At 38.1% G+C, this 72089-nt stretch overlaps 2 protein-coding genes and 1 long non-coding RNA gene across 3 annotated transcripts; all 3 read right to left on the bottom strand.

Moving 5' to 3' along the window:
• Positions 1–12401: 12401 nt before the first annotated feature.
• LOC113439946 (fatty acid-binding protein 5-like) lies at positions 12402–20681 on the bottom strand. The gene is made up of 4 exons (XM_026706033.2): positions 20066–20681; positions 17873–18045; positions 12792–12896; positions 12402–12639 (listed from the first exon to the last, which is right to left on the bottom strand). Exons 1-4 carry the CDS (start codon positions 20142–20144, stop codon positions 12589–12591), a joined length of 408 nt encoding a protein of 135 aa, XP_026561818.1. The 5' UTR covers positions 20145–20681; the 3' UTR covers positions 12402–12588.
• Positions 20682–44911: 24230 nt separating this feature from the next.
• MRPL53 (mitochondrial ribosomal protein L53) lies at positions 44912–51840 on the bottom strand. Its single transcript, XM_026706034.2, has 3 exons — positions 51539–51840; positions 47163–47275; positions 44912–45231 (listed from the first exon to the last, which is right to left on the bottom strand). The coding sequence occupies exons 1-3, from the start codon at positions 51637–51639 to the stop codon at positions 45125–45127; spliced, it is 321 nt and encodes a 106-aa protein (XP_026561819.1). The 5' UTR covers positions 51640–51840; the 3' UTR covers positions 44912–45124.
• Positions 51841–68154: 16314 nt separating this feature from the next.
• LOC148126414 (uncharacterized) lies at positions 68155–69579 on the bottom strand. The gene is made up of 2 exons (XR_015742623.1): positions 68687–69579; positions 68155–68629 (listed from the first exon to the last, which is right to left on the bottom strand). It is a non-coding gene; the product is annotated as an uncharacterized LOC148126414 (long non-coding RNA).
• Between the last annotated feature and the right edge of the window lie 2510 nt (positions 69580–72089).

Below are 72089 nucleotides of genomic sequence, written 5' to 3'. Positions count from 1 at the left end.
GAAAAACCATATAGTTTAGAGCTGATGCACAATTCATTTTGAAAATACCATTGCAGTGAATTTTTAGCAAATCGCCCATTTCAAAGCACCTTATACTTAAAATAATATATAATCTATCGTTACATTAGAATGTTTAAAGAATATTATACAACTCCTGGAAAACTATCCCTGGGCTTTAATGGGGAAACAAGAAAACAGATTTTTTTCAACTGAAGTCTGTGTAAATATGGTAAAATCTATGAAATGACATTGGTTCCAATCCAAGACAAATATCCTTGCTTTCTCTAAATGCTTCTACAGCCCAAAACTATGGTCACTGGATGTTGTTGAAAAAAAACCCTATGAATATGATGGTTACGTGTCAAGTGTAAGGACAAAAAAATACTTAGCCTGACTTCCTTTCTTGGAACAACAGTAAAAGCCATTTACATTTTCCTAAGAATTAAAAAAAATAGACAAAAGCAGTTAAGTGTTTTGCCAGCCACTCGTTGCTTTCTGCCAGAAAGACAAAACAAGGTCACCTCTTTCCCATTCAATATCTGGATTTTGTTGTATTTATTATCTTTCTGGTTTGTACAAGTATGTTTTTTCCTTGCTTATGGAACAATTTTGCTTTCGCTATTTTCAAGCTTATTTTATCTCTCTACAGCTGCCTGATTACAATATTTTGACAAATGGCGGTTTATAGTAGAAGTTGGACAGTCTGAGATTAGGGTTACAAGAGGCCCCATGGAAATACTGTTAGCCAAGGTCACGGCTGCAGTTCTGTTCAGCATTCCAAATATACAAAGTTCTGTAGCAGCTTTCAAAGTTAAGAAAGGTAAGATAATGGGGCGTTATCAAGTCTACATGTAGAGAAAGGGATTTGCAAATAGTTAAACAAGGTACAGCAGCAGAAGGATGAGCTAATAGAGAAAGTGCTATTGCAGCTAAATGGTCTCAGAAGGTTTCATGGCAGAAGGGCCCATCTTCTACCTGATATTGTTGACTCAAACCCAGATTATGCTGGACTACCAAAATGCAACATCCTAAACAGAGAATTATTTAAAGTATTATTCAAAAGAATGTAGCATTCTTTATCCCTCTCCTCTTTGATTTTCAATGCAACAGCATCAATTAATTGTCTGGAATGGTATAGGGCCATGATGGTGAACCTATGGCACACGTGACACAGGTGGCACGCAGAGCCATTTGTGCAGGCATACAAGCACCAGGCAAACTTACCTCACTGCACATGCACGGACCTTCCAGCTGATTTTCAGGCCTTTTTTGGCCTCCCAGAGGCTCAAGGGAAACCTCTGCAGCCTTGGAAGCTGAAAAACAGGCCCATTTCATCACTTCCTGTATTTCCGAAAATACAGGAAGTGACGAAACAGGACCATTTTTCCGCCTCCAAAGACAGCATAGGCTTCCCTCAAGTTTCTGGAAGGCCGAAAAAGGCCCAAAAATCAGCTGGGAGGTGTACGCATGTGCAGTGCAGGTAAGGGGGTGGGGTGGGGGTCCATGTACAATACCTTGGGTGCTGGCATGTGAGCGCGCGCAAGCGCCCACTCAATTTTCAGCACAGGAGCCCAAAAAGGTTAGCCACCACTGGTATAGGATCTCTTGTTTGAGCAGGGGGTTGAACTAGAAGACCTCCAAGGTCCCTTCCAACTCTGTTATTCTATATTCTATTTCACTAATGGGATATGTAGGTTTTTGGTATCTCGGTCAGTTGATTCTAGCATTAGGCATTATGGTTGAAATTAGACTTGCCTTCTATCTCACCTGGACCTTTTCCTGCTTTTTCAGATTAAATATATTCATTAGAATGCAATGACCAGCAGGACAGACAGCAAGAGGGCATATAATTTCTAATCTTTTCTTTGCCACAATCTATAATGGATACATCATTACCACCAAATAAAAGTGTCCCATTGCCATAGGCTTATATATTCTGAGACTCCTTTGTTCTATTTAGTGTTTGTACCTTCTCTTTCCCCCTGGAAAAATTTTCACCAATCTGGAAAAGTAGTTCCTTGTCTTTTATATCTCAATTTAATCCCATTTTATTCCAGCAGCTGTTCTTTTCCTGCATTCAGTTAATATTGATATTATTTTGCAATTGAAAATGCAGGGCACCAAAAGTTAGCCTAACCAGCAGCGTGGAAAGGGAAGGGGAAAGGGAAGGGAAGGGAAGGGAAGGGAAGGCGAGGAAAGGAAAGGAAAGGAAAGGAGAAAAGGAAAAGGAAAAACATCCTGAATGGAAACAGATATGATTCATACTCTGCAAAAAACTACTGAAGGAAATCAGTGTTTGGATAAGTGATTTATTAGGTTTGGCAGCTTTCTTTGGCTAGTATATTAAACACGCATCTATTAGTATGTTAATACAACCAGTAAGTTCTATTCCTGCTGCAGTCTGAAGACTTTTCCATAACAATAATATTCACAAAGGAACTGCGTCAACACTTTTGCGTCCTAATAAACAAACTCTGCATTTTTTTGAAAATCCAAATTATATGCAGGGTGGGATATATGTATAAATAAATGTATCTAATTTTAACTGACACCGGATTTGGAGGTCTGCTAATGCTAGAATAAATATTTAAATGAGGGAGTGAGATTTCCTATTAATTCTATGTCTAGTTATGGGCAGGAAGAATTCCCAAAGACCCTTGCACAAACTGAACTTTTATTTAATAAAATGATGATCTAATTGGATTTTTTTTTTACTACAACTACTAGTAGTAGATATCTATCCAATTCTAGAAACATAATTACCCACTCTTTTGCCTAATTTTGATCGGAAGCTTAGGTTAAGTCTTCACTTTTTTGGTGTGTTTGTTTAATCTGCAGTTGCTAATATCTGGGATACCCACATTTGTAGACAAAGTCTAGTTTACACCCAGGTTTTTTAGAATGTTATGGGAGATACAACCCCAAATTCACTGCTGCAGTTAAACAGCTAATTGAATTTCCCAGCATTTTTCTACCCAACTTTAAACTTTCCTCAATTCCTGAAGTTGTAGGGCAGACTAGACAGCAGAGGAAATAAGCTTATGTCCTTCATCATCTTGCTTTTTTCTCCTCAGCTCCAGAATCAACTGTCTGAGAGATAGCTGCCTCTGTGGGACCATGGTAGCTACATGTGGATATAAAATTGCTTGTCAATTAGTTTGATGAAGAGATGGGGAGACAATGACTCTATGAAGACACATTCTTGGTGCATCTCCTTTAGTTTTGTCTCCACATTGGCTGTCAATAATTTATCCATGTTTATCAAGAAATTCATTGCTCTGAATTAAGGAACTCCTGCATGCAAAATTCATGCTGTGGCACAAAGCTGTACCTGCTTCCTCTATTTAGAGCAGGGGTCTCCAACCTTGGCAACTTTAAGATTTGTGGACTTCAATCCCAGAATTCCTCAACCAGCTTTGCTGGCTAAGGAATTCTGGGAGTTGAAGTCCACAAGTCTTAAAGTTGCCAAGGTTGAAGACCCCTGCTTCAGAATGTTTATCCATTACTCAAGAATGTTCTGAATATTAAGTTGCTGATCAGTCTTTATTAAATTTAATAGGAAGATTTGGACTAGGCCAGCATTGACATATACTACTATTACTCTTCTTGTACCCATACTGAGAATACTCATGCACTATGAGATGCTTTCCAGCTGAATTAGCTTTTTCATCAGCTAATGTGATAAAAGGGCCACTTTACCAAGATGATGTTTTTCTGCACACTAAGAATGTATGAATTGCTTTGAAAAAATGCAAGATGTTATGTTCATTTGATTAAAGACCGTGCTGTCTTTGTATCAAATGTCTCATTGAAACTTGTATAAACGTGTCAAAAAGCCTCCTGTTTGTCCTTGTATATGGCAGAAAGGAAATTTCTCTTCATAGACTGTCCTTTTCATGTTTCCATTCATTTCTTTGGGCATTGGTCATGTTCGCCTGCTGTTACTTAAGGAGTGCAGGTAGTCGAAGACTACAATAATTTACAACAATTTCTTTAGTAAATGTTCGAAGTTATGGCCATTTTTCACATTTACAACCATTGCGAAGTGATGGGATTCAAAAATTTTTTACGACCAATTCTGTGGGTGTGGTTTGGTGGGCATGGCAGGGGAAGGAGACTGTAAAATCTCCATTCCCTCCCCACTCCTGGGGGAAGCTTACTGCAAATCCCATTCCCTCCCCACCCCACTAACCTGCTTTCCACCTCCGTTCTCCTGTGCAGGGCAACAAAAGAAGACCCAGCTGATCAGCTGGGACTCAGAAGGCAGAGAATAGATGGGGGTGAGGCCAGTCAGAGGTGGTATTTGCTGGTTCTCCAAACTACTCAAAATTTTCGCTACTGGTTCTCCAGAACTGGTCAGAACTTGCTGAATACCACCTTTGGCATTGCAGAATCCTCATGGTCACGTGAACAAAATGTGGATACTTGGCAACTGGTTCATATTTATGATAGTTGCAGTGTCCTGGAGCCTTGTGTACAGCTTTTGCAACCTTCTGACAAGCAAAGTCAATGTGGAAACCAGATTCACAACTATGTTACCAACTTCACAACTGTAATGATTCCCTTAACAGCTGTGACTAGAAAGGTCATAAAATAGGGCAAGACTAACTAAACAAATGTCCCACTAAACAACATAAATATTGGGTTCAATTGTGGTCATAAGTCAAGAACCACCCTGTACACATCTGCTGTTTTCAGGGACAGACTCATAATTCAGTAAAGACAAATATGAAGAAAATAGTTTGAAACCCACATTACCCTTGTGTGGTTTGGTTTTTGAAATAGTGTGGTTTGGTTTTGGGTTAGTATGTGGTATCAACTCAAAACATTTGTCACCTTTGCCTATGGACATTTTCAGTCATCCAGGTCATGATTGTCCCAAAGGTGCTTTTTCAAGAGGCAACAGGACTTTCTGGTTTTTCTTTGAAGATGTTTCGCTTCTCTCCAAGAAACTTCTTCAGCTCACCATTCAGTCAGAGCTGAAGAAGCTTCTTGGATGAGGAGTGAAACATCTTCAAAGAAAAACCAGGAAGTCCAGTTGCCTCTTGAAAAAGCACCTTTGGGACATTTGGAACCTTTGCAAAACAAACTAAGCCTAATATTTTATAGATGCTGCAGCAGATGGCAAAAGATCTCAGCTTTGCTGCTATTTCTGTATCAGGTGCCACAACCACAAGTGGATCTTTTTGTTTTGATTAATATGTTTACTGTATATTTTTGGTGGGGAAACAGCTAATAAAGGAATGACAGCACTTCTTCCATATGTGGTGGACTTGTACAGTGGCTCAAAAATATTGGCAGAAAATTAGAAAATGGTTGGAGGAAATGACAATAGAACAGATCGAATTCAAACCAGAACTCTTTCTACTAGGGATCTTTAATAAACAATTCCCCCAAAAGGTGAAGTATACAATAGTACATATTTTGACAGAGGCCAGACTGGCCTTTGCACAATGTTGGAAACAACCTCATATTCCATCAGAGGAAATGATTATTCAAAAAATATCAAGTTGTGCAGAGATGGACAAATTAACTTTGGCATTAAAAAGGAAAAGAACAGCTGGAACTGCTGGTACGAATGGATAAATCAAAGATTGATTAAACAATAAAGGGCAAAAGAAGATATGTTATAATTGTAGTAGTGACTATATACAGGGGTGGGATTCTACCAGTTCGCACCTATTCGCTAGAACGGGTTGTTAACATTCTAAGCAGTTAGGAGAACCGGTTGTTAGAAGAAATTACTGGCCTAATCCTGTAAGGTAGACAGGAAGGAAACATTCTGGTGTTGCTTATAGAAACTGCCTCTCCGTTAACTCTTATTACATGCTTGGCGGGACTAGACGTCCTGTCTCAGGAATGTCTCTGGAGTTTTTTTCCCTCCTTTGCTTGTGGGGACCATTCAAAGTTATAATGGCACTGAAAAAAGTGACTTATGACCATTTTTCACACTTATGACTGTTGCAACATTCCCACAGTCATGAAAGGCCAGGCGAGGAGATGCGTGCCTCGATGTGAATGATATTGAGTTGGCCACACACAGCCAGTAATGTGACCACCAAGCCATGTCCACCCAGTCACATGATCACCAAGCCACACCCACCACCTAAGCCACGCCCACAGAACCGGTTGTTAAAATTTTTGAATCCCACCCCAACTATATATATATGGCACAAGGATTAATTGTACAGAGGGCATAAAATAAGGTTGAAAATAAAGTCCCACAAACTGTCGAGGATGAAACTGTTTTTAATTGTTTTCTGATTTTTCTTCCTATTTTTCTTTCTTTGTTTCCTTTTTCTTTCTCACGTTTATGTACGTGTTGTTTGTCTATTTTAATTGTAAAATTAATAAAGTTTATTTTAAGGAATGATAGCACTTCTCTTATGGATAAGGCTGAATTTTTCTCTTCAGCTTTGCTGTTTCTGTCTCACATGCATATACTGCAATGTCTATGGTAGGATAAAGGAAAAAGAAAAAGAATATTGCCCTACTTGGCAACTATTTCTGCCTTTTCCTCTTAAGAATGGTGTATAGTGAGTTGTGTGAACCAGTTCATTCTAGTTTGAAAATGGTAAATGGGTCAATGTAATGTGTAAATCAAGCCAACTGTGACTAATTTAATAAACCATGGTTGGTTTAATAAAGTAAAGCAAATAATTACTTAGCACCGTTAACCCAGTTATCTTTGTTTACAAGGTGAAATAGGATTTAAATTTGCTACGGAACTTGTATTATATAACCATGTATTGCAACACACTTAAAGAAGTGCTACAAAATACTTAATACATCATTTTAAAGACAACAGTATTGATGGAAGTTTTGCATTCAGACTGGAGCTGTGGGGTGAGAATTTTTGTCCTTTCTGAAGGTCCTAAAAAAAAAAATCAACCTTCACAATTTTTAAAAGGATAGAGAGACCTTTTCTTATCTATCTCCAGAAGTGAAGATGCTGCTTGGATGAGAAGTGAAACTTTTTCAAAGAATAAAATAAAAAAAAAAGTCCAGTTGCCTTTTGGAAAAAGCACCTTTTGGGACAATCAGGCTGTGGATGATTGAATCTTTATTGACACATGCCTCCAGAATTTGGTTAACAATTTGAAAAAGACATTATGTTCAATACAATATCTTTTTTTGTCTTTTGCAAAGAGATCTGAATTAATTGTCCTTATCAATTTGTCAAATCTTTTAATGAAAATAATGAAAAAGATTTCTTATTTTTAACTATTTTGATACCTATTGAAGAAAATATTTATATCTTAGGATTAAACCGTAGGGTCTTTGGTACTTTTAACTTGGTTGTTTTCTTGCAGACATTTAATTGCCAAATTGGGTAACATCATTAGATCTAGTATGGAGTGTGGTTTGCTCTTGTGTTATATACTAGTGGCTTGCTTTTTCAGAGTTGGTGGGAGTGGTTTTGGTGGCCCATTGTTTACTAGCACAGATGGTGTTAACTAATTCGATAATGAAACTTCCACAAGAATATAAGTATTCTAATTTGTTACAAGCTAGGATACAAAGGCAGCAGAAGATTAATTTATCAGGAACATGTACATGTTTAACTCTGCTTTGTTATGTTTCATAAAATCTCTTTTTTTTTCCTTCTTCCTCCAATTGAGACTCCAGTTTCATTGTTATGCCATTATTTATTATTTGGTCTGTTGATTACAAAGCTATTTCCCCTCATCCTATCAGTCTCTGTTCCTCAAAAGATCTCCTATAATGAAGCAGAAGGAACAGACTATAATTGTCTCTAGGCCACAGAACTGTTTGGAATAAAGATATTTGATGTAAAAAAAGTAACATGGTTTGTATTAATAGGCATTGTAGTCTACCAATCTACCTAGAATGTGATAGGGGAGGGATACCCTAAAGAAACTGTTTTTAGAAAATGCAAGAGTTGCAATGCTAATCAGTAAAAATAACTCTTAGAGGAAGCACTGTAGTTGTCTACATTTTAAGTTTTTGGTACTTTAACCACATTATATTCTAAAATATGTCCTGTGTGTAAAATTAGCAGATCAATCCATTAGCTGACATAAACATTTACTCTGCCACATTAGTCTACTATCATACCAGAACATTTAGCTTTTATATGTGGAATCTGCTAGATATATTGAGTCTCTATATAAATATCAACTGCTACAGTCTGGAAGATAGAAGATCTTCCAATTCCTTCTTTCTATGATCTGAATACACTGTTTAAGAGCATTTAACAAGAGTAAAGATTGTTCAGACTCTGGCGCTGTATTTTTCTAAATAAACTTCATAGTTCTTTTTTCAAGTTTTCAAGCCATGAAAGATTATTCTCACAATTTTCACAAAATGAAGTTCTGGAAGAAATAGTATTTCATTCATAGAAGCAGGAGACAGACAGATAGATATTGATCAATATGCTGAAACAAGAATAAGGGTTCAGCTAAACACATATCAGTTAAAATACTCTATGAACCAAGAAAAGAAATAAACAGACATGAATTTATTCTAATTCTGTTGCTTTTCCAATTCCCATCAGTTAGCTACAGAAAATGTTCACTTTCTGTGACCACACTTGGAATACCGCATCCATTTCTGATCCGCACAATGCAAAAAATATACTGATACTCTAGAAGGAGTACAGAGAAGAGCAACAATGATAGGGACCTGAAGGCTAAATCATATGATGAATGATTAAGGAAACTAGGCATGTCTAGTCTAATGAAGAGAAGGACTAGTGGGTCGTATGGTAAGCAGTTTTCTAGTATTTGAGGGGCTGATACAGTAAACAAGAAGTTGACATATTATCCAAAGTATCTGTGGGCAGGACTAAAAGTAATACAAGGAAGATTATTAAAGAGAGATCTAACCTAAAACTAAGGAAAATGGTCTGACAGTGAGTCCAATTAATCAGTGGAATTCCTTGCCTCCAGAAGTTGTAACTGCTCCACCACTAGAGGTTTTCAAGAAGAGACTGGACAGCCATTCGTTCAGAATGTTATATGGTCTTCTGCTTGAGCAGCAGCTGGATTACTAGAAGACGACCAAGGCCCCTTCCATCTCTATTGTTTTATGTTGTCATTTCCAGATTGCTCCTTCCCTTTTATAAATGTCTACAATAACACCTCTACTGTGTTTTGTGATGGTTTTGAAAGATGGCAAGACAACAATCAGGGTTCCCCTGCACCATCTGCTACCTCTCCAGCCTGGATCTCAACAGGGGTAGAAGAGACTCTACCTGACAGGGCTCCAAGCCTGTCAGATACCTGGGTCACCTTGAATAGCTGGTAGAACAAATAACAACTCAAAAGTTCATGGTATGGAACTGCACCACTTGTTACTCCTCCTTTGAGTTACTTTTGAAAAATGGTTTACTGCTCTTGCAAGAGAGAGATCCTCTGTTTCTCCATGAAACTCTTTGTCAAACACTTCTGATCATCTGCTGTTCTAATTGATCCAGATCTCTGAGATGAGATCTGTTTGAAGAACAGGACTCTCCCACACATCCCGCAAGCAGGATGTGTGCAGAGATGTAAGAGACAACAGGTACACAACTGACAAAATCTCAAGTGAAGCACATAAAATGGTACCCATAATAAAACAACTGAAGTTTTTGTAATCCTTTGGGGAGAGGGAGAATGCCACTTTAATACCAGAACAAGTAAAGAAAATGGTAAGTTGTCTCAAGGCTGGATTGGGGACAAGATGAAGGCAATGGCATGGGGACACTGGGAGGAGGCAAAAATGTGTTTGCTAGATCAAATTCTTGATATGGTTATCTGCAAGTGAGAGAAGGCCCAAAGAATAGTTGCTCCCAATTTTTTTTTTTAAGTAAACAAGCAAACAGATGAGACTTGGCTAGGTTTATATGAGCACTACCTTATGTTTGGATGTGTTCTAAATATTGCATATGATGTGGTAGGCCAGCCAAAATTTGTAATTCAAAATACATTTCACTTTTGGGAGCTATTTTCGAAGATGCAGGAACTAAACAGACACACCCTTCAATATCCTGATTTAATCACATCCAAGGCATACAAAGGCTTGATTAAAATAAAGAGAACAGCGTTAGAAAAAAAATTCACAGGGCAATGGACTAATCCATTTTATTAGGACCAAACATTGTTTGCATAATTAGCATTGTTGTTTTTACTGTAGTGATCGGTGCATTAATTGGTAATTGTGAATTCTTCTAACAAGGAATAAAAAATACTTCAAGGATTACTTAAGAAGAAGGGGGTTGGTGCCAAATAGCCAGTATCCTGTAATGAACTTGCTTTGACCTATTTTAACTATAATTGTTTGAATTACAGACTGTTCTATGTGCTATTGCTATTTATGTTGATTCAATATGCAGTACTCAGAACTGTCTAAAATGAAAAATAATCTGTTTCTTTGACAAATGAAAAATAGAACTGACATCTCGGGAGAAGCGGGGGTGGGGTATTCTGACTTCTGAGCATCACAGAAAATATCAAATCCCAATTCACTTTAAATTGAGATAAAGAATTTTAAAAAATAAGGAGAATTTCTTCTATATGCTAAGTGCCACCTAAATAACAGTTTTTAATTGTTTTTACATTAGCTAAGAGATGGCATTTCAATCTGAATGATATGACGGCCTTTTGTTCAAAATGAATAATATGCAATATTTTGGATTCACATCCCAAAATGTTTGCCATAGGCATAGACATATATGTGATTTTGGGGGAAGATGCAGCTATTTTAGAGTTGCAGTTAGATGCTATATTCAGATTACATGTTCCTAAGCATCACTTGGGACACAAATCTGAAGGATCTGGATACCTTTATTAAATATGATCTAACAAATGTTGTGTGCTGCATGAGCTTTGGATTGGACGGCAGTAAATTATTTAGAAGTAAGCCCTATTGACTTCAGGTGAATCTACTTTACTAGAAGATGAATAGAATAAGATTTCAGGTTAAGCCTTTCTTATCTAAACCATTATAAACCATATAAATAGATCAAGTGCTGCAAATTTCTCTGAGTAAAGAAAATGAGGCATTGAATTATACACATTCTCCATTAATTTCAAAACAAGGGAAGATAATATGACCACTGGTGCTCAGTTCTAAAATAGTTATTTAAAATATGTATTGCCCTGGAAAAATTTAGTTAAAGAATCACCAAGAAAATATCTGGGGAGAGTACTTAAAGCCCTCTAGGTTTCAAGAATATATTTTTTATTCCAAAGATAGGACTTTAATAAATAAAACAAAGCAGTTGGAATCCACTGGTGTATGTTTAACCTAAGCAATCTGCTTCAGCCATCTGTTCTGAGAAGCTTTAGAAATTATAAGATTCCATGAGCATGGTTAAACTATCAAAGTAAGATCTGTGGCTTTACTGGAGTCACTTCTTCATGGGAACTGCCTGAGGTTCTAGCACTTAAAGCTGTAGCATATTTGGGAACAAGAAAATATCTTACAAGTTTTTGCATCAGAATCATGAACAAAGCTGGATAACAAAAATAAATGCTGCTTTCTTCCCACAGCTGCTTGGAACAATTGTGTGAAAAAGAACTGAATGAAAGCCTACAATTACTGACTTTCACTCAGCAGACTTTCAGCTATTTGATCCAGAGATTTCAATGGCCTTGTCTAGTTGTTTAAGGCAAGAATTGTCCTCATTAGAAATTGACTGCCTTTCCCAAACTCTGCAAACCTTCCATTCTCTATGGAATACCAGTCTTGATGTATTTCCTCTTGAAATGCAGTTGATTTTTAAATAGGTTCTGTGTTCAAAGAAAGACAGCACTGAGCATCACACAAGTGTTTAGTAGATCAAAGCAAATTGAGATCAAAGCAAATTGTGTTGTAGGCACAGTGTTTGCTGTGTTGTAGTACTCCTCTGATGTGCTGCAATTCCCATATGGTAGATCTGCAAATCTGAAACTAGTTGTAGGTTGGAGAAAGACTACACTGCAATATGCCAATCCTAGCCACTTGTCCATTTTTCTGACTTTTCTGACTTCTTGTATGTGTTTAACTGGTGTTCCAGTGATGATGGATTGAGTTTCCAGTTTTAGCAGTTCAAACCCTTTTTTGAGTTCAATTGCATAAATAGAAGGGATTTTGGTGTTGCATTTTTAAATAAGTAGATGCACACATTATTCTAAATCATAGCCTCATTTAATTACGATTTGTTGAATAACACAATGGCAAGTTTCAGCATCATATTACAAATAGAAACAAGCTATGTAACTACTTAGTTGCAGTGTGTTAATATTAATGAGGTCTGCTTTCAGGAAAAAATGCATACCACATTATATCTGTGCCCAGTATTCTTTTTTGAACATATCTTAACATTTTTCCTGCTATTTGATTTATCTAATTTCAATTTCCTAAACGTTCTTAAAAGGGTAAGGGGAATATTTCACAAATAACACAGTTACGATATCTCTTTTAAAATTTTAAAATTTAATCATTGTCATCAAGGATTTTAAATTGCATATAACACTGCTTCTTGTACATGATGTTTTTTTTTAAAAAAAAAATCTAGTTTAGAAAGAAAAGAAAAAAGAAAAAATATGGACTAGTCCTCTATCGAGAATAATCTGCCACTTTCCAACATAGACATCAAGCTCTTCATACTTTTTGATAAACACGAGTACATTTGACACCATTCAAGACACATTCCTGGAAAATAAAAAGATACATTCATTCTCTTTTTATAAACAAATTGTTTGGAAGTAGGGTAAGGTAGGTGGATATTTATGCTATTTGAAGTAAGTTACATTTCATTTATAGTGTACAAATTTAACATAAAAGTCAGTGAAAATTCTACTTACAACTATCAGTTTCCCATCTTCTATCTTCCTTGTTATTGTGGTTTCTTTGCCATCCCATTGCTGGACCTGGGTCAATACATTGTTGTCATCTAAAGTGATGAGGGTCTGTAAAGGGAGACAGAATCTTGGTAGCATGATCCTTCCTTCATGAATTGGTTTTTAATTTGTCTTGAGGCTGAAGGGAATGAAACTTTGATTTTTAGGCTTCTGATTCTGCAGTGTGGGTATACAATCAAAATCAGAGGCAAACTATTCAGGCACTTCATGTCTGCAATATCTTTCAAGAACTTTCGATTTCTTGATTCTTCTCCACTCACTCTTTTTTATAACATTCTGACCGATGAAGAATTCCGGTGAGGTGATAGCGTGCCCAGTGTTATTTGGCTTCATTCTAATAAACAGGCTACCCAACTATGCATTTTATATCTATTTGTTTAAATGTTTATTATCCAGGGAAAGACTTGCCTAAATACTGCTCTTCCTGCTCATACAAAGTGTTTTTCCTGAGTGACAACTTATTTAAGCTTTGTAACGACTACATGGTTCATCTAACTGCATGCAATATTTGATTAAACACTGAGGAAACTTTCAGCAGGTGCCAAATTTGTATCTATGTGGAAAGTTCCTTTCATCAGATCAAAGGAGACAATACTCTCATACCACTTTAAATATATCTGCTATCTCCAGTTCTCTGTTAGGTTTTTAGTATTATGGCTTCTCTCCAAGCCTGCATCCAATCTTATTCTTAAGCATAACTTGATCCAAGAATTCCACTCCCTACTGACTGACCAAGTTCTTCCCCCCTGAAGGCGAGGGCAGAAAGACAAAACATTCTTCACAAATTCTCCATGAGAACAGCAACACCCTCGGCCATCAGTATATAAGAGGAAACACAAATACAGATTAAAAACATCAGTGGAAAAATTAAACATATCGTGGAGGTTCTATGCAGCTGTACATTTTTAAACTGTAAAACCTGCAGCAATCTTTGCCAGTAGCTTGAAGAACAGCCAAAAACATTTTGAGCCAAAAGTAGAATATTAAAAGGATGCCCAGAACACCAACTTCTAAATACTTGAAGGATTTGATCACTTTACTTGAGTTTCCACTGTGAGAACGTCTCTGTTCATTATCCCATGATGGACCCAACTAAGTTGTCCCCATTCCTAATCTTAACAGCATTCCAAAATGTGTTCCTTTGACTCATAGTAAAGTCATCTTTCATCATTATGAGATATCTACTCTGTGTTCTATAGTTCCCACGCCAGAACTTTTATTTTTTTCAACAGAAAAACATATTTGGCTTTTTGTTGTTGTTGTTTAAAACAATGGTAAATCTGTGCTTTTTGTGGCTAATCTGGAATCGTCACATAATACTCCTCTATTTTACTCTGCTGTGATTGCTGTTTCTGAAGTTTCATGATGGTTGCAGGCTGTAGTGATACTGTGGTTCCTGAAATAATTATTTTTTTAAAAAATAGTAATCATAGACCAACAGAAAATTGCTTTAAATTGTTTCCTATGATCTTAATATAAGGTTATTGATTATTTAATGTATAATAGACTGGAACTGCAACTCTGGAACTGAGATACTTTGCTCGTGTTTTCAACTTGTCCTATATGACCTGCTCATATTAAATTAGATGGTTGGTTTCACTCTGAATTAAAAATTCTTTTATTATTATTGATTATGCAGGTAGTCCTTGGTTAACAATAGCAGCTGAAATTGAGAACTGTGTCACTAAGCCATGTAGTTGTAAAGCATGATGTTACATGACAGATGACTATGTGGCAGTTCTGGCACGTTCAGTTGCCATTGTTGAGCAATCAATGCTTAACATGTGGACATTAAATGTGAAGTTATAATGGTGTTGAATAAGGAAACTTATGATTGATTCTTGTGGCTGTAGCCATCATAGTGTCCCTGCAGTCACATGATTGTGATTTGGACACTTGGAAACCAGCTTGCAATTATGACAACTGCAGCACCCTATTAGCACATGATAATCATTTGGACTTCCCCATTGATTTTACTTGTTGGGGACTTCTGGTGAAATACACAGCATGCAGCTAGGGTTTTTATGTGTGGGTGTAGTGGATTTTTTGCTATGTCTTTTTTCTGTTCTTCATCTGGTATTTTTTGTAGGCTAGTTTGCTATCGGAGGTATTCAGTAAGCCTTCATGGTACACTAGTTTCAGTGCATCTTCTTTACCATCCTTCAAATATTCATTCAATGACCTTTTTTCTTCTTCTTCAACTGTCTGAAGTACTTGCAGCATTCCATGCCCACCATGCTCTGAGGCAAGGCTGTCAACATCACTGTGTGGGTGATTAGCATGATTCATTGTCATGATTTTTCTGGTTTTCCTATCCAGGGCTTTCAGTTCTGCTTGAGTCCAGTCCACTATTCCAGCTGCGTTCATTTCCTTGATGGCATTTCCTTCACTAAGCTTGGATTTTAAGATCTTCTTCACTTTCCTGTATTCCCTTCTAACCTTTATTTTTACTTTAGTGTGCTTAATATTGTCAGCTATTATCATTATAGTTGATCACAGTCAGTCAGATATTAGACTGGATTTGATATTTTTAGCTATCAGATTCTTCTCAAGAACCTGGGATAACAGAAATTCTTTGATTATTATTATTATAGACACAAAAATGTGAAATTACAATTCTAGTTCTTTAGCTGGTGTTGGTCTTCATAGATCAAGTTCTTCCCAAGAATCTAGGATGTCATAATGTATCTGTGAAGATCCAAGCACACCTTTTGTAATTGATAGAATGAAATTTTGTCAATGTGCAGATTTTCTAAGTGCCATCCAAGACGTTTTGGTATGGCAGTGTGCTGACCAACACTGGAACCACCACAGCTGGTTTATGCCATAATCTTTCAGGTTTGATTTTTTGATCTTAATACTTTGCAATCTTCTCCCATTCTTTGCCTTGCATTTTACTATTCTTTGGATCACATGTATACTTCTTATTTTTTAACTACAGTTAAATCTGGTGTTTTATGAGCCAAGGCATTATCAATTTGTATTTGGAAATCTCACAATATTTTAACTTGCACACCAAACCATTCGGGGTTTTTTTTATAGCCTTCCTTCCTTCCTTCCTTCCTTCCTTCCTTCCTGCCACTTCATGGTCTGCTTCTGTTACTCCCCTGTGGGAGAAGGTTTCGAAGTATCTATTATAATACTACTAGATTCTGTAACAGCTTTGTTCCTTATGCCATCTGTCTTGTAAACTTGCAGGATTCTTTTCTCTCTCTCCATGTATATGTATCCATTTGAACTAGACTGTGATGTTTCTCTATCATATATGTGTATGTGGGTATAAGCATAATGGTTATCTTTTGAGCCGAATGAACCAAAATTTCATTGTACATTTAAAGTGACAATAATGTTTCTATTCTATTCTTCTTGTTGTGTTGTTATGTTGTGTTATGTTGGAACTCCAAACTGAACATATATGGTTAACAGACACAACTGTAACTGGACCAGTTTAACCAAACTCATCTGCATTTAGACCACAGATCATAAGAATGATTCACCCAGCACTTGAAAGGTAGCAAATTTCAGAAAACTATGGGATACTAGTAAAAAAATAAATCTACAATACATGGCATCTAGAAATTGATGCATAACGTAGAAATATGTTGCTTGAATAATCAGCATTGAAGCATTGGAACTGAGTTAATATATTCAGCACCACTGTCTACCTGATTCTGTGTAAGTTCTAAGCCTCATTTCCAAATGCATTAATATGTTTTCAATAAATTACTCTTTTCTACTTCTTCCCAGGCAAATGACACTGCTTATGTAACCACAGTTTCCTGCTCACTCATGTTTTTTCCTCTGTGTGTATAAAAAAAAATGACAAATATATACTAGAGCAGAGATCCCCAACTTTGTGGCTATCTACATGCCTGACACTATAAAAAAAGTACCACTTGGGAAGGCTTACTTGGAGACAACTATACAGAAAGTAAATACCACGTACAAATTACCCTCAAGCTGATCGGCTCTCCTGGTTTATACAATTGATCCAGGTAAACATAACATTTGTAACGTTCAATCTATAAAACTGTTCTGTATTACACATTCTAGAGTTTGAGCTTTATTTCTAAGATTTTTGTTTATTTATTTGTGGCATTGCCTTTGCGGACATATGTAAATTGAGAGTAACCTTATGAGTTTTATCCCCGTATTTTGCAAATGCACCGGCTGTTGAATCTGGCTTAGATTCAGCTCAAAGAGTTAGTTCAGCAGAGCCAGCAGAAGTTGGCTGTAACAATTAAAATGAGCACAAAATAATGGAAGAGTTACATATATCTGTATAGTTGTATACACAAGAACAGTGGAGAAACTCCTGTACATGTGATCACTGATGAATAGAAAAAAGCCTTTTACAATGTGGTGGTGCCTGACCGCTGAATATAATATCCACAGAAGCTCTTTACTCCAATGCAAATTCCTTATTTTCCCATACAGATTTAACAGTTTATGGCAATGAGGGCATTGTTTTATGGTCCAGAAACATACTTAACTTCAGGAGCACAAAACTGAAAAACTAGATTTTGGAAGATTAGTTAAAACAACTGGGGCAAATTAGCCTTGATCTAAGAATGTGGACCAAACAACATCATATTGAGCCATTAAAAATTTTACTTGAGCATAGCTGCACTTTTCTGCCACATGGAGAACAGGAGAATCAATGTTGTTTGCCATGCAAATGATTCTGCTGGTACTAGTACAGTGGGCATTTTTAAGCATGCAGACAGACCGTAACATCTTAAACTAGTTTCTTCATGTTACAAAACTCACCAGCACTATTCAGATCAAAACAACTTAGCATAGAGTTCTTAAACTGGGTGGTAATTGGGACATATCTTGGAAGTAATAGTCTAGTTTGAAAGTAAAGGATCTATTTTGGGACTGCTACTGCCAAGATGACAGAATTTGTATTTTTGTGAAGGTAATGACATTATTCGACTTCAGGAGTCACTGAACCAAATAGTTAAAAATCAGTTTAGCATGTCATGTACTTGGTGTGTTCCCTGGGTTCCAGTCTCATTTACCTGAGTTTTTCGGCCATCTATTGTGTTTTCATCAAATTTTTCATTTAACTTGAAGCTGAATGCTGAAGTCTTGAAAGTGCTTTCAGTTTTGACTGTGAAAGTATCATCATTCTTGGTGATGATAACATCTGGCTTGGCCATATTTCCCATCTTTCTCATTGCCATACCCACGCCTGCCAAAAGGAGAGAGAATTTACTTTTAAATAGGTTCAGCCAAGCACAGTCATTATATAGACACTCGCACACAAGTTTAATTATCTTTTTAATTATCTAGTATGAGAGGGAGTTTTCCAGTCAATGAGCTGACTGCCCCTTCTCATTAAATTTTAATTACACATTGTCCTTGCAAAACTCTGTAAAACTCAACCTAACCTAAAATGAGTTCTGTTCAGAATTAAAATGCTTGTATGGAGAAAAGCACATTCACAAGTCTGCAGTAGGATTGGAACAAAACATTCTACAGTATATCAGTATATTTCTTCTCACTTTAATCTATTACAGCAACTTCTGGTAAGGCAGAGAAAAAAATAAATACGGAGTAATTACTTTGACTCCCATAAACATGAAGTTTGTGTCATTCCAGGAGTCTGGGTTCAATATATTTGGAGATCACAAAAGTGCCACCTTTCAGATTGGCTTATAGTCCCTAACTGAGTTCTGGATTTTCCTATGTCTAGTCTTAAAGCAGGAATATTGATTAAGAAGAGACTTCTTGCATTGCATGTAGCATGGTGTTCCTAGCTGAGGAACTACATTTTATATATGGTGTACAGACAAATGAAAATGTAGTATATTTTAATTTAAATGGGCCCCAGAACTCAGCTCGCTGGGCAATATTTTGGCTACAGAAACCAAATGTATTAAATAATCATCACTGAACTCTATATTTCAATGAAATGATTCCAGAAGGACAGGGAGGAAAAGAAACATTCTAATAAAATAGTCATAAGGAGGTTAATTCTGTACTCTTTCTAGCTTCTATCTCAGTAGGAGTCACTGCAAATGTTGACTAAACTCTGTCATTGCTAGTTTCAGTGTTGTCTTCCTCAGCATGAAGTTACAGGAAAATTGCTCATCTTGCAACATTTCCAGTGCTGCATCAAACTATTTGAAACTCCTAAATATTATAACCATATTACATTCTGTTAATATAGACTCAGGTCAAATGCAAGGAACATAGAGTAGCATATATCATAGAAATCCATTTTTCTAAAGAAGTAATCTTCTTCCCTGGGGAAAATTCAAGAAAAGAGCAACTGTATTCATTTAAAGCCATCCCCGCATGCTCAACTCATTCAGTCCTGTTTTCCTTCTCTTACACACTTTTCATATGCAGCCCATCTGCAATCTTAGTTTGCTCATCAGCTCCATTGAAACAATGTCTGTTTGTGTGCTTGTTACAGAAGCTATTTGAAAATGCCTTTGCAGACCTTGGACAAAGAGCATTTTTAAGAGCTGAAAAAAGAGACACAAAGCTTATAATTCCATATTTCCAAACCTATATAGGTTTCCAGAAGGGGAAAAAAATAAAGCTTTTTCATTATCATCCATCACTGAAACCTAGATGATAAAGCCATATGTGCGTTTTAGTGAAATAGGACTGCATGCTGAAAAGCACATTTTGCATAGCAACTGAACAAAATGCCAAGTATTGCATACATACAAAAGGAGAGAGAGAGAGAGAGAGAGAGAGAGAGAGAGAGAGAAATACTACACATACACCACACACTTTGAGCTACAATCAATATTTGAGCTACAATCAATATTTCATTTTAATCCAAAGCAGCCATTTTAAACAGACAAAGCCGTCTCTTTAAAAAAAAAAGTGATGGGCACAGGGTAGGATGAATTACAGTTTTTAAGGGCAATCCTAGATTTGTTGGTCAATTGCACCTAGGAAATTCACATGCACCTGGAAGTGCTATCTGCACCTTTGAATAAAACGCATATGCATGGTTACAAGAATGGAACATATACATAAGAAAATGTGATGTTGCTGATTATTTTTATTATTGTTGTTGTTGTTGCCTGCCCTATTTTTCAGACATTCTATCCACGTACTTTTTAAAATGGTTTTCCCAAGAGGTCCTTTGTGAGAAGAAAGGTTAATTTTTCTACTCTTATCATAATTCCCTTCCATCCTTTTTTTTTCTTTCTTTTTTGACAGCATTCCCAATTCCCTTCCCTTCTTACCTAATTCCTTCATATAATCCTCAAAACCTTCACTGGAGATCAGGCTCCATTTGCCTAAGAAAGCGTCCGCGTTAGCCATTGCGCCGAGCCGGAGATGCTAAGAAGTCGCGCCGCCGGGAAAGAGAAGATCCGAGCTGAGGAGGCTTCACAGAAAAGGCACCAAAGCAAAGCAGAGGCGGAGCAGTGGGGCGCGGGCCGGGGTGCCTTTATATAGCTGTCTTGGGCATGTGCTGCCGGCCAGGGCCAATGGAGAAGAGCGACGTCAGCGCGGGCGCCCTTGCTCTGCGCTTAGCCAGAGGGAAGCTGCGGTTGGCGATGCTGATGCGCAGCGGGGCTCGCCGAGTGGTTGGTTCGCTTTGGAAGGGAAGGTGCACTGCTGAGGGCTCGCTGGAGGGAGAGTCGCGCTGTCGCTGCTGATGCTCGGAAAGGCGCCGGGTATCCCCACCGCAACTCCGTCCCCTTTTCAGTGGCGAGGCCAGCCTGGGTTCCCTCAACATTGGCGTGGTTGCGCAATTTGCCTTACCTAAACTGTTGGGTTCCCGGGCGGCGGAGGCAAAAGCCCTTCGTCTCTGCTAGCACACGACTTCGTCTCCCCCCCGCCCCACCCCTCCCATCCCTCCTGTTGCTGTCTGGGATCCCCAGGAAATCCATTGCCGGCAGTTAAATTAAGGAAGCTGAAAAAATCCTTACCCAATCTTCTACTTCAGCAAAAATTTAAGAATGGAGGAAGGCCGTTCACACTGTAAAAGCTTTATATTCATCCATTCTTTATATCAGAAAGGAGGAAGGAAGTTTGCACTGCTTTATATAGAATATTGGATGGATCTCAAGACAAGCTATCAATGAACGTACCATTTGTAACCCTAAGCAGCCCCCTAGGTATGCCCAGTTTTTCCAATTCCCCTTTTACTAAAGATCTAGCCTGAAGTATAGGTGAAACTCAAAAAATTAGAATATCGTGCAAAAGTTCATTTATTTCAGTAATGCAATTTAAAAGGTGAACCTAATATATGAGATAGACTCATTACATGCAAAGCAAGATAGTTCAAGCCGTGATGTGTCATAATTGAGATGATTATGGCTTACAGCTCATGAAAACCCCAAATCCATAATCTCAGAAAATTAGAATATTGTGAAAAGGTTCAATATTCTAGGCTCAAAGGGTCCCACTCTAATCAGCTAATAAAGCCATGACACCTGCAAAGGGTTCCTGAGCCTTTAAATGGTCTCTCAGTCTGGTTCAGTAGGAATCACAATCATGGGAAAGATTGCTGACCTGACAGTTGTGCAGAAAACCATCATTGACACCCTCCATAAGGAGGGAAAGCCTCAAAAGGTAATTGCACAAGAAGTTGGATGTTCCCAAAGTGCTGTATCAAAGTACATTAAAAGAAAGTTATGTGGAAGGGAAAAGCATGCATGAAAAAGGTACACAAGCAGTAGGGATGACCGCAGCCTGGAGAGGATTGTCAGGAAAAGGCCATTCAAAAGTGTTGGGGACTTTCACAAGGAGTAGATTGAGGCTGGAGTCAGTGCATCAAGAGCCACCACACACAGACGGATCCTGGACATGGGCTTCAAATGTCGTATTCCTCTTGTCAAGCCGCTCCTGAACAAAAAACGTCGGAAGCATCTTGCCTGGACTAAAGAAAAACAGAACTGGTCTGTTGCTCAGTGGTCCAAAGTCCTCTTTTCTGATGAGAGCAACTTTTGCATCTCATTTGGAAACCAAGGACCCAGAGTCTGGAGGAAGAATGGAGAGGCACACACTGCAAGATGCTTGAAGTCCAGTGTGAAGTTTCCATTGATTTGGGGAGCCATGTCATCTGCGGTGTTGGTCCACTGTGCTTCATTAAGTCCAGGGTCAACGCAGCCATCTACCAGGAGATTTTGGAGTACTTCATGCTTCCTTCCACAGATGAGCTTTACAGGGATGCTGACTTCATTTTCCAGCAGGACTTGGCACCTGCCCACACTACCAAAAGCACCAAAACCTGGTTCAGTGACCATGGGATTAGTGTGCTTGATTGGCCAGCAAACTTGCCTGACCTGCACCCCATAGAGAATCTATGGGGCATTGCCAAGAGAAAGATGAGAGATATGAGACCAAACAATGCAGAAGAGCTGAAGGCCACTATTGAAGCATCCTGGTCTTCCATAACACCTCAGCAGTGCTACAGGCTGATAGCTTCCACGCCACACCACATTGAGGCAGTAACTGCTGCAAAAGGGGCCCAAACCAAATACTGAGTACATATGCATGCTTATACTTTTCAGAGGTCCGATATTGTTCTTTGTACAATCCTTGTTTTATTGATTGCATATAATATTCTAATTTTCTGAGATTGTGGATTTGGGGTTTTCATGAGCTGTAAGCCATCATCATCACAATTATGACACATCACAGCTTGAGCTATCTTGCTTTGCATGTAATGAGTCTATCTCATATATTAGTTTCACCTTTTAAGTTGCATTACTGAAATAAATGAACTTTTGCACAGTATTCTAATTTTTCAAGTTTCACCTGTAGGTGCTGAGGAAGTCGAATGTTACTATGAGTTAAAGCTGTAAAACCTGTTACTAGCAGGTGCAATAACCAGTTTAGATTCCAAGTGACTCAGCTATGACTGGCCCAAACTATCTATGTTGGTGGAGATTCTGCTTCCTTGAATACCAGCTTTTTTAGTGGTGGTGGTGGGGAGCAACTAGCAGTAAAAGAGAATTGTTACTTATTTGGCTAACCTCTGAATGCCCCTTGGTGGCCAAGACTGACTTATTACAAAACACTGAATTTACACTGACTTTTATTCTATCCTTCTTGTGGAAGCTGTTTTTTGAACCCACATCTTGTGCTTTGAAAGAGCAGAACTGGTGTGACACCTATTATACTACAGCTCTTACTTAAATGCACACATATGTGAAGCAGTGGTGGGATTCAAAATTTTAACAACCGGTTCTGTGCGGCATGGCTTAGTTGGTGGGCATGGCTTGGTGGTCATGTTATTGGCTGGGTGTGGCCAACTCAATATCACTCACATCAAGGCACGCATCTCCTCACCTGGCCTCTGATGACAACAGTCCTAACTATGAAAAATAGTCTTAAGTCACTTTTTTCAGTGCCATTGTAACTTGGAATGGTCACTCCACACAAGCAAAATACCAGCAAAGGAGGGGAAAATAACTCCAGAGAAGTTCCAGAGACAGGAAGTCTAGTCCTGCCAAGAATGTAATAAGGGTTACTGGAGAGGCAGTTTCTGTAAGCAACACCAGAATGTTTCCTTCCTATCTTCCTTACAGGATTAGGCCAGTAATTTCTTCTAACAACCGGTTCTCTGAACTGCTTTGAATGTTAACAACCAACCGAATAGCGAATAGGTGCGAACTGGTAGAATCCCACCCCTGATGTGAAGATCATAAAAGAGCCCAAACCTGTGGATGCCACAGCTATGCAAGTGTAGGAAACAGCATTCTTCATTTGCCTGAGACCTCCTGCATTAGTACATATAGGAGGGTGTGGGTGCTGCTTTCTGAAAGAGAGCAAATGCCTGCAGGCATCTCTATATATTTTTAAAATGTGAGGAATGTTGTTCAAATTTCTCTGTTGCTTTCTTTAATGTATAAATTATTCTTCATTTATCAAGGGTCTGTCCTGTTTATGATAAAAGCAGTATGCAGCAGCAGCCAGAAAAGCAAATACAATCCTGGGTTATATAAATAGAAGAATCAAGATCATGTGAAATATTGGTGCCACTTGATAAAACCCTAGTAAGACTAGCTGGAATACTGGAGTTGGCTGGAATACTGCAGCCAATTTTGGACATCATACTACAAAAAAAAAAAAAAGATGCTGAGACTTTGTAAAAAGTTCAAAGAAGAGCAACGAAGATGATCAAAGGTCTGGAGACTAAACCATATAAAGAACAACTGCAGGTTTTGGGTTTGGCTAATCTAAAGAAAAGAAGAACTAGGGGTGGTGTGATAGCAGTATTCCATTATTTGAGGGGCTGCCACAAAGAAAAAGGGGTCAAATTATTCTCCAAAGCACTGGAGGGCAGGACAAGAAACAATGGTTGGAACTAATTAAAGAGAGAAACAACCTTGAATTAAAGAGAAACTTCCTAACAGGATGATTAACCAGCAAACAGCTTGCCTCTAGAAATCATGGGTGCTCCATCACTGGAGGTTTTTAAGAAAAGACTAGACAGTCACTTATCTGAAATGGTATAGGTTCTCCTGCTTAACCAGAAGACCTCCAAGGTCCTTTCCAGTTTCTGTTCTGTTCTGTTCTATTCTATTCTATTCTATTCTATTCTATTCTATTCTATTCTATTCTATTCTATTCTATTCTATTCTATTCTATTGTTACTTAATATTTATCATGGAAAAAGTATAGTGTTAAAACTAAGGCAGAAAGGGTCAACCACCACCCCCTTTTACAGGCAGTCTTTGACTTACGGTCACAAAATTTCTGCTCCTAAGCAAGATAGTTGCTAAGTGAGTTGTGTCTCATTTGATCACATTATTTTGCCACAATTGTTAAGCAAGTCACTTCATTGTTAAGTGAATCATGGGGTTCTTTAAGTGAATCTTCTTGTCAGAAGTTAGCTGGGAAGGTTGCAAATGGTGATCATACAACCCCGAGATAGTGAAACTGTTCATAAATACATACCGGTTGCCAAGCACCCAAATTTTGATCACCTGACCCTGGGGATATTGCAGTGGTCATTGACATAAAAAGGACAGTCATAAATAACACTTTTTCAGTGCTGTTGTAACTTTGAATTAACCACTAAACAATAGTTGTAAGTTGAGGACTACCTGGAGTTCAGAAGTTCTTCAGCAGTGTTAAGGATGAGACATGAGCTTCTGAAAGAGGCTCAGTCAATGCAAGATGGAGATACTGAAAATACTATCATCTTGTCCTGGAGACGGGATGATCTCCTGAAGAACCAGGTTACCCAATTACCTTGGGAGTAACTCCGGTATCCATTATTGTCTATGGCTTGGTGGGGCTTAATAAAAAGATTCATTAATGAAAATAACTTTGCCTGATGCTAGGCATTACTGTGTTTCATCTGTATTTGCCACCTGTCACGTATAAGGCTGTGATCAAAACAGGTGGGGCTGACTATTAGCTAAGTTGGCTGACACAACCATCCATTAGGATCGCTTTCTTTGTCACATGCTAGCCAGAAGAACATAACCTGTGGGAGGTAGTTGTCTCTTCTGAGCTGGCTCTCAGCAGATGGATTTTAAGGTGTGCTGCCTTTGATTTTGTTTGCTTGAACAATTTAGAGGTCATCTAACTCCTAACAACTCCTGGCAGTTTAGAAAACAAGAATACCACAAAACTTTTTTAAAAAAAATACCTAAGAATAATACACTCATAAGGGACCTAAAGAGAGGAAGAGGGAGGGGAGGAGAGGGGGGAGGAGAGAGAGAAAGAGAGAGAGAGAGAGAGACAGACAGAGACAGAGAGACACAGACACAGACACAGACAGAGCCCTGTCCAACAGAGGCATCATTATTGACCTATTCCAAGCCTTAGGAGAGCAATTAGGTCCTAAAAATCTTGAACATCATTAGTTTTCAGTGCTACCAACCCTAGACAGCTTCCTCATCCATGATTTTATCTAGTTTCCTTTTAAAACTTTACACTGATGAGCACTACCACACCTTTATTTATTTATTTCATAAAATTTATATGGACAACTTTCTCATAGACTCCGGGTGATGCAGAACATGTAGTTCCATAGTTTATGTGTTGTGTTTAGAAAAACAAAAACCTAAGCACTTGCTTCACCTAATTCTTCCTACAATTAGCTTCAGTGGATCATCCTAAATTCCAATTTGATACTTTTAGAAGTCTCTGTCATTTGTTGTCCTGTAATTTACTGCACTTCTATTAACTGTATTGCTGATTTTTATCTTGAGCTTATTGTGCTGCTTTTATTATCCTTTAATTGTATTTTTGTTTAATACACAAATAATTTTTATTATCAGATAAGGTCATATTGAAATAAATAAACAATCCCGAGTGTATTGAAGGTTAGAGTATTAAAGGTTAAGAGTATACAAGACAATTTTTATTGCTTTCAAAAACACAGTAAGGACAGAACCTTCTGATTTTTCCCAAAATGAAATCCTAAGTACGTAAGAAGAATTACAGGAATTGGATATGTCTAGTCTAATGAAAAGAAGGACTGAGGGGACATGATAGCACTATTCCAATATTTGAAGGGCTGCTAAAAAGATGAGTGGGTCAAACTATTTTCCAAAGCACCAAAAGGCAAGACATGAAACAATTGTTGGAAACTAAATAACCAGAGAAGCAACCTAGAACTAAGGAAAAACTTTCTAACAGTGAGGACAGTTAACTCATGGAATAGCTTGATTTCAGAAGTTGTGGTTGCTGCATCACTGAACACTTTAAAAAAACTAAGACTGGAAAACCATTTGTCTGAAATTATATAGGGTCTCCTTCTCAAAGGGATTGGACTAGAAGACTTCCAAGGTCCCTTCCAATTGTATTTATGTTCCATGTTTGTATTACTGATAAGTCTTCTTGCCTAACATATTTATCAGTACACATATTACCCTCTAGAAGGGTTGGAAGCTATAAAGGAGTCTGATAGTTATTAATAGAGTTGTGAAAAGAAGAGAGCCTTCCATTATTTATTCCAGAAAATAATATTGCCATATTTCAGTGTTGTATAACAGTAGCCTATTTTTATAAACTTCTTAGGCAGGAGACATATGAAGGGCCATATTGCAGCCTCCAGAATTCCAAAAGAAGGCTATTGGTTACATTGAATTCTGGGTGTTTCAACACACTGTAAGAACCCTGGGCTGGAAAAGCCTATGCAGCATTTCTTTCTGTGTCCTCTTTATTCTTAAAATAAAATCTGGGATATATTCAGCATCTTTGAATAGCATCAGGTGGTTTTGAGTGGTATGTCTGGAACATTCTACCTGGCTCTGTGGTTTCTTCCCCAAACCCTAAAAACTTTAACCTTAGACTTTCTACTATTGACCTCACCACTTTCCTAAGAGGTCTGTAGGGGGCGTGCATAAGACCACATTGGTGCACCTACCATCCCTGTCCTATTGTTTCTTTTATTTTTTTATTTTACTTATATGTATCCATGTATTCATAACTAAGTTTTTACTTATACCTATTATCTTGTAAGCAATTGCCAAATTGAATAAAAATAAATAAATAAATAAAGGGAAGAAACACAATCAGTGTTAGTGAAATTTAAACCCTCTGTTTTCAGGAAGCTCTATAAAGCTCCAGAAATTCAAGTCAGGTCCTGTGCCAACTTTTATACACTGCTTATTCCCATAATTTTGGGATCAATTTCATCAACCAGCAGAGCATACATTTTCCAGTAATATACAATATGGCAGCATACAATGCAAAGTACAAAAAAGGAATTACTTTGGTGGATTCTCCTCACCCCTGGAGGTTTTACAATGATTGCCTATAGTTAAGTACAGGTGCGAGATGATTCATATGAGAGGAGTATATGAATAGACTGAAGATCAGTAGATACGGTTTTTTATTGAGACACTGAGAAAAAATTAAACCCACAAAAATATCTTTGCTGCCCTGCCCTAGTGACTCAATAATAAACATGTAATTAATAATGTGCAATAATCTGATGTCATTGGAAATTCTGATATCTATACAGTAATATTTGGCCTATGCTCACGAAAGAGGTAACTCCAGTTGATCTCCATAATGTCCTATTAGCCCCAATTTGGTAGGAGATAAAACAATACTTTTTCTGTAAGGTTGCATTTGTGAACTAAAGACATCGTTTTTCAAAGCAGCCCTAACTAAGACCATTGAGTCGGGGGGAAAAATGAAAAAAGAGATTTGGGCAAATTATATGTGTGGGATGTGTACACACGTGTGCAAACAATATTTCCCCTCTACAATATATTTCTTCACATTTCTGCACATATTTCTACAAAGCCTATAAACAAAAACACCAGTTCTTTGATACAAGCAACTGGACTGGAAGAATTAAATTATGTTAAATTCTGATGTATAAATTTTTCTTTCCCTCTGCATCTAGGTAAGACATGGTCATCATCACATATTGTGGTATTCATCTACAATATTTAAGAAAGCTTAAACTGAAGAGCTAATAGCAAATGTTCTAACAATGTAAACTAGTTACATTTTGGTTACAAACTTGATGACACAGTTTTTTGGAAAGATTAGTAACGTTTTACTCAGACACTCTTATTCCTCTTTAACTTGAAGAGTTGCATCATTTCAAACCAAACATGAGAGCTACAGCCCCTTGCCAGCTTTCCATTTCTGTGTATGTTAATTTTGTTGCTGCTGTGATCACTGTTTCCGATCCTGCTCCTCCCATCTCCCACAAGAAGCTAGACACTGGTTAAGACCAACTGTTGTTTTGTCAATTTCATAGTCTAACTTTACTTTGAGTTATCTAGAAATGTGACTAGAAATGTCACTGAAATAAGAATTTACACTCTAATTCCTTTATCATCTGCAGAGGAATTCTGAAAGTTGAGATTAGATTAGATTAGATATTTATTTATTTATTCATTTATTTGTTTATTATATAGAAAGCTCAGTGGTGGGATTCAAAAAAATTTTTACTACCAGTTCTGTGGGCATGGCTTGGTGGGTGCAGCAGGGGAAGGATACTGTAAAATCTCCATTTCCTTCCCAGTCCTGGGGGAAGGTTACTGCAAAATCCCATTCCCTCCTCACCCCACTAACCTGCTTTCCAGCTCTGTTCTCCTATACAGGGCAAGAAAAGACTCAGTTGATCAGCTGGGACTCGGGAGGTAGAGAATAGATGTGGGCAGGGCCAGTCAGAGGTGGGATTTGCTGGTTTTCTGAACTACTCAAAATTTCTGCTACCAGTTCTCCAAAACTGGTCAGTACCTGCTGAATAGCACCTCTGAGAAAGCTGCTAATGCTGCTCATATCTTCCATAGAACCCTTATGATATTCTGAAGTGGAAGAGGAAGCATAATTGTGTTTCAGAATAACCTTACAAGTGCCTGGTGCTCATCAGAAATAGTACTCCATTGCTGCCAATCTCCTCATTTAGTAGGTCTTCTACACCAATCCTTTACTTCTGACATCAACAAATGTAACACCTATGGGGGCCCATTAGTGGGTCTCTCATATCTGGAGCTGTCCCTGCCCACTATGAAATCACTTTGGCTGGAATGTCATCACTCTATGGATTCCTTTGTGGGAGTCCCTTTGAATAGATTGATGGTCTTAAGGGGATCCCACCACCAGTGTGGGAATTAGTTCTACTATTAAACTGTTCATCTTGTTAGGAAATTTATCTTACTTGTTCAACTACCATTTGCCTTACTGTAACATTTTAAATTTTATTTTATTTTCTTTTATTGCATTTTTTAAAAAAATGACAAGTAATGGAGGGAAAACCATAAAGATAAAAAATACATGCATTATCAGAGAAAAATAACACATTAAAATGTATTTTAAAGAAAAAAAATACAATAGAAGGAAAAATGTATATAATTTTAGCTGTAAAAATTTCAATTATATATATATATATTATCTAATGCAAATATTATTATATATATATATATATACAATGAAAATATTAAGTACATATATGTTTCTAATATATTTATATAGCTAATTTATGTGGAGAGAGAGAGAGAGAGAGAGAGAGAGAGAGAGAGAGCGCTATCATATTTTAAGCTACTATATTTTGTAGAAATAAGTCTCTATTTCATTATACTTCTGAGATGGTGACAATCAATTCTCCTTCAAAATGACAGAATTGAATAGTGCTATCACACTCCTTAGTTTTCTCTTTTCAAATTGAAATATCCCAAATCTCAGTTTCTAGTCCCTTTTCTGTCCTTAGAATTTCTAAAACTGTTCTATTTTTAAAAAAGATTTTTATCCCACCTTTTTTTCTTCTTATACAATGAAAAGTGGCAATTATATCAATACTCCTTCCTCCTCCTATTTTTCTCACAACAACCATCCTGTGAGGTGAGTTATGTTGGGTTGAGAGAGAATGACAGGCTGCGTTGGGTTGAGACAGAATGGCAGGCTAGTCAGCTAGTTTTTCATGAATGTGGGAGTAGAATTCATAGTATCCTAGTTTCTAGGCCACCACCATAACACTAAACTGGTTCTCATTCTTATCTGAATTAATCTTAAACAGTGCATTCCACAAGTATACAAATACTTGGAAGGTAAGTCTGAAAAAAGCAGAATAAATTGATTTGGAAGTTACACTCAATGTAACTTAAAACTATATTTTCATTTATAGTCACCAGATATTCAATTTCCACTGATTCTCTCTGGTTTACCTAACTGTAGTCTCTATAGATCTACTTGCTTTTTGCATCAAGTTCTACTTTTGCTTATTCTGTAAAATAAAAAAAATAAAGTAACCTTTGCTTTCAGGAACATGAAGGTAAATCATAATAGTCTAAATGGTGTTTGCAATGTGTGAACAAGATTCCTTCCCTTTATAGGTGTGCCAACATTGAACTCCTATGCAAAAGGAAGGTAGATTAGGCCATGCTATTGCAAAAGGTAGAGAACACTGAACACAGTCACAAACACCATCTGGACTTTTTGACTTCCTTCAAGGATGTACCTGCTTGCCTCTCTTACATTTGGGAAATTATTATTCTGTTCTGTAATAGTACAAATTTTTGTGCATTAAAGGACTGTCTGCAGTATCTCATAGCAGAGGAGCAGTAATATTGGGGATGAACAAATCCATTTGGTTTAAAACTGATATGCATCATTAGCCTAAAGATGACACATCAGGAAGCATTGAAAAATGCTTGGAAGACTAAACCTCTGGTCCCAGTGACTGACCCAGATTGAATTCTGCAATTGTTATTAATAATAACCACTCTTTAGATCTACAACTTCTCTGCACAGCAGATCTGTCCAACAGGAATTAAAAGTAAGTTATCCACATTTCATTATCCATCTATATGACATGTATCTTGATCAGTGTTTAGGAATATGATTATAGTCAATCAAATATATTTATCCCCTTTCTAATATGAAACAACATCAGCCTATCCCTGGTCTTTGGGAATAGCAATAGCAATAGCACTTAAACTTATATACCACTTCACAGTGCTTAACAGCCCTCTCTAAGCAGTTTACAGAGTCAGCATATTGCCCCCAATAATTTGGGTCCTCATTTTACCTCCCTTGGAAGGATGGAAGACTGAATCAACCTTGAGCTTGGTGAGATTCAAACTGCCAAATTGCAGGCAGCCGGCAGGCAGCAGAAGTAGCCTGCAGTACTGCACTCTAACCACTGTGCCGCCATGGCTCATTTTTCCTCATCTATTGGGAAGGACCCAATAGGTGGGGGGAAATGCCAAATCTAGTCTGAACATCTGGTTGATTGTGAGATAAACCATAATAGTGGAAGCTATTTCACTATTCAACTTTATAAATCTGTACCACCTCTGAACTAAATAAATTTTAGAATTTCCTTTAGTGCTGTTGAGAAAGTTAAACCTGAAAAAGTTTCATGGGTAGAATAGACGTATACATTTATTTGCTTATTCTCAGAAACATTTTCCATACTTTCAGGGAAAGTTTCATAATATTAGTTATTTTGCAGGACGTTTATCAATATTAGAATCTACGGATGAGAAGCAAATGGAGATTTAACATTCTTGCACCAAAAATGCCCTGAATACATTCCATCAATGTAGGTCTCATATCCAAAAGGGATTTATTGTCTAATTCAGGGCTGTCAAACTCCCAGCCCATGGGCCAGATGCGTTACGTGCTGGCCATGCCCACACCTAGTTTAGTGAAGGGGGGAAAGTCCCAATATGTTGCATGATGCCACTGATTGTTACGATGTGAGTTTGACACCCCTGCTCTAACTGACAATGGCTTACTTTACAATAACTTTTGTCATCTAGTAAAATCCAGGTGCCTTGGAACTACATTTCACAAAATTCCCAACTTTCACTTTAGGCAGGAATCCTAATTATACTTATTTCTGAATTAATGTGTACATACTGGTATGACTGGCTAAATAATTTATTAAAATATACTTAATATCCTGTTACATTTATAACTGCAGACATTTTCACGTTTGAATGTATTCACAAGTATGCAAAAAGCCAGTTATATACATTTTTCCTATTGAATAACACAGTTACTTCATATTATGCAAACCTATAAAAAAATTTCTTTCCTTCCTTCTTTGGGATAAGAAAAATGAACATACCAGAAGTTAGAGAACCAGTACCATGAATTTCATAAGCTTGTAATTTTTTAAAGCATAAATTAATATGGATATAATGAACAATGGCTTAGTAATTATTACTTAGGCAATATCTTAAAATAATATTGTGCCTTCCTTTCTATAATATTAATCCCAGAATTTAGAATCCCTATTGCATTCCAAAGGCATGAATTTAGCTAGTTGAAAGCCTACTATTTTGGTAGTAAAAATGGACCACATTAAATCTTGTGATTTCCACAAATGCAGAAAAGAAGGATTGTCCATTGGTATATAATATTATAGAATATATAATGAAATGTGTACTTTTACAAATATATAGAAAAAATAGACTGAAGCTGTAAAGCACCATAAAATCTTTCTTCAGAAAGTTATTGAACTTGTCGTGGTGTCCCAATTCCATTGTTTCTTTAGATTCTTTCCAATTATACATCAGGTCCAGCAGTAGGATGAAAACATTCTTTGTCAATTTGATGATACCTTTGGAGGGGAGAATAAACTAGTTTTTAATATTCTTAGCCATGATATCCTTTGGACCCTCTATCCAGGTTGAGCTTAGCAGACACTATATAATGGTGGTTGTTACTGATCTTGGTGGATCAGAGAAAATGAAGTCCAATTCTACTTTTGGTTTCCAACATTTCATCCTATGGAGATTATGGAATCTTTGATCTGATATCTGGAAACAAACAAGTTGAGACATAATTCAGATAAAACAGAGCTGCTATTGTAAAAGCAACAGCTCATAATTGATTCTAATTGAGGATACAATGGCTCACAACTGTCTCTGGAGGACAGGCTATACTTTGTGTATTTGACTCAGGATTAATTAGAGAAGCTAAGACAATGACCAGCAGTGGGTGGGGGGGGGGGTAACCTTCCTAGGCTAATATGTCAAACAGTGCTGACATTGGAAAACAATTTGCTACAATAAACTATGCTTTAGATTCACAAATGTATACTAAACGTAATAATATATTATGATATACTGTTAATATAAACTAATATTTAGAAAGGAAACTTGATGATACAAGTTATAGCTGCTAGTACATTCCAACACTCTTGCCACTTGACATTAGAACTAAAGTAATAATTGTTCTTCAACTAGTATGAAAGTTAATAAGACAGATGTGCAAATAACCCCATTACATAAACAAAAAAATAATATTTTTACCTGAATAGTCCACCACATCCTGTCCAATCCATCCATTTCTTTCCCAATTTCAGTGTTTGTTTGTTCCCAATTTCATGTTTAACTTGTACTACATGTCATTGTTTCATTTTTTATGAACCCTAATGGATAGACCACTATGGCTTATTTATGCATCCACATTATCAGGTTGCTCCATAACTGGTTACAGACCAATGGCCATTTTTGGTATTGCAGAAATGAACAGGATTGCCTCTAAATTTCCTTCAACCACAATGAGAGCAACCATCAGGAGCATTTTCCCACTCCTGAAGTGATATTTTCCTACTTCTGTCACCTAAAGTGATATTCATTTTGCTTTCAGCACATTTCTTTCTTCTAAGGCAACTTGACTGGCTACTTTGCAGGGGCAGGAATACCTCATCAATTGAGTCTACGGGTAACATGGTCTCTATAAGTAGTCCTCAAGTTATGACGACAGCAATAGGACCCAAGATTGCTGTTGCTAAGAGATGCAGTTGTAAAGCATGATATCAGATGACTGCATCATTTAGCAATGGCAATCCCAACTGTAACACCACAGCACATGGGTTGGGAAGAGGGAGAAGTCCCAGGTAAGGAATCAGGTGGGGTTTGCATGGGTGCTGTGGGAGATGGGTGTGCCATGTGCCAGGAAGTGCATGTTCTGACCAAGGCTTCCAAAACCATAATTACACACATGCTTATTTTAAAAACAAGTCTTGTTTTATTGCAATGCTGGGAATTATTTTCTTTCCCAGCCAGTAATGAATCTCAAATAGTCCCTCGAGATAAACACCCACCTTTTTTTTCCTGTGAAGTGCTGCCAATAACAGAAGTGCCAGATGAACTAGAAAAAACAACAACCGAAGTACGAAGAGCTTCAAGAATGAATCTGAACTGAATGAACAACTTTGCAAAGGTTTCATCATCTTTCCCTGTCCTTTATACCTTATGGGAGGGGCAATGACCTCCCAGCCTTACTCCTGAGTCACCCCTTTTGTTTCAGCAGCTCTCGCCTTCTAGCAGCTCTGTACACACGTGCACTGGGAACAGGCTTCTCTGGGTCCTCTGCCTCGCTGCTGCCAGACTCCGTAAGCTCTGGAGGCAGCACCCCACTCCCAGATGGTCCTCATCTCTGCATTGAATGCAGGACCTTCATCCGAGTCCTCTTCAGACTCCTGGACTGATCATCTCTGCATTGAATGCAGGACCTTCATCCGAGTCCTCTCCAGACTCCTGGACTGATCCCCTTTCTTCTCCACTGTCCAATTCCACTGCCATCTGCACAGGCTGCCAGCAAACCACAACAGTGCAAGAGAACTGATAGAGGGTGCAGAATGGGTTGGCAGAAACTGTGAGAGAGGTGGTAGAGACCCTGGGAGGGGCAGCAGAGGAGGCTGGGGTGACTTGTGGATGGGGACACACTATGAACTGCAGCTAGAAGGAGTGCTAGATATTTTGCAGCAGACTCCTTCGGAGAAAAAGTGATGAAAGTGATTTACAAGGGCAACTTGCAAGCTTCCCTGGCACCTCACCATTGATTTCACTTGTTGGAAGTTAAATAGGAAGGTTGCCAATGGCAATCATGTGACATGGCTTGTTGTGATGTCATAATCACTTGCTGGGGATCCAAATGCTTGGATCGCAATCACATGACTACAGGGATGCTGGGACAACTTTGGGGACCAGTCAGAACTTGATTGCTTTTTTTTTTTTATAGATCTGGCATAACTTTGAACAATCTCTGAATGAATAGATGTAAACTGAGGGCTATCTGTAGTGGTTTTTAAAAAGTAACCTTGATCAGTAGCCATGCTACAGTGCATTCATTACAATTATTACTTAGCATAGAGTATTACTGATTTAAAAGCCACCAGATTTTTTTAAAGTTACTATTTTTCTTTTCCTGAGATACTTACTAATGCACTGGGGTTACCAGGTTTTTTTTTAGTAATCCCAATTATGCAATTTACTCAACAGACTGAAAAAATTATGAAACAGTGCATCACTACGCTTATTCATTTTGTTTTAAAGAGAATTTTTTTTTACTTTGGAAGTTTTTTTTTAATTTTTAACCTATATAGGGTATCTATCTGTCTATATCTGTCTATAAGTAGATAACATTTTATATCGTACGTTAATCTCCTATGTATTTAATCTGTTAAAAAAAGAAGACACTTCGCTTTTTGTGTAAGTGAAACCATGTACTTTCTGGAAAGACAAAGAAGGGTCTATAAGCAATTCCATATCTCTTAATGTGTAATTGTAGATAAAATCACTAATCCCTCATACTTCTGTATAGACGTCCTGCATCTAAATTATTGCTATAATGTTAACTTGGTGTATCAGTATATTTTTATATCTGATTGAAGCAATATATTGATGAGCCAGTTTTGGGGTATTAGTTAAGGCATCAGGCTAGAAATTGGGAGACAGTGAATTCTAGTCCTGCCTTAGGCACAAAACCAACTGAATAACCTTGAGCCAGTCACTCTCCCTCAACCTTAGGAAACAGGCAGTGGGAAACCACTTCTGAAATCTTTCCAGGAAAACTGTTAAAACAGCAAGCAAAGGTCAATAACTCTAACTTGAAGGTACCAAAACAAGCATTGGTAATTAGAACATTTGTTTCATTAACAGCATATGCTTAATTGCATCAAGTATTAAGTGTATATTTTTGTGTATAAATCCAAAACCACACTAACTGTGAAAAGGCATTTTATATTAACATGCATTCAAGAGACATTCAATCTTAAAAGAGGAAGAATGAAAATTTTCATGTGCATAGTCACTTACCCAGTTCATAGTTGGACTCAAGCAGGTCTCAAATAGGTGGCCAGAGATCTGAAAAGTTCCTGCTTCCCTTATATCAAACATTCATTAATTGCCTAGTCATTTGTGGACCTAACTGAAAAGAATGCAAGGAAGAGGGACAAATGAGTAAAGCAATAAAAACTTTGATGTTTCTTTTGATTAACCTCTATTATTTGGCCCATTTCTTACCAAGGCATCTTTGGAATATTAAACTTGGATGTCCTGAATTACACATTGTTTTCCCAATGTAGAAAGAAGTTTACACAGCTGCATTCCAAAAATACTAGAAGTTACTGAGAAAATATGTGCTCAGTTTTGGATCCCATTAAACTGTATTTGTTGAATTTGGTTGCAATTCTAAATACACAATTTTAAGGAGTTTCAGAGAACTCGGTAGGACTCCTTCCTGAATAAATATGCATGAAAGCTCAGTCCACCCAATAGATGTGCTTTAAAGAGACAATGCATTGAAAGCCATAGAAATTTTTTTAAAAAAATCTTATGAGACAAGATAGATTTCAAAGCAGCTTGCGGATTGAGAAATCTGTGCACCCACTCCTAGTTCTGAAGTTTGCAAATATTTTTTGTCATGTTACCCTATGTTATTTTCTCCCATGTCTTTGATACCTGAAACCGATAGTATGGTTCTAATCTCATTCAATGATCCAGAGACGACAATATAGTAGCTCTGTTTAGCTTCACTACAGTATCTTCTAGATTTTTTTATTGCATATCATTTATTTGATATTGACTTGGAATTATCCCTGTACCAGTTTTTGCCTTACAATATGTCCATTGCAGCAGCACTAAACTTAGCTACTGAGTCAGTGGTGGAAGGTTCAAAATTTCCCAGAGGAACTTCCATTGGCATAAGAAGGGTGTGTCCAATCTTCCATTGGCATAAGCGGGGTAAAATAAAATTGTCTGAATAACCCTGTAACAATTACATAGATGTAGTAGTTTATTAATTTATTAGTCTTACAAGAAGTTTAATAATATAGGTAGGTTAACAATCATTGCTTATTGAAAGTTACAACAGTACTGAAAAGTACAAAAAAAAAAGGATTGCATTTGGTCCTTGAAGTTGCAATTATTGGTCATATGGCCACAATTTTGGCACGTGGCAACTAACTTGCAATTATGACAGTTGCAGCTTCCTGCAATCACATGTTCAACATTTGTATCTATCTGTATTTGTTGGAAGTGCTGACTTCCAACAACCAAAGTCAATGGGGAAGTCAGCAGGAGGTTGCAAATGGCAATATGTGAAATTGCGCTTAACCTCAAGGGATTCACTTAATAACCACAGCTGGAACTAAAACTACTATAATAATTTGCATTGTCACATGACATCAAAATTTATGATCATGTGACTTAGTGGCAGAGTTTCCAGTTGCAGCTACAATTGTTAACCAAGGACTTCCTGTACAGGAGTGATTGTTTCTATCTTATTAGCACATACCAATCCTTCAAGGTAAACCAGACCAGAAAATCAATGTCATGTAAGTTAGTACAACTTTTATTGTAAAGCTTTAATAACAAAATATTCCAATGTGCTTCCTTCTCTTTATCTTCATGTGCATTAGGAAAGGGTTTGTCTGAATCATTTACTTATGTTACATTCTTGCTCTGAACTCAAGCCCCTTTTATATGACTGTTGGTATTTGGTTTTGTCTTCTGCCTTTCAAGATAATTCTCTTTTCCCTGTACACATGGGCAAGTATGCTCAATTAATGGAATTTTAGCATACCTGTCTTGCAGCAAAACAGAAGGAATGATGTTGTATAACAGCTTTCCTCAGCATGGGAAAAGAGACAGGATGTAAATAATTTGCTAAATCTCATATACTCTTAACAGCCCAAATTCTATTGTTCTGGGACAATCTATTTACCTCAGCTTGATGTTCCATATCATTCATTGTTTGAGTAAGTGTTTGCTTAGCCTGATTGTATCTTAATGTCAATACAAATTGTGCCAAAAGCCCAAATGATGTAAGCTTCTACTCTTCCACCAATTTCCAGTTTGAGGCAATGTCATCAGCAAGAACTAAAGGCAGAAAACTGTTGGAAAGTGTTGAATTTTCAGTCAACAATAAACCATCAGCTTTCAGCCTTCTATTTAATATTAGGCATTTTTGCCTCCAGAACATAAATCTATCTAACTAGGATATTTGGCTGTCCTGTTAGGATCAACAAACTCCTATCTCAATAATTTTGTTTTAGTCTAGTTCATCCTTCTTGGCATAAATTCCTACCTTTGTATCACACAGAATTTAGGCCAAAAATGTGGCTTCAAAAAGCTTTCATGCAGCTGGTATTAACTGACCATGCTAGTAAAGAAAATACACTAAATAGTTGACTATCTTGACTCTTGAGGCTTCACATACTATTTAGTCACAGTGTGTGCTCCAAATCGCTTTGGAGTAGGAAAGCTCTCCAAGATATTTTAAAAATTTGACCAGGTTAATTTCCAGTCTCCTCTTTATTTAGGTTTCTCCTGGAAAAAAGCAGCATTTTTTATTTTTTATATTTTTTCAAAAATTATTTACCAGATAGTTGTGCCTGCTATGTAAAATATGGTTTTATTGCATCTGTAATACAACAGCAGAATTGTCTGTATAAAGCATGGGGATCTTATGCCTGATATGTTTGCAGTGTAAATATCAGGATTGTATCAAATATTGATATAGTGATATATTAATATATATATTAAACAAAGTTGGAGGTAAGACATACCCCTAATGCACACACACCAGAGTGAGTTAACTTAAGTGAATTACAGCTAACTTTTAGACACACGTTAGAATATAAATTCTGCAGCAAGGAAGGTCAATTCCATGAATGTGTTTTAAGCTTTTTCCAAGAACAATTCTAGGTATTGAATTAAAAATCGATTTAAAATCTAAAATGCCCACATTCAGGAAAGATTTCATTTTCTGAATATAGCTTTGTACATGATGATGAGGGATATTGCTTTCTTATTTTGTATCCAAATCTGTATTTCTTTTCAATTAGCACGCATTCATGATCAAACCACTTTTCAGCTTACTTCAGTTCTTTCCAATTCATCCAGAAATAATATCCTTAGCATTAAGGAACAAGAGTTATTATAAACATGAATCCATCTATCTACTGAAATGAATATAGGTTTCATGAAACCATCCAATAACAAACAGGCATTTATAGATATAAATAACCCTAATAGGTATATTCCACTCTTCAATCTCCCTCTAAAGCACCATTAACTTCTCAGTTTGCTAAACCAAGCTCCTCGCCATCTGTTTTAACACAAAATCCTGCCAGGTGGCTTCTTAAGTCCTTTACTTCTAGGTACTATAACAATTGCTCCTCATAATAATTCTTAAATTGCAGAAATAAGAATGATAATTTGACCTAATTCTAGTATCCATACTAGAGTTGTACTATTATCTGTAATCTGGGTATGCAAACCAAGTGGAGACATGCATATACTAACCAGACAATCTGTGATCTGTTGGGTTATTCCTCTTTCCACAAATAATATAGGCTTGAGCATCTCATCTCCCTCAGGAAAACCTCAGTGAAGCAAACTCCTCTCCTCCTTTGCTAACCCACAGAACAGCATGCTACTTTGGTGGAGGAAGCTGTGCACCCCAAGAAAAACTGTGCCCCTACTCCCTATATTGGTGTGTCCCCAAGGACCCTCTCCATCCAGGGAGGAAGAGACTTCACCTGTTGATGCTGGTGCCCCCCAACCAACATCCAAGTCATCCTTCATCCTTCCTCCACCAGCCACACCATTAAGAGATTTCAAATTTTGATCTTGATTCGAAAGCAGCCAATGGCTACTTGCCCTTTGGGTCTTTCTGTCAGCTGAATAGGTACAGGGCACAAGGGAGATGGGGAGAGGGCAGCGACACACCCCTTCCATCTTCCCTCACACAAGGCAACCTATGCATTTCTGGGAAGTGTAGTCATAAGGCATGGTAGTGCCAAAGTAGTCACAAATTTGCCAAATTTCAATCTTATGAAAGTCATAGGTCCCGGATTTTGGACACATTAGTTATCCTGTTGGAAGTATTTTTTATTCAAAAATTGTTGGTCTATGATGCCCCATTTTGCTCAATTGAAGGTTTCAAAGTATCAGATGTGAGAGTTTTGGATATAGATAGATAGATAGATAGATAGATAGATAGATAGATAGATAGATAGATAGATAGATAGATAGAGAGAGACTCAGTTTAGAGACTAATATCAATCTCTAAAGATGACAATAGAATATATAGTCTTGATTGATACTGATTTGCCTCTTTTTCTTATTAAATGAGGGCCATCTCACATACTGAAGGTGTGCATAATATTGATCCAATAGAAGTCTATTGTGATTGTTCTGTTTGAAAGCCTTATGGATTATTCAGGGTCATATGAAGTAGTCTTAACAGGTGTAGGCATTATTTTGCATGCCCACTTCATGTTGACATTTTACCCAAAGCTTGGAAGACTGTTGGGCAAGATGCCAAAGTTCTATAGAAGCAATCAAAATCTTAAGAGCATTTGTGATGTGACTTATGTTGAAAGCAGAGCACTAATCCCTTAACACCATGAAGAGTAAGGAGCTGTATTATATCTGGTGTTACACTTAGGTTCTAAGCATCTGCAAGAGATATTTATGATTCATTTGGTATTGCCCTGAAGAAGGGTTGATTCTTTTCTATTGACAGCGTAATTTTAATTGAAAGTAATATACATGGCCTTTGTTGCCAAGATGTAAAATCAGCTTACTATCTTAATGTTTGTTTTATGTATAAGAAATATAATACCCTTGTCAATGTAGGAGTTTCATTTTGTTTTATAATCCATATTAGAATACCATTATTTTTTCAGTGCAAGAAATCCTTTTTTCTATTAAGGCTTTTAATTCCTCTGGCTTATTAGTTTCCTGCAGCTCTTCAAAAACAGATACTGTTTTGTGTACAAAAGTTTTACAACCAAGGACAAATCTGTATAGCTTTCTAATCAGTTACTGTTTCATCTTTTTCATTCTTCAATTCTGTACCAACTTCTTCTCATTTACTTCCATCTACCACTATCTCTTTGGCTAACAGAAATAGTCAACATCTCAGTCTAGTAAAGAATAATATTTAATATCTGATATGATGAGAAGAATGTGTGATTTTTTTCTGTATTTAAACAGTTTTATACTTTCAGTTGCTTATCCATTTTTTTGTGGTTTAAATTACCTTCTGAGGCATTTCCAGGCGTGTTCTTTATCATGCTGCAATGCTCTCTAGTCATTTTAATGCTCAAGTGCGCTTCCCATTCAATTTCTCATTTGCAAAGCAACCGAATAAGCAAGGTAGGAACAAGGATTATAAAATTACTGGTCCGCTCCAGGTTGTTGTACACGAAAGAAACTGTCTTCATTCCTACTTCATATCAAAGGGAAAGGACACTGCTTGCATACAGGTATTCTTTGATTTACAACTAGTCATTTAACAACCATTTGGAGTTAAGATGACTTCAGACAGGATGTTTTGTGACTGTGATGACTCAGGACAAGGCACGAAGGTCATACAGCCAGCTGAGTTCAAACACCCTTTTAATACTCCAAATGTCCCCTCAAACGCTTCCACGTTCTTGGCAAGTTTGCCCTCTCTCAGATATCCTGCCCCCATTCCTCTCTGATGACAAGCTGTCCCAATTCTGAGGGACCCTGGACTGCCTCGGCCCGTTCTTCCACACATTCCTCTGAAGCCAACAAAGCCGCCCCTTCGATTTCTGTCAGCTCTAGCTCTGGCTCATCGTCCTCCACAAATTCCGGCTTCAATGGGGGCATGATAGTGACCAATAAAGCATGCCATGACTCATGACTGTCAAGATTTAAGACTAAAATTCCAGTCCTAATTGCAGTCATAAGGACTATCTGTATTCCATTTATCCTCTTTTTCATAAAGTCTGCTTTTAATGCATCATATGAAAAAAAAAGCCTTTGAGGAAGCTGTAAAACTGGAAAGTCACCCTTTTCTTTAAATACTTGGTGTTGAAACTTCAGGATTGGGGAGTGAGGAAATAATTTTTGCAAGTGGGGAAGCACATTGCTCATAACTTCTAGGAACACAATATTTCAAAGCAAAATATGAGTGCTGTTTATTCTGTAGTTTCAAATATACTTCAACCAAACTAGAAATACATTGGCTCCAATCTCAACTAATGAAACAGTGGAGGTTTGGAGCTGGTTTTGAACTAACAAGAGTCCTGGTGCAGAAAGGCCTTAGTAAGAGTACCAAGGCAGTCTGGGAGAGAACAAGAGGTTAATTTAGCTGCATCCACTTTGTTTTGTTTTATTGAGTCAGCCCCATGAATGTAACCTTGGACTATTAAGAAGTTCCTCCTGTTCCTGATTAAAGGAACACAGAAGATGTTTTATATTTATTAAAGCTTCCACATGAGTATTTCAATGTTGTCAAAACTCGTAAGTTCATCCACATTTGAATCCAATTCTGACCCCAGTGGACAGAATTGTCCATATGGAATCGATTACAAACCTTGAGTAGAAGGGTTTCAATCTTCAAAATAAATCCAAAGAATCATAAAATATAAGGATTGGAAGAAACATTGATGTTTATTAGTTCAGGGGTGTCAAACTCGCAGCCGGCAGTCCAGATGTTTCATGCACTGGACACGCCCACCATTTTAGCAAAGGGATGGAAAGTCACAATACATTACATGACATGATGCCATGAGTTTTACACCCTGATCTAGTTCAATCCCTGCCCAAAGCAAATCTACAGCAACCTTGACAGATGGCCATCTAAACCAGGAGTGTCAAACTCATGGCCCACAGGCCAGATGCATCACGTACTGGCCATGCCCACCCCTGGTTTAGCGGAGAACAGTCATATGTCACATGATGTGACGCCGTGAGTTTGCCACCCCTGATCTAGACACTGTTTAAATATAGAAAAGGGGAGACCTCCCTATATAGATTATTCCATTATCTTACCCATTTAGAAATTTTTGTTTCATGTCCAATTTAAGTCTGTTTCCTTTTAAGTTAAACTCGGGGTCTTGTCTTCTAGAATTGAATGGTTTTGCCTATTTACATGACAACCTTCGGGATACTTGAAGACTGTTAGCAAGTCCACTGTAGCTTTCTTTTCTCCAGACTAAACTTATGACTCCAACTATTCCTAAGTTTATTCTTCTAGACCTCTTTTTGTTCTCTTCTGGAGGTGCTTCAAATATAATGTTTTACCATTCCAACTATTTTGTTTTGGGTATTCTGGACATAAAGCTATTAACTTCTGCAATAATTTAAATTTGCTTCCTATTACTATATGTAATATTATAATGTTCTACTATTCTAATATACAGTTTCATTGGGGGGAATCTATGTAGTCACTGAGACTTGACAAGTATTTGAATCCACATATCACCATAATTAATATGCAGTTATTTTGTGTACACCCTTTGAGACATCAGTGATAAATAAAATTAAAATTGAATCACATTGACAAGATTCCTGTACAAATATTTTGTGAAACAACTCACCTACACTGTTATTTATATTATGGAAATGAGAAATATACATCCCCTGTTTTCTAAACCCATTTGTCAATTTCCCCCCAAATGTTGCCTAATTTAGCATATGTTGTACAATGAACGTGCTGTCTTTCTTTGCTGGCTGTCATTTTACATAATGTGAGTTGGAATTCATCAACAAAATTCTAAATCAGCTTCTTCCTTTGAAAAGATAACTGCATTTTTCTTGTGGTAATTAAATTTGAAATGGCATCTGGAATATTCTAAGTGTCATGAAAAGGGAGGGGACATACATGTTATGGACTCTACATCTGAATTAAAAGTTAGGAGAGAAGGGATGAATAAAACAACTCTGCAATTTTGCAAATGTTTTGTTCAGGCAGTATTTTTGCACACAATGGAGTATGTAAACATCAATTAACAGCACTTTGCTTCTGAAGATTGAGATATTAGTTAAAAGTTAGTCCCACATGCTGAAGTGAACAGTTTCTACTGCATTCAAGAAGACTAGCTCCTCATTCGAAATACCAGGACAACTTGTAGAGAGGGAAGTCACTACTCCCTCATGCGTCTATCTTCAATTCTACATGCAAAAGATCTTTAGTCTGAATAGGATAAAAGTGTCCAACAGAAGCCTTCAAAGCTTAATTAAAAGATTAATTGAATTTTGAACATGTATTTTTATTCCTGCAACACACAGATAGAACATGGAGAAAATTGACTACAAATAGGAAGCGTTTCTGTACAACAATTCACATAAATATGCCTTTATACTTACTTTTGGCTTTTTTTATCACCTGCTTCAAGAAGCTTATGCAGGTTATAAAAAGGTGAGTGGTTTTGTCTAATGTATTCTGGATGTAGCTTCATGTATAAGCAGATCATAAGGTTTATAAAATGTATGCAATTCTGTACCATAGAAAAACTTTTATAGTCCAGATTAATAAAACCTTAATAATTTATATTTGTGAATATAAATATAATGATCAAGTGATTAAAAGGATCATCACTTACTTGATGATTTGACCTACTAAGAAAAATGATGTTAATCCAACACTGATAAGGTATTAAGAGTTTAATCTTTAATCAAAAGTCCAGAAAGCATTTTTGAAACCAGAATCCACTTTTCTCCTCTATATATCCACTTCAGATTCTTTCAGTTATTAGGAAAGTCCTTGCCATTTTTCTAAAGTAGCTTCATGCAGATTTTTATGCATTTATATTATTGATGTAAACTCTTCTACTGCCAGTTTCAAGTAGTCTATGGTGGTGGCTATTCTGCCAATGCAGATTCTTTCTTTTGACATCTAGAGTTGAATGCATCTAACATCTCTTTAGTTGTTAAACTGGCTCCTTTCATAATCAATCTTTCACCATCCGCTGGAAAAGAAATATAATAATTTAATTATAGAAGGAAAATAAAAAGCAATCAATAGTGTTAACAGTTCTATGTTACAAAATCAGATAGATGTTTAGTGATGTTATTTTCAGTAAGAACAACTGGGACAATTGCTAGGACAATTCCATTCATTTGAACATTAAATGATAAATTATGTTTACAGATATATGAGATTCAATTTGAAATAATCAGCTTTCCATTCTTAAAGAAGGGGTGGCAATACAAACCTAAAACTGGGATTAGAGGTGCCTTTCACTGAAATAAATCCTGCCACAATCTAGCCCAGTGTTTCTCAACCATAGCAACTTTTAAGATGTGTGGACTTCAACTCCCAAAACTCAGAATTGTTATATGAGCTGGAGAATGCTGGAAGTTGAAGTTAAATATGCCAAGGTTGAGAAACAGGGATTTAACCAAATACTATAAAACCAAATGGCAGCAGATTCCGGGGTTTCAAGCAATGAATTTTAATATTACCTGGAAATGCCAAGGACAAAATCTGTAATCCACACACTCAAGGTCACCACTGAACTACAAGTTCTTACCCACTTCAACACCATTTCCAAAAACAACATTGCCACCATTTGGCTTGATACACAACATATCATACTAAGTGCCCAAACCAAGTTCTAACACTTAATGGAAAAAGAATTCTCCAAAAAGTGTTTTTACAAAAACACAAAAACCCTAATTACCGTGGTTTCAATCCACATCCAGGTTCCAGATAATAAGCCCTAGTGATCTAAAGAGAACTTGAATAAACATGATCAGACATGTTTCAAAGCGTGCTTTTTTCAATTGTATTCATACTTTCTCATCTGTTTCTGGTAAAATTCTACATTACTTTTTAAATAGTGACGTCCTATTGTGTTTTTTTTTAAGTGATTTAATTGATAATCTACAGTGGCTTCAAGAAGTTATAATAAGCCATCTAGTGGTAAAAAAACACAACCACAGGATATATAGCTTTACTACAATTATAGTACTACTGTAGGTATATGTGAAATTAACCTTAATTTAACATGTATTAGCATATGTATATGTATCTATGTAAAAAAACTGAAAGAGCTTTCAAACCATCTAACAAGCCTTACAAACATGATGAGGTCATATTAAAGATTCAAAGAGGAATACTTACAGTAATTCTGCTTATATCTGGAAAGTCACTTTGGTCTAGTGGTTATAAAGATACTAGGCTAGAAACCAGGAGACTATGAGTTAAAATTCCACATTAGCCATTAAAGCCAGCTGTGTGACCTTGGGCCAGTCACTCTCTAAGCCCAATCCATACTACAAGATTGTTGTTATGGGGAAAATAGGGAGAGGGAAATGGGTTGGATATGTTTACTCGTCACCTTGAGTTATTTGTAAAAATAAAGGCGGGATAAAAAGAAATAAAAAATAATAATGCATGTTGCAAAGTATCTCTATAGAAAACATCACATCCAACTATTCTTTATGCTTTTATTTCTCTCATATTTCCTATCATGTGGCACAGAAACAAAATAGAAATGTCAAGTGTTCTAGTCTTAGCAAAGACAATCTGCGAAAGCTAATAGTGCAGTAATAAAGGAATATTACAACCAAGGGAATAAAAGTTGTTTACATTAAAAGCTATTTTGAACAATGTTTGATTTTCAAACTCAAGTATTTATTCACAAATATTTCCTGAAACAGAGGTCATTATAAAAGAGGATTTAAGTAAAAAGTATTTGAAACAGAAGTACTTCAAAAACTTTGAAACCTTTTTCTAAATAACCACTAATACTTCCAATTCTTTTAGAACTCATATTTTGAGCCATTACGTAATATTTAGTTTACTTTAGTTTACTTTATTGTCATTGCACCTCGTACAACGAAATCAAACACCATCTTCATTTCCTGCTATTGATTGTATAAAGTTATATCTTACCAAATGTGATATCTATAACTGGTTCAGATCCATCATGTTTTACCTCTGTTTTTACATTACAGCTCAAGTTTGATTTGTATGCCTTCTTTTCAAATAGACATTGAAGAAAATTTCTAAAAAGAAGTTGGAGAAAGATAAAAGACTGTAAAAATGTATTTGTATAACTTGTTATATAACAGTTACATACAAAGTACCAATATTTTTCATGCAAAGAGCAAAAGGAGGTCTGTTTAAGAGATCTTGATATATATAAACACAAGATTGTCTTAACTGCTGAGTTGCTTTGTGCAATATCAATACCCACCTGCTATATATTAACACTGTGGCTGAGCCATAATGATACTAAAATGCGAAGTTATTCTATAGCCATTGTTCAATATGTCATGCGAATTCAGGCAAGAGTCTAATTGTAGTTAAAGAATATTAACTACAACATGATCATGATCTAGACCAGTGGTTCCCAAGGTGGGCAGTACCGCCCCCTGGGGGCGGTGGGATGCATTAGGGGGGTGCTGAGAGGCAAGGGGGCTGGCAGGGGGGTGCTAAGAGGTAGCAGGGGGGCATTGGAGGTGAGCGGCAGGGCACAATTCAGGGGTGAGAAAAAATCCTGCCACTGCGGCGTTCAAGTCAAGGCCCCGCAGGATCATCCCATTGATTTGCACGCTCTGGCGCAAGGAGCTCCGCCCCGAATGCAGCATTGGGAAAGGAGAGCAAAACCAGAGTGGCTTTGCTCTCCTTTTCAAACATCCCACCACCGCCGCGTTCCACCCCATTGAGCCCCTTGCACCAGAGGCACCTGCCCAAGCAAGTCCGAACGGAGAGGTGCACAAAGTCAATGGGGTGAGCCTGAGAGAGGGAAAGAGAGAGGAAAGAGAGAAAGAGAGAAGGAAGAAGAGAAAGAGAAAAGGGAAATAAAGAAAAAGGGACAAAGAAAAAGGGGGGAATGGAAGGAAGGAGATAGAAATAAAAAGAAATAAAGGAGGGAGGGAGGAGAAAGATAATGAGATATCTATTCTAGTCCAATCACCTGCTCCAACAGGGTTAGAAGGGTGTGTGTGTGTGTGTGTGTGTGTGTTCTCTTTGTAATTTACCAATACATTTTGGTTTTGCCTTCTTCAGAATTGGCACTGTAATACATTGGGGAAAAGTAATTTTTTAGGGTGGAGATCTGGTCCAATGGATCCTGTTTAAAGCCTCAACAAAATGTGAGAGCTTCCTCATAGTCTTGGCCATGTTTCATCCACATAACCTTTAATTAATAGAAGCCAAAGATGTTTCAATGTGCTGGCAAAGATGCTGGCAAAGATGTTTCAGTGTGGAAAAGGGCCTCTAAACTAGGCCTCATTTCAATCTGATGCATCAGGTCTCTCTCTCTCCCTCTCTCCCCCTTCCCCCTCCATCCCCCCTTTCTTTGTCCCTTTTTCTTTCTTTCCCTTCTCTCTTTCTTTTCTTCCTTCTCTCTTTCTTTTCTCTCTCTCTCTTTCCCCCTCCCAGGCTCACCCCATTGATTTGGTGCACCGCTCTGCTCGGACTTGCTTGGGCAGGTCCTTCCGGTGCAGCAGGCTCAATGGGGTAGACCTGCGGGGCCGGCACCTAGAACGCGGCAGTGCCGGCACATTTGAAAAGTAGAGCAAAGCCAGAAGTCGGTAATTTTTGCTGCAAGGAATCACAAAATCTTCTGGGGTGTGCAGAAGAAGGGACACACATGTCAATGCAATTCAGCAACATAAAATAAATACAAATAAAACAGATCAACAAGAATTGGCAAAGCATCTCTGATTAGATTTTATTCACTACTAGAATCTAATCAGAGATGCTTTGCTGATTCTAGTCCAATGACCTGCTCCAGCAGGGTCGGAAGGGAGTATGTGTATGTGTGCATGGCTGTCAAAACTCCCAAAATAGGTCAAGTAGTTCTGGGGAAGCCACTCATAAATTAGAACACTTGCTAAGCAACCGGCCATTAAGTGAGGACCACTTGTATTTGGTTTGCCAGTCACCAAACCACGCTCACCCAGTCATGTGACCAGCAAGCCACACCCATCCAACCACATTACCAGCAAACCACACCCTCAAATTAGGCCACACCCACATAAATTTGAATCCCACCCCTGAGTGGGGGGCATTGAGGATGAATTTGTAGCACCAAGGGGGCGGGGGACTGAAAAAGTTTGGGAACCACTGATCTAGACTGTCATGTGACCTGACTTAATCATAAGGTGGCATGATAGCAAACTTACAATTAAATTGCCATTAGCACTACCAGAAATTTGTTTTAAGATGTAGGAATAGCTATACCAATGCTTCTGAAGCAGAATCACCATATCCCTTATTTATTTTTCACCACCTATTCAAGGGGATCACAGCAGATTAATATCCAGGCACTATCAGATTAAACAAATTCCAGGTCTATTTTAATCAGGATTTAGTCCTGTTTATACTGAAGAAATAATTACAACACTTTTGCATTTTCTGGACATCTCAGATTCTCAGTATCACTATCCATGATTTGCTTCTGCAGGGTGCTCATGGAAACTAAAGTCTAATACAAGATGCTAGCTCGGGAATTAAAACAAATTTAAGTGCAACAGTTACGATCCAGCAACCCTGATATGCCCTTTATCACCTTTGTTTCCCACAAAGTTTTTTTTTTAAGGGAACAACAAGCCTGAGCATCCTTGCATTGACCATTTATTTATTTATTTGATTTGTCAATTGCTTACAAGGTAATAGGTATAAGTAAAAACATAGTTATGAATACATGGATACATACAAGAAAAATAAAAGAAACAATAGGACAGGGACGGTAGGCACATTGGTGCGCTTATGCACGCCCCCTAGAGACCTCTTAGGAAAGGGGTGAGGTCAATAGTAGACAGTCTAAGGTTAAAGTTTTTGGGGTTTGGGGAAGAAACTACAGAGTCGGGTAGAGTATTCCAGACATTGACCACTTTGTTGCTAAAGTCGTATTTCCTGCAATCAAGTTTGGTGTGGTTAACCTTGAGTTTGTATCTATTGTGTGCTCTTGTGTTGTATTGGTTGAAGCTGAAATATTCATTGACAGGTAGGATATTGCAATATATAATTTTATATACTATACTTAGATCAGACCGAAGACGGCGTAATTCAAGGTTTTCTAGGTCTAGAATTTCAAGTCTGGTGGCATAAAGTATTCTGTAACGAGTAGAGGAGTGGAGAACTCTTCTTGTGAAATATTTCTGGACTTTCTCAACTGTGCTACTATCAGATATGTAATGTGGGTTCCAGACTAATGAGCTGTATTCGAGTATTGGTCTAGCAAATGTTTTGTATGCTCTAGTTAGTAGTGTGATATTACCAGAGAAAAAGCTATGTAGGATTAGGTTAACAAGTCTTAATGCCTTTTTGGCTATGTAGTTACAGTGGGCTCTAGCACTTAGATCATTAGAGATGAGTATTCCAAGGTCCTTTACAGAGCTTGGATCATCAACAAGATCTTGACTATTCAGCTTGTATTTTATTTTCTGATTTTTTTTGCCAGTATGTAAGACAATGCATTTGTTGAGATTTGAAGTTGCCATTTGTTTGATCATTCTGATACATAGTCAAGATCTTTTTGAAGTGTAGCAGTATTGTCTGTGGTATTGAACAGCTTTACATCATCAGCGAAAAGAACGCAGTTGCTCTTAATATGACCACAGAGGTCATTTATTAGAGTATGAAGAGAGTTGGTTGTAGAACACTGCCTTGGGGGACACCACTATTGACAGGTACAGAATTTGATAGGACATTCCCAATTTTGACCATTTGTTGTCTGTTTGACAGGAATGCTTCTATCCAGTTATGCAGGTGTCCAGAGATACCATAAGATTTTAGTTTTAGGAGTAGTTTGTCATGTACCATTGAATCAAAGGCTTTACAGAAGTCTATGTAGATTGCGTCTATTGCTTTGCGCTGATCGAGTTATGTAGTCCATATGTTTTTGCAGTGTAAGAGTTGCAGATTACAGGATAGTTTTTCCTAAAACCAAATTGATTATTGGAGAGTAGGTTGTTTGTCTCTGAGTGGAGGATAATGGATTGGTTAATAATTGATTCCATGACTTTACAGGTGATATGTACAAATGTACAGATACATTTGCATCCAGATAATTTCTTTCTCGATCCCACTCTCTTGTACGGGATTTAGCCCCAAATGAGTATTTAGCGCATCCCAAGGAGGGGCAGCTCATTCCTTGCAAACGGCGCTGTTTTCTAAACCTGCCATTCCCATTACACACAACAGTCTCCCATGGTAAAAAAAAGAAAAAAAAAAAGCATTCGCCTTTATAGTGCTATCCGGAAACTCCGGGCTGGCTCTGCAAGCGTCTGGGAAGCCTCTCTCGCGATTCTTCTCACCTGGTGCTTTGTACGTTGAATTCGAAAGGACAAAAGGTGACCAGGACAGTCTTCACCTGCTTGAGCGAAACACCAGCCTTCTTCGGGAACACGTACGACATTTTGTCCCACGGGCTGCTCCTTAGTAACCGGAAAACTATAATTCCCAGAATCCCATTCAGGGTGCTTGTGCGGGGCAATTGTCTATGCGCTTAGCCTTCTGGGAAATGTAGTTCATCGTTCTGCTTTATCTTATTATCTCTTCGCAGATTCGTTGGAAGTCCTTCGGTGGGACTGTGCTCGCGTTCCCCAAGTTTTATTTCCAGGAACTGTTTACACGTGGTTAACTGATGTGAATTGCTGGCTTCGTAAAGTTAGCAGAACCATAAGCAAACAACATGAGTTGACTACTTCGTAGTTTAGTGTTTCATGCGAACTGTGTTTCCCACACTATTGAAGAAAAAAGGCGTCTTTTACTTGTTTGAGGACACTGTCCCATTTAAGACAAATGATCTTTTGGCAAAGAAAATATACACACAATTATATCCTAGATCAGAAATCCCATAACAAAATTAAGCAACATCCCTTATGTTTACTGAGCATTCAGTTTGTTTGACTTTTGAGGGATTTATTTCTGAGTAAACACACCGATCTTAAAGCTAAAATAAAGAATAGCTTCCCGTGCACCAATTTTTCCTCTGCTGGTTGATTTCTGTTTGCTCTATGCATGGTGTGTGGAGCTGCTGTTCATAAGTGAATTGAAAAGTTCAGATAATGCATTATGAGATTATTATTACATTGGTTCTAAAGCCAAATAAACAAATTTCATTAATCATTGGAGGATTGTTTCATCTTGACCTTAATGTCTTGTGAACTGGTTAAACAAGAAAAATGGTCATTTAAAAGAATAATAATTATGTATTATTTTATATAAGAAAATGGAATTCGTATTGTTTCAAAAAAGGTAAGTGCTTGATATGTCAAATGGAACAATTGAAAAAATCTTTCAAAATTACCTGTATGAAGCAGCTAACAGCTAGGAACCACAAGCTTAGTGAGCCTGAATGCCAGCTAAAACCATAAGCAGAGGAAGTACAAAAATAACAATAGAGCTTATGCTAGTGAGGGAAAAGATTATAGTAAACTTGTTAAAACCCTATCAACAAAGGTGGAGGGGCTTTTAGGAGAATTGAATAGGATTCTGTGTCATAAAGGGGAGCGGGGTATGAAATTGTGTAACAGGATAAAAGCTGATGAATGCTTTGTTCACCTTCTGGGCACCCGTGTTTGCAAATACATGAATAAACTACTTTGCTGCTTCCAAATTGTTGTCTCAGGTAGTTCCATATGCAAATGTGCACTGTTTATAACCAATCCAACTACTATGGTGTATTCAGTAAAGCATGGTAAAGCCAAATATGGCTTAATAATATGCCAAAAGCAGTCTTGATTCACTCATTATACTAAGTCTCAATGTGTTTATTTCTTACACAAACCCACATAAATCATGGCTTAAGCTGTGGTATAGACTCTCTCCTTAAGTTGTTATGCTTACCAGATTGCTGCTATGCTCAATTCAAGACATTGCTCCTTACACTTAGATCCTTAAATATCTTTTGAGTTGCCCAGAGTCACGGAGAAGTGGAAAGAAAGAGGAAGATCCTTTTGCTATATCACCTTTCAGATTCTTTAAAACTATCAGCAGAAGTATCATTGGGGAAAAAATTCATATAAAGTATAATTGCCACCTATACTGATTTAGGAGATCAGAGTCTTCTCTGACCTCTCGTTTGTTACTACGACTTGAAGGTGCATAGGGACACTTTTGTCTCCAAATCAAAAGTTGTTTCTATGGGTTTCAATTTGATTAACAACAGCAATCCTTGGAAGAGAAGGCTGGAAAAGTAGCAGCTTTCTTGCCAGAAGTCTCTGTATGATGTGTTTTAATGAATCGAATGAATCAAATGAATGATGTAAGCACAGGTGAGTAGAAATGCAACAGTATCCTGGGTGGACTAAAAATGCCAAAGTCTGGGAGAAAGCAAACAACAACTGATGGGTAAAAATGCCACAGGGCAGGACATGAACTTCTGTGATCAAGAACTGCCCCAAAACAACTAGATTTCCCTCCAAGTCATCTTTAAATTGTAATAATGCTCCATGATGTTAGCTGCCCAGAAACCAAATACATTCAGGTTTTAAATAAATCAATAAATAAAACAATAAAAGAGAGCTCTGAGAGAAATGTGCAAATGAGTATTATGGTGTTCCTCACAAATATATTCTCGGCCTTATAGGTTGTTTTATTTGCTATGTTGTTGCTTTGATTTGTATATTTTAAAATCTTAAGAGGTAAGATATGAGTCTATCCTTGGAACAAGAATAAGTGATGTATATTTAGAACATACCTCTGAGTTTTGATCCTGGCTGAAATGTAATATATTTGGCTATCCGACAGTGTATTGTTTTTCTGGCAAAAACAATATGCTGAACAAACAATATCACTGAGAAAGTCTCAATGAATATTAAATTCTTCACCTGATGGACTGACTGTAACAATAAATAATTGAATAATTCTTTTCCATTTTCCTCAATTATATTGTAAGTGGTGTTATATAACATGGCTTCTTATGGAAAATCTTGAAATCTATTGATGCTAATTTTCCCTAGAAAGATGCAAATCTACTTTCATTGAATGTATATTAAACCTTCAACCACAGGATGGCAGTCTTTTCCCACAGCACTTTATACAACACTTTTTAAAAAACCAGAATCGGTATTTTTGAATTCATATTTTCCCAGTTGGATATTCTCCATATGTGTTGAGTTACACCTGGCCTAGTTTCTTTCAGCTAGTTAAAAATAATGGGCATTCAGTATATGTGGAGGGTGTCAAATTAGGAAAAGCTGCTTTGAAAACTTTTGGAAGATACTGGTATTAAAGTTATTTATTATGGCATATTCTTTCTTAGATGTGTAAAATTCGATCAAGTTCATAAAATTCAGTCTTTGCCATAGTAAACCTTTTAGCACATGATGTCATCAAACTTGCTTCCTTGATGTACAAGACTAATAACACTCTTCTGCTTTTTGAAGTTAATCCAGTAATAGACCAATGTAACATCTATTGTTCAGCGAACTTTGGTAGATGTTGAAGACTTTAGGTTTCTCAACTCCTTGAATTCCCCAGCAAGCATGAATGGACTTCAACTCTCAGAATTCCTCAGCCAGAATTCCCTCAGGATGCTGCCTGGGGAATTTTAAGGGTTAAAGTCCACAATCTTAAAGTAGCCAAGTTTGAAAAACACTAATCTTGCAAATCTCTTTTATGCCTGCAAAATCTTTTTCAATTAGAGCCTGAATAGCGGTTTTATGAATAAGAGAAGTCACAAAAAAGTCTAGGAACAAAACATTTAAAGAGATAATTTAGAAATTTCATAACGTCTTACCAACAAACTATGGTTCAATATACCCAGAAGCCATATGTTGTGCTTTTAATGGTATATAATACCAAGACTTTGTTATTGTTTTGTAGAGCTGCTTTGAAGATCTTGCACGTGCAGTATTTGTTTTTATGTATCAGTCACTTAATAGCAGCATTGCCTACTTTTCTGCATTTTTTTTTTAAAAAAGGAGATCTAAATAAATTGAGATGTTGCTTTAGCAAATCTTTTTAATAGTTTTTCACACAGTCGCTTGACAAGAGGCAGCATTAAAATTTGATTAAACAAATAAATACATGAGTTTCAGTTTCAGTCTTTTTTATAAAAAAAAAAGTGTGAACATAGCTTTCACAGAGGTATGAAATTTTACATTATTATTTACAAAGTGTAGTAGAAGTAGTCCTTGCTTAACAACTTTCCTATTTAGTGACCATTTGAAGTTACAACAGTGCTGAAAAAGACACTTTATGACTGGTCTTCACACTTACAGCCATCACAGCATCCCTGTAGTCATGTGACTGAGATTTGGGCCCTTTGCAATCTATGGACACACACATAGCATCCCACAGTCATTTGATTGCCATTTGCATGTGTCACAGCCAGCTTCTAAAAAGCAGAGTCAATGGAGAGGTCAGCAATAAAAAATTATGGTCCTGTGAAGTCATCTCACTGTTTAGTGATGGCGTTGCCAGTTGCAATTATGGTCATTAAGTGAGGACTATCTGTATTAGGTCTCTGAAGGTTGACTAACAGAGCTAAGAATTAAACAGGAAAAAGTTATGCATGTTTGCTTTTCTTTCAGAGTATCTGTTCCCAGTAAGACAGACCATCTCTGCAAAGCTTAACAATTGTTTGAAGTTATAATAACAGATTCCCCCCTCTCCAAGTTATGGTCCAGTTTCAAAGTTCTGATATTGAGAGACTCCCTTGCTATCACATGACAAATTTTGAATGCTTAGCAACCATCTTGCATTTATGGCTGTTTGCAGTGCTCCACAGTCACATGACCACGATGTATTACAATTTTGCTGGAAACTAGCATTTACTTCCAGTTTCTGACAAAAACCAGCCCATAGTGAACAATGGATTCATTTAATGACTGCCATGTTCGCTTAATGATCACTGCATTCAGGGGTGGGATGCTACAGGTTCGCACCTATTTGCTAGAACTGGTTATTAACATTCTAAGCAGTTCGAAGAACTAGTTGTTAGAAGAAATTACTGGCCTAATCCTGTAAGGAAGACAGGAAGGAAACATTCTGGTGTTGCTTACAAAAACTGCCTCTCTGTTAACCCTTACTACATGCTTGGCAGGACTAGACTTCCTGTCTCAGGAATGTCTCTGGAGTTTTTTTCCCCTCCTTTGTTGGTACTTTGCTTGTGTGGAGTGACCTTACAATGGCACTGAAAAAAGTTACTTATGACTGTTTTTCACACTTATGACTGTTGCAGCATCCCCACAGTCCTGAGAGGCCAGGCGAGGAGATGCGTGCCTCGATGTGAGTGATATTGAGTTGGCCATGTCCAGCCAATAACATGACCACCAAGCCATGTCCACCCAGTCACATGACCACCAAGCCACGCCCACCACCTAAGCCACGCCCACAGAACCGGTTGTTAAAAATTTTGAATCCCACCCCGACTGCATTAATTTAATGACCACTGTGTTTAGTTAACAACCACCATGATAAAGGTCATAAAATCAGGTTCAGTTACATGGTAACTGGCTTTACGACTATCATGACTTACGACTGTAATTGCCATGATCAGTTGTGCTTGTCACTATAGGACTATCTGTAGTATACTTTCACTTGAGAAAACTGAATGAAAATGAACGCAGAGTTAGATATCATTCAGAGTAAGGAAGAAAGATAACCTTGCAGAGACATTCCAAATCCATTTTTATTTTATTTTGTTTTGTTTGTTTCCTGCCTTTATTAGTTTTACAAATAACTCAAGGTGCCAAACATATCTAATACACCTCCCTCCTATTTTCCCCACAACAACAACTCTATTAGGTAAGTTGGGATTCAACAAATTTTATTACCGGTTCTGTGGGCGTGATTTAGTTGGTGTGGCATGGCTTGGTGGGTGTGGCAGGGGAAGGATACCGTAAAATCCATTCCCTCCCCACTCCTGGGAGAAGGTTACTGCAAAATCACATTCCCTCCCAACCCCACTAACCTGCTTTCCATCTCCGTTCTCCTGTGCAGAGCAACAAAAGAAGACCCAGCCACGGGGCGGTACCAGTCAGAGGTAGTATTTGCCAGTTCTCCAAACTATTCAAAATTTCTGCTACTGGTTCTCCAGAATTGATCAGAACATGTTGAATGCCACCTCTGGGTGAGTTGGGCTGAGAAGGAGTGACTGGCCTACGGTTACCCAGCTGACTTTCATGGCAAAGGTAGGACCTGCTTTCTAATCTGGTGCCTTAACCATTAGACCAAATTGACTCCATTCCCAAAATATGGAGGCAAAAAGTGTGGCTCAAACCCAAAACAATCCATGAAGGGAAGGAAACATATTAGACTGACACCTCCTTAGTTTCACAGGAATATAAGGGGGTGGTGAGGAGAGGAGAAGCACAATCAGATTTTGCAAAAATTGTGGGAACTGCAGTCTCAACATCTTTGAAGTGTGCCTGGTCAGAAAGACTATAGTAGATCAACTAAGCATCACAACCATACATACAAGACAATAGGGCTACTCACAAAGGAATGCAGACATTACAAAATTATTTAACTTTATTTTGTGCTGAAACATCCACTTGTCTTTTTAAAACAAATGACCTCACCCAAATGATACATCGACAGCCTTTTAATTGATTTTTTTGAAATAGCAAAATATCTGATGGACATTTCTAAGTGGTATTGATCTTGTACTGACCGAGAATGATGGATACCCTGAAATTGTCAGACATATTTTGATATTTATCTTTTTGATAAGTAAGGAAGCAATTAATTCATGTGTTGAACTAAGACATGGTTTGTTTCACTGTAGATCAGTGGGCCCCAATCTTTTGGATGTCAGGGACTGGTTCTGTGGTAGAAATTTTTGTGTGGATGGAGCATTTTGTATGCTGCATGGATCTCACACATGTGCAGATAGAGCTTTGCTTGCTTGCATGAACTGGTTCCTGGCAGGATGCAGACTGATGCCAGTCCATGGTCTGGAGGTTGGGAACCCCTGCTGTAGAATAATTAACTGGCTTCAGCTATTTCATTTTCCAATAAACCAGAGACTAGCAACCTCCAAGCTGCTTCCAAGTTTTTTTTTTCTTTTACAGCTGCAGGGAAATCTCCTGCCACAGTTGTGCAAAATAATGGGGAATACTAGCCATCTTTTCAGGAGTAAACCCCAAAAACTATAAGTATGCTGGAAAAACAAAACAAAGTAGGACAAGCTCAAATCCAACCTACACAAAACGGGCGGGGGGGGGGGATCCTAAATCCACCAAAGTTTCTGACAGGACTTCTGTTCTGCTTACTGCGCTGTGCTGTCCAGACGGTTTAGAGTTAATGGGATTTGGGATAGTTAATTGGGAATTGAGAACTGTCCCCTTAAGGGAATGCATCATGGTAAACGTAGTTAAGGTATCCTGGGAAATGTAGTCCATGTCATGTGGTCACATCTGTAATCTGGATTGGTCACTATATTGACCCTTGTTGGGTTGGAGGAGGCTCCATCACTCTTGCCTGAATCCACCATACCATGTAGCTGCTTCAATCATCATGAGGATGAGACTTTATTATCTTTCTACTGTTCTACTTATTACACTCTGGATGGGTATAAAGCAGACAGACCAACTCCACAAAGCATCCATACAAAGTCTTTTTTATTGGTTCGTCAGGCATCCTTATCAACTCACATTTATGATGAGGTTCTTCTTAATGTCCAATCCTTTGCATATCTGCATTATGGTGTAGAAAGATGATAAAGTCTCATCCTCATGATGATTGAAGCAGCTGCATGGTATGGTGGATTCAGGCAAGAGTGACGGAACCTCCCCCAACCCAACAAGGGTCAATATAGTGACCAATCCAGATTACAGATGTGACCACATGACATGGACTACTTTTCCCCGGATACCTTAGCTACATTTACCATGATGCATTCCCTTAAGGGAACAGCTCACAATTCCTAAATAAGTATCCCAAATCCCATTAACTCTAAACTGTCTGGATAGAACAACTTCCTTCATCTTCCCAAAGTTAAACATGATCTCTGATCATGCAAACCTTCAAAACACAATGGATGAGACCCCATTCCACTGGCACCAAAACATGGCACAAACATGCCCTGGCAATTTCTTTTCTCTGCTATGAAATATCCCCATAATACAGTATTGGCTATTTAATACCCATGTCACAAATTGGATTTATGTCATCATTAGCTATACCAGTATTTGATTTTTCCTTCTTCATTCATCGCCATCTAGCAGCAATCTCCAGGTGTGTCAACAGTGTAATACTTCACCAGTCTTACAACTTAAGTGACAATTTCTGAGTGAAACCATTTATTTCAAGCATATTCCATCCACTCTAAATCCTGATCATCTCCAAGTTTGACACCCCTGACTTAAAAGTTTGACACCTTGTTAATGAATAAAAACACAGAAATGCAGAGAATATAAACAATCATCATTTCCCAAAAGCCTGTAGACCTAGAGATAAGAGAAAATCTAAGTCTGCTCTTCAAAGAGGATGGTGCTTCTGGATAGCAAAAAAAATATAAAGCAACTAATTAAAACTTTGAATGATAATTCCTTCTCTTTCAGAAATCATGACTATTATTTCTTAGAATAAAAACAAGATTATTTCTTTACTTAGTGTTTTGAAGCAGACTGGACTACGCCATTTTACTCCAAAAAATACAGTGATTTGGGAATCACTCAAATTTTCACCGCCTTTTCTAATTTGTCAAAATATATATGTCTATTACATACACAAGTGCCATTCAAGCTCAATGAAAGAATTATACTTTTTTTTCTTCCAGAAAAATGGTTGGATATGGGTATTTCCTTAGTTTTTATTTTATACTGCAGTATTGGCTGATTAATCATCTAGAAGATGTCTAGCAAAGAGCTTTTAAGCCTGTCTTAAATTACCAACATAAATAATGGTGAATCAGCTTATTGGGATCTCTATCAAATCAACTGAAAATCAATGCAACATACATTAAAAAGTGTTTAAGGCCAGAGTTGTGGGCTGTATTTTATAGAATGAAATTATTTTCATCTATTATCTTATTATATATATATACATATATATATATATATATATATATATATGTGGATCTTTGGTTGTTCGGGTTTTCTCCCGCGAAGATTCTAAGTATCTAGGCAACGTTTCGATGAAGTCTCATTTATCATCTTCAGGCTTCTGTCTCCAGCTCTGTGCTTCTCAGAGTAATGTGAGATTGCAGCTGCTTCCTCCTTTTAACTGCCAGTGGGGGTGGGACTTGATTGGGTGGGGGCTTGGCTGTGTTCTGATTGGGTGGGGGTGTGTTCTCATTGGTAGGGGGTTTGGCTGTGTTCTGATTGGTTGGGGGGTTAGCCGTGTTCTGATTGGTTGGAGGCGTGTTCTGTTCAGGTGGGGGCCTCAGAATATATATTCTGAGGTTCTCGCGGGTATTTGTATGTGGATCTTTGGTTGTTCGGGTTTTCTCCCGCGTAAGATTCGAAGTATCTAGGCAACGTTATATATATATCAGTATTGCTTCTAGATCTTTAAAGAGTTGTTTAAGACCAACAAATACAGCCTTAGTGCATTTTATAAATTGTAATATATGGCTGATTATGTGGTACAAACCTAGCCATTTTTACTCAGTTCAACTTAAGGTGGCTAAAGAAAATATAATTTTATGTATTATATGAGTCCAGTTATGGGTTGGGGAAAATCATGACTGGAAAGCCATGATTTGATCTTGAATAAACCACAGTTGGCTGGGTCCTTGCACATCAAATCAATAATACAATGGCTTAAAGAGATATCTTTACCCAAATTGAACCCAAATCTCAGGCAAAGAAATAAAATTGCTCAAGGCTAAAATGAGTACAGCAAATCCTATTACAGAAAAAGCAATATATTCTTAGCTCTTTCCTTGCTCTTCTATTTTTGAGGAATTAAAAGACATAATAAAATACAGGATGCTATGAACAATAAAGAATACAGATAGTCATCAATTTATGATTGTAATGGAGCCCACAATTTTGGTCATATGTCACGATGGTCCTAAAGCAAGTCATCATTTGACTGTGCCAGATTTTACAACCTTTTGTTTTGGCAGTCATTAAGTGAAGGCAATGGTCATAAAGTGAATGCCACAGTCATTAAGCAAATTAAAGTTTAATTAATTCTTTGTTCAATTAATTAATTGTTCCCATTGTTTTCTATGGGGAACTTTTTGCTGGAAACAAGAAGTAAACACTGCTTTCCAGGAAAAATGTCATAAATCATGGTCACATGAGAACAGGTTGTTGCAAATGGCTGTAAATGTGGGCCAGTTTCCAAGTTTCAAAAATGTGGTCATGTGACTGTGTGGAAGGGAGCAGATGAGGGATAAGTGAAAAGCATCTTAGGAAGTTTGGGACTATCATACTTGGGCTGCAGAATTCTAACCAGTAGGTGGCAACAAAGAGTTAGCTTGCTGTTTTAATCAGATGCTTCAGGAGGACAGTGAAATGTACAGCTGGTGTGTTCAATGTAAATTAACATGGCCTGTTGTAGGATTTCTAAGCAGTTGTGAACTTGAATAATGATAGTTTGAACAATGATAACATACAGGGGGTTCTCATTTAGTGACCATAATTGGGACTGGCAACTTGGTCATTAAGTGAAACACCTCAATGTTGTGGTTTTACTTCAGCTTTCCTTTGCTTTACAGAGCAGCAAAAGTTATAAATGTGGGGACTGGTGATAAAGATACTTTTTCATCTCTGTCATAATTCTGAATGGTTATAAACAAAGCAGTCCATGAACAAAGACTGCCTATAAGTGGTGGTCTATCGGTGGATGTGGGGAAAAAAATTATTTGATGGTTTGATTTGATGGTTTGGTTTGCTTTGTAAAAAATCTGTTCTCTTCTGTACAAAATGAGAGATCTGGTTTTCCAATATATATGCACAGTATTTATTTATTTATTTATTTTTGTCAATTGCTTACAAGGTAATAGGTATAAGTAAAAACATAGTTATGAATACATGGATACATATAAGAAAAATTTAAAATATAAAAGAAACAATAGGACAGGGACGGTAGGCACGTTGGTGCACTTATGCACGCCCCCTATAGATTTCTTAGGAAAGGGGTGAGGTGAATAGTAGACAGTCTAAGGTTAAAGCCATCTCATTTTTACCACATGTGGTGGTCTTGCCCAGAAGCTCAAAGATATTGGACTTGATTTGCAGATTCAACCGCTGTTTGATTGCTGTCATAAAAACCAGAAAGCTTCACTCTTTGTTCCTCTCCTGAGGTGTCCTGACTTTGATCTTCCCAAGGGATCCTCCTGAAAAATAGCTCCTGAGGGGGATTTGATGGGTTCTTCTTTCCCTCAGGAACTCTGATCTCCACAGTGACTCTTCGCGACCCCTTGGACCAGATTGCACCAGTCACTTTCAGCCCAATTCACCCTACAAGACTGTTGTTATGGGGAAAGTAGGAAGGAAAAGAGTATTGGCACGTTCCCTGTTTTGAAGTTTATATGAAAAAGGTGGGATAGAAATCTTTAAAAATTAATAATAATTACACATCCTCAATTCTCAGATTGTAATAAATATTCTCTTCCTCACTCATTTTGAAAACTGCCTACTAAGAGATTATTGTACATTGTCATGAGTTCCTGCAAGTTCCTTCTGAAAGAAACAAAACATGATCATCTCAGATTATAAAAGACACCAGGCTTGACTTCACATAAGGAAGTTGGTTCCTTCTTATGAGCATGAGAACTTGCTGCGTGTTTGGGAACATTTTGCATACACCAAAGTGCCTGAGAATTGCTACATGCAGATGTGCTCGGTTCCAGCAAAATGCCCCTTAAGCATAAGTAACTTACTTACAAGATAACCTTTACTCATGCATAACCTGAAAATATGCTGCAATACAAGCAAACATAAATACGACTCACTTTCAGATCTCACAGCTGAATATGTGGAAGTGCTGGAGAATATCATCTTTTCTTTTGCAGGATTGGATTCATTATTTCAGAGCAGCTTCTATCTGATTGGTTGAAAATAAATGATGACTAGTAAGAATGGGAATTATTTTTTGATAATGTCAATTAAGAAAACAATAGCTCTTGATATCAGGTAGGTGTAAGACATATAACAAGTAGAAATCCATGTGGTACTTTTCCCCATATTATCTTTGGCTGTGCTCAACCAATTGATTTTATTTGAAATGTAATTAAATAAAACTGTCATATGATCTGCATTGTAAATACTTTATTTACTTTGATGTAGTGGAACAAAATAGTAGGGATATTTTTAATGCAGTGGTAGTCAAAATGAAAATATGTTTATAATGACTTTACTTAAGTTGGGCAATTAGTAGAATATAAATCTTTCTAAACAGATCACAACCACAGAAATGCAATTGAATAAAATTAAGGATGGGAGAGGAGAAACATGAAACAGAGTTGTTAAATAAATCCATAGTAGAACTCTGTGGGCTGAGTTTAAACCAATTTATTTCCCATGAAGATAAACTGCTATCTCAGAATACATTCCAAGGTTAAATTAGAGGTCTTGAGGGAATATTGAGAGTAGCAAATAGAAAATTCCAGTTGTTCTCTAAATAATAACGCATTCCTCACTGGCAGATGTTAGTATTCACTGAACTCTAGTAAAGAAAATGGTGGATTTATCTTTCCATTTTACTGCTCTTTTTGATAATTCTCAAGAATAATTTTTTGAAGGACACAAATTAAGATTGTAATTCATTTTAATTTTCAACAACCATATTTTGAGTCTCAGTCACATCCAAATACCTGAAGCGAAAGATGCAAGGCTTTTTTTTTAAAAAAATGTAACATTGTTTGATCCATGGGAATTTATCCACAAATGGATATTTTACATAACCATATAAATTGCTTCATAGAATTGGGCCCTCTTAAGATCATATGATTCTACAGCGTACAAACAAATTTTGAAATGTAATATAATGACTGGCTACATTTATTGCCATGCTGTAAAGAAATTACAGGTGGCATCCAATTTGGTAACTATCTTTACACATCAATTGGAATAAATATGAAATATGAAAACATACTTATAGATACTAACTTTCATACAAAGATCCACATAATAGTTTTAGGCAAGAATCTGTACATAATTTTATGAGAACAAAACACTCAAACATATGCTATCATTTGTTAAAAAACAGATATAGTTTCAATATCATAAAATTGATATTTTTCCTAATAAATGTCCTATTTATTTCCAAGATTAAAATACACAGTCAAAAAAAGGAAAAAAGACTACATAACAACAACAACAAAGATCAAAAAGTACATAAAACAGAATGTCAAACATAGATATAAAATATCCCCCCTGGTTGAATATTGATAAATAAGCTTCCTCAATATTAACTGATATTCTTGTTTGTTTGTTATTTATACATCATTGAAAAAGAAAGAACAAAACATTTTGAAATTTTTGAAGGATATTATACCTAGTTTAGATGATTTTGCCATCTATCTTTCCAGTCCATAGAAGGAGACAGTGAATGGAAAGAACACTGAAAATAAATGGCCGACTATACATATTATCATAGTGCATATGGACATGTCACTTTCTTTAGAAGAGAACCAAGCTGATGAAACCATAGGCTCAAAAACTGAGGTATTAAGCCAGAAGATGAAGTATGTGCGTAGACCCTATCATTTCATATCCTGATGCAAAGAATATTGAATTCTAACTAGAAGCAAGACTAGTATTTCACATCAACCAATGAGACTGAATGGCAGCAAATGAAAGAACTGACCACTTAAGATAAAGGTAACTGATGGGAGATGAAGGTTGGCAGAATTTGATTCAAAGTTCAGATCTTCTCTACTCCAGATAAAAAGGAAGGAAGAATGAAAAGGAAGAATAAAAAGTAAAGCTTTATATTTAGGCAAGAAAAGCCAAATGCACATGTATAGAATAGGTGCTACCTGGCTCAATAGTAGTAACTGTGAGTGGGATCTTGGAGTCCTAGTGGATAATCACTTAAATATGAGCCAGAAGTGTGTTGCAACTGCCAAAAAAGCCAACAAAGTCCTAGACTGCTATAACAGAAGTATAGAATTACAATCATGTGAAGTGTTAATACTACTTTAAAATGCCTTGGTAAGACCATACTTGGAATGTATGGCATCCAGTTTTGGTCACTACAATATAAAAAAGATGTTGATTGAAGATTGCAGAGAAGAGCAACAAAGATAATTAGGGGACTGGAGGCTAAAACATATGAAGAATAGTTGCAGAAATTAGGTATGTCTAATTTAATGAAAAGAAGAACTAGGTGTGATATAGCAGTGTTCCAATATCAAAGGGGCTGCCACATAGAGGGGTATGTGCCAATCTATCACCAAAAGTACCTGAAGGTGGGAAAAGAAGTAACTGAAGAAAACTAAACAAGGAGAGAAGCAACTAGAACTAAGGAAAAATTTCCTGACAGAACAATTAATCAGAATTGCCTCCAGAAATGGTGGTGGTCCAACACTGGAGATTTTTAAGAAGAGATTGAACAACCATTCATCTGAAATGGTATAGGATTTCCTGACTGAGCAGGGGGTTGGACTAGAAGACTTTCACAGCCCCTTCCAACTTTGTTATTCTGTATACCTCAGGCTCCTTCAGATGACAGTTCCTTTACTGGAAGTTGGACAATTTCCACTGTATTCCTGATCTTTGCACTGGACTCTTAACAACTACAACCAACTTCTCTTTTGAACATGCCCATCCTACCCAGTCCGTTGTTAATTTCTGACATCTAGATCGACTCAATTATAACAAATGCCTGTCCCAGGCAACTAGACAGTGAATTAAAGCCCAATTTACAGTTTTATGAGCAGAAATGTTGTAAATTAAGTTTCATGACATATGACTGACTTGTTTGTTTTCTACCAGAGCCTAGTTAAGCTACGAAAATCATATTGATGGGATATACTTGGTTTCTGGACCGTGTCCAGTTCATCTGAAAAATAAACTACTGACCAGAGCAGAGAATACTTCTCACAAGGACTGTCATTTTGCTTAGTGTTTTATTAATGAGTTGAATTAAAATGCTGAAAGAATGGTTACCACAGCAACAAATTAAAATCAAAGTGGTCTTATTAGTATAGAGAACTGGGCTGAAAACAATAGAATGTAATTTAACAGAAATGAGTGCATACTGTAGATGCAAGATGGGAATATCTTACTTTATTAAAAAGATCTTGGAGTGTTAGTCAATTGCAAACTGAATATGAGTCAGCAAATGATGTTACTACAAAAAAGGGGAAATGGACTTTTAAACTGCATAATCAGAAGTAAAGTTTACAAATCATGGACATTCTGATTTTATTTGGCATTGGTCAAACGTCAATATATTCAACCCAGTTCTGGAACAGATTCAGAGAAGCAATGCAAGGATTAGAAATTAAATCAGGGAATAGAAACTAAAGCCTTGGAAGAGAATGGAGCAGTGTTTAGCCTTTAGGAAAAAAAGAAGATAGCTTTCTTTAGCTACCTGAAAGAATGTCTTACAAAAGGTTGGAATCTGTTTATCTGTCCTTCCAGAACTGATTTAAGTTACAGAAAGATGGATTCCAACTGAAATGACCATGAAACCAGTTGCTCAGAGAAATGACAGGCTCTACACCTGTGGATCTGGCCATCTGTTACATACAGTTGTTTCAACTAGATTCCTATTATTATGGTTGGTTGCAAGATCAGCCAAATATTTAGACTAGATTTGGTGGTTTTGTCAACCTTGAGCCTGATGGGATTTGAACTGCCAAATTGCAGGCAGCCAACAGTCAGCAGAACTAGCCTGCAGTACTGCATTCCAACCACTGCACCACCAAGGCTCATGGTAAGAGAACACCTGTCTGATCTTGATGAATATAAATCACCAAGACTGGATGGATTACATTCCAAAGTTTTGAAGGAGCTGGCAGATATTATCTCAGAACCATTGTATCATATCTTTTAAAAGTCTTGGAGCACTGGGGAACTTCCAAAATGTTTTCAAAGAAAAATCAGAAGGTCCAGTTGCCTCTTGAAAAAGCACCTTTGGGACAACCATGAGCTGGATGACTGAGAATCTTCATAGACATGTAATTCTATGCTGCTTATTTTAGAAAGTCTTTCTGTCCTAAACATTAATAACATCCATATCAACTGGTTTATTTATACTGTAGTTTTGCACATTGTCCACATTCATATTAATTGTGGCATGTAAAGAAATGTTTCTTACTTAGCATATTGTATGAATCCAGTCAATTGGGGTTTATTCAACAACCAAGTTTAAATACAACACATCTTGATGTGATAGGTCAACCTGGTTAGTATGTCAAGCCCAGTAACAGATCTTCAGATATTTTCAAGTGGTATAAAAGTACCCTTGGATATTTCCTTCCCAGTAGTTCCTGTTCCAGAGCAGATTGTTTCTCTCTTCATTTTTACTTAACAAGGGTTTTGACAAAGGCCTAACCACTTCCTCTTCTATGGGTTCCCACAGAAAATTGTGAAAGCAGAAACTTTGTTTTCAATGCATGATGTTAAGACTTGCACATAATTACTCCAAGAAACTCCTGTAGGTCACTGTAGGGATAATTACATAATTCTCTGGAACTGTCCTCTGTTTATAAAATGATGTATATGGAAAGTCAGATCTCTCTTTCTTCAGTACAGTTGTAGCTCACCTTTGCAATGATAGGAAAGTTTCATACAACTGATACAAACAGGGAAGTGATGTTGGGATTTCCTCAAGCTGCTGGTATTTTTGGGAATTCAACTTTCTTTCTCGGGGTAATAAGTCAAGAGTGACTCAGAAATTCATGATTACCATGACAAAAACTTCAAGTTTAACTTGACCCATGTGCCTGATGCACATAAAACATCACAAACCACATCTGGTTTTGTCTCAGGGTAAATATCAAGTGATCTGAAAGTGAAAGTGTCCAATTTATTGTTGTATTTCAAGGGAAAGAGAGGCTTAGACCAGGGCATGCAATTAACACGTTTATTGAAGGAACAGTGGTTGTCGCGTCTGCCAGCCAACGGGCAGACTAGCTTGCGAACAACGGCTGGCTTGGCTTGACAGCCGGCTTTTTATAGTCGGCTGTCAACCGACGCCAGCCAATAGGAACGGTTGTTGAACTTGCTTAACGAGTGGACCCGGTTGGAGCCCCAACCGGTTCCCAAGACATAACACCCCTTCCCCCCAGATGGGAACACACATAATCTTTGAGATACGCCGGTGGTCTGTGTTGGCGACCCGAGCGACGTAACTCAGGAGATTCATTGGGCGAAGACAAGTTCGCGGACCCCAGGTCAGGGTACGTAGGGTGGCGACCAGGGCTCGGTGCAGGAACTGGAGCCAGTGAAAAGTCTCTGCCTTCACTGGGGATAAACGGTGGTGCTCCCGGCTGGCAGTCCCGGTCTACTGCCTGCTCTCTCTGCTCCGTTGGTGAAGGTTGGTCACTCTGGGAGCCCCTAGCTGGACCTTGGAGTGGCGCCCGCGGCTCTTCTGGTGGAGACGGGTCTGGGCCGGTCAGGCTGCTCCGTCGTCTCCGCAGCTGGTCCAGGTGTCTTCGCCACACACGACCGTCTTCAAGTTGGACCCGATAAGATCTTGGACCCGTGACAGCCACGACTTTTCCGGCCACCCACAGTGGGTCCCCCGCGTAGTTCCTAGCAAACACTAGGTCCTGAACTGCGAAATTCCTGGCCAGACTGTCAGACCCCAAAGGGGTGTCTGGGCAGTAGTGGGGGTGCAGCCTGTCTAAGGCAGTCCTCAGGCATCTCCCCATCAGCAGCTCAGCCGGGGATTTGTTCGTAACTGTGCACGGTGTGGTATGCTGGCTTAGGAGGAATTGAGACAGTTTAGAATGCCAACCCACTGGGCCGAATCTGGCTAACGCCTCCTTGGCTGATCTGACTGCCCGTTCAGCCAACCCGTTGCTGGCGGGGTGGAAGGGGGCCGTGAGGACGTGTCTGATGCCTAGATTTGTGACATACCTACTAAATTCGTTCGAGGTGAACTGGGGGCCATTATCGGATACCAGTGTGTCAGGGAGTCCGTGGGTTACAAAAAGGTGAGTCAAGGCTTTAACAACTGCCTGTGTGGTGGTCGTGTGAAGTAAGGCCACATCTATCCATTTTGAATAGGCGTCCACGACCACCAAGAAGGTCTTGCCGTGCATTGGCCCGGCCAGGTCGATGTGAAGCCGTGACCACGGGGCATTGGCACTTTCCCACTTTGTGGGTGTGGCGGTTGGCGGGGCTGCCCTAGATTCTTGACAGGGTCGACACGAGCTTACCCACTTGGCGATCTGATCGTCCATCCTGGGCCACCAGACGTAGCTTCGAGCTAACGCCTTCATCCACACGATTCCTGGATGGCCCTCGTGCAGCATCTTCAGGACGGGTATGCGAAGGGTGGTTGGTATGACCACTCTGGTACCCCACAATAGGCATCCCTGCAACTTAGAGAGCTCTAGCTGACGAGTTTTAAATGGGGCGAAATCAACTGAATAGTTAGTTTCCGGCCACCCCCTCCCTACCCAGTCCAGAACCTGGGCGATTGTTCTGTCCTTCTTGGAATGTGATGCTATGTCGTCTGCAGTCACCGGTAGGTTTAGTTCGTTTACATCAAAAATAGTATGCACAGGAGCTGGGTCCTCGACTGGGGCTGGCAAGGGGCAGCGGCTGAGGGCATCAGCGTTGTTTAGATTTTTTCCGGGACGATAGACCAGTTTGTATGAGTACGCCACCAGGAATAAGGTCCATCTGGTCATCCTAGGTGACAATATCTGTAGGGTTTGCTTTTCCCCTGATAATAATCCTAAAAGCGGCTTGTGATCAGTGATAAGTTCGAATTGGTGTCCGAAAAGAAATTCGTGGAATTTTTTGACTGCTGCTACTGCAGCCAAGGCCTCCTTATCAACCTGGCTGTAATTACGCTCAGTCGCTGAAAGGGTTCTTGAAAAGAAGGCAATTGGTGCCTCGGAGCCATTGGGAAGCCTGTGACTTAAGACAGCTCCTATCCCAAAAGGGGATGCGTCTGCGGCTAGGACCAAAGGAAGGTGTTGGTCAAATTGTATTAAGACAGCCTCAGAGGTGAGTAGAGATTTGACTGCCACAAATGCTTGGTTTTCTTTGGGTCCCCAGTGCCATGGTGTGTTTCTGTCTAAGAGTCTGTGCAATGGTTCAGCAACTGACGCCTTGTGTGGGAGAAATGAAGCGTAGAAGTTCAATAACCCCAGGAAGGCTTGTAACTCGGTTTTGTTGGTAGGCGTGGGCGCCTCGTGGATGGCCTTGACTTTCGATTCCACCGGGTGGATGCCTGAGGCGTCCAGCCTGTAGCCTAGAAAGTCCACCTGTCTAGTGGCGATGGTACACTTCTCCCGTTTTAGTTTGAGGCCATGCTGCCTGAACTTCTCTAATACTGCCCTGACTCTCTGGATGAGTTGGGGTCTGTCCCTGGCTGTGACTAAGATGTCATCGAAATAAGGCACTACGCCGGGGAGACCTTGGAGGATTCGCTCCATCAGTGATTGGAAAATACCTGGGGCTACACTTACGCCAAACTGGAGGCGCTTACACCTGAATGCCCCTCTGTGTGTAACTATGGTCTGTAAGTCAGCTGTTTGGTTATCCACGGGGAACTGTTGGTATGCCTGTGACATGTCCAGTTTGGCGAAAATGGTGCCAGGTTCGAATGTGTGTAACAGGTGCTGAATGACTGGGACTGGATATGCGCTAACCTGTAGATAACAGTTGATTGACGTCTTGTAGTCAGCACAAATTCTTAGATTACCGTCTTTTTTTAGCGGGGTGACTATGGGGGTCTCCCACTTAGCGAAATCTGTGGGTTCTATCACCCCTTGTTTTAGTAGTTTGTCTAGTTCCGCGTCCAATTTGGGGCGGATGGCGAAGGGTACTCTACGTGGTTTTAAACGAACGGGGACTGCCTGTGGGTCTACTGAGAAGGAGATGGGAGTGCCCTTATAGCAGCCTAACTCACTACTAAAAACGTCAGAGTAGTCTGTAAATAAGGAGTCAACATCAGAAGTTGAGACAGCATGGACTCCTTTTATACTAAGGCCGAGAGAGGGGAACCAATCCAACCCCAAAAGACTAGGGAGGGCACCATTAACAACCACTAAAGGCAAATGGCCTTTAAAGGTTTGGAATTTCACGAGAAACTTGCCTTTCCCGAGGACGGGGATGTTCTTTCCTTGGTAGTCTCTCAAGGTGAGATGGCACTTTTGAAGCTGTTTCTTTGTCAGTCTGGGCTGGATCTTCTTAAGCGTGTCCCAAGATATGATTGAGAGCGCTGACCCCGTGTCTACTTCCATGCGGCAGGGATTACCTTCTAGTAAAACAGAAAGTGTAATTTTATTGGGGGTGTAGAGTGTGTGGTTGGCTTGGTAGCAAGTATGGCATTTTTCTACTTGCCTTCGGGGAACAGGAGAGGAAGGAGATCTTTGTAGAGAGGTGCGCGCTGCCTGGCAGACTCTTGCGAGGTGACCTTTCTTGTGGCAGTTGTGGCAAGATGCCCGGGAATGGGAACCTCCACAGGTCAGGCATAAAAGAGTTTGTTTTGGACCACTGTTGTTTCTTGGCCTCGCTCCTACCTGCGGCTGTCTCGTTGGTTTGAGGCGATGCACATCGGAGTATTCTGCCGGGTCATCCTCACTTACCGCTTCTTCAGAGTGTACAGAGGAAGTGCTAGGTCTGGGAGCGGTGCCCTGGATCTCAGCTGCGGACTGTGCTGCAAGTTCTGCAGCTAAGGCTTCTTCAACTGCCTGGGGGAGGTTTAGGTCTCTTCTAGCCAGCAAACGCCTCTGGAGTTTTAGATCCCTCACCCCACAGACGAGTTGGTCTAGCAGCATGTCGTCCAAATAGTTCTTGAACTCACATTGTAGAGCTGCTGTCC

The sequence above is a fragment of the Pseudonaja textilis genome, chromosome 3 (genome assembly GCF_049901715.1).
Source record: "Pseudonaja textilis isolate UNSWEBS1 chromosome 3, rPseTex1.2, whole genome shotgun sequence".
NCBI classification, from domain to species: Eukaryota; Metazoa; Chordata; class Lepidosauria; order Squamata; family Elapidae; genus Pseudonaja; species Pseudonaja textilis.
The sequence above is the reverse complement of the archived record's forward strand: the minus strand, read 5'-3'. Positions and strand labels throughout refer to the sequence as shown.

What these genes read in the sequence shown, in the direction of transcription:
- LOC113439946 (XM_026706033.2), bottom strand. Translation starts at nt 20,144, where the DNA reads ATGGCTAACGCGGACGCTTTCTTAGGCAAATGGAGCCTGATCTCCAGT. An exon ending in GGATTATATGAAGGAATTAG is followed by an intron (nt 18,046 to 20,065) that starts GTAAGAAGGGAA and finishes TCCTTTTGGCAG; the next exon opens with GCGTGGGTATGGCAATGAGA. An exon ending in TAGATGGCCGAAAAACTCAG is followed by an intron (nt 12,897 to 17,872) that starts GTAAATGAGACT and finishes CTCCCTTTACAG; the next exon opens with ACCCTCATCACTTTAGATGA.
- MRPL53 (XM_026706034.2), bottom strand. Translation starts at nt 51,639, where the DNA reads ATGTCGTACGTGTTCCCGAAGAAGGCTGGTGTTTCGCTCAAGCAGGTG. An exon ending in TTCAACGTACAAAGCACCAG is followed by an intron (nt 47,276 to 51,538) that starts GTGAGAAGAATC and finishes ACTTCTTTTTAG; the next exon opens with AAATTTTCTTCAATGTCTAT. An exon ending in AGTTATAGATATCACATTTG is followed by an intron (nt 45,232 to 47,162) that starts GTAAGATATAAC and finishes TTTCTTTTCCAG; the next exon opens with CGGATGGTGAAAGATTGATT.